Here is a 71,926-nt window from a genome sequence, read left to right as displayed (position 1 = left end):
ATTGTCTGGGCCCTGCTGAGTATGGTATCCCTGTGATTCCCAGCTATTACACACTAGTCTGGTGGTTAAAACACTTCACCAGGATATACAATAATTCTGGTCCTAAACTACCCACCCAGGTGTGGAACAGCCAGGTTCTACGAGTACATCAGCCTGAGGTCTCCCCCAGAGAAGATCCTCCCCTGGGTAGGTGTATATTCAGGGTGTGTGTTCACACCTTTCCTCCTGAAGTTGGTCCAAAGGGCACAATCAGGACATGCATATCTATATAAATATAAATTCTCACCCTCAGACTAAGAAGGCTGTGGATTGCTTGCTTTCTTTCTTCATCAAGAGCTTAAAACACCCAGTTTTGTTGCTGATTGAAGATCTGTTATGTAAGTACTAAAAGAAAGCAATCAGATACATAATTGCCCCTTGTTGCCCCTTTCCTACTGAGTGCCATTGACATCACAGAAATCAGCATAAAGTCTCTCATGAGTCCCTTAAGAAGTCTCTAATTATTTTTCTTTGGCCACTCTGCATGCCAGAGAAGGACACCCTACCCAGCCTGCTGACACTCAAGCTCCTTTTTTTGACAGACAGACTTTATTGACTGTCTGTCCTAGTGACAACTGCAGACGATCAGTAGCATTTCTTTTGATGCTAGACTGAGTGCCAGAAACTGAAACAGAAATGAAGAAACAGAATTGGTATCTCTGGCACTTTAAAGTTCCTGATGGATTTTTCTTCCATACACTTGTAGTGGCTGCACACATACAGGAACAGTCTGACATTAATAAATTAATTTAGAGTGACTCCTTTAAAATGACCATCAGCATGTCATGCAGTGGGGACCAGGCTTTGCTTTGCTTTGCAAGGTGAAAGACTTGTCTCTGATTCCTTTGTTAGAAGTGGGAGGTTTGGTGAAGAGGAATGGGGACAGTAGGAAAACAGTTACAAGCAAAATTATTTTATGATTTCTTCCCAATGTGTTCCAAGAATCTTCTGAATTTTAATTAAAATGTGACCTAGCATCATCCCCAAGTATTTCCCAGTTTAAGGGCTAATTGGAACATGAATCTTAGATGCCAGGGCAGGAGTGGAACACCAGCCAACATAGTGCTGGCTGTCCCCCCAGGGTGAGCCACCTGCTCCAGCACTTCTGAGCCACACCAAGGAACTCACTCGCTTGCTGGCATCTCATTTCTTCACTTCTTCTTTTTTCTAAATATGACTAAATTTGGAATTATTTAAAATGTCTTCTATCCTTTTATTTTTCAGAAAGGCAGGTAGTTCAGAGAGCTGCCGGCATGATGAAGCTGAAAAAGGTTATTAACAGCAGACAAGTACAGAGCCTTTAGGGAGAATTTCCATATCTCTTGCCTCATCCTATCCACGTCTCATCCTTAATCTTGCTCTCTTTCAGTCTGGAAGAGCATACACCAGCTTAGTGTAACCTAATAGTTTTCCTTTCTAGTCCCCTCTTTCTCCTTTGTGCTTTCAATAGATTCAAGGATCAAGGCCCAGATATTTCTTTCAGCTTGTTGAACTTTAGCGAATAAGAACAAAAATGAACAAAGCCAACAGTTTTTCATAAGTGATAGCCAACAGAAAACTTCCTCTGGCTGAAAAGTTCAAAGACTCTATTTTCAGAGACAGAGGATCCTAGCTTTCCTATCATGCCTTTCTGGATAAATATTTTGTTCTACTGGGACAGAAAGAAGTAGCTATGAATGAGTTTGCAGCTAAATCCTCCATTTAAGGATGATTTTGAGGATTATTCTTTGTAAGTGAGTCTGGAATGCCCAAGGTTGGATAGAGGGATAAGAGTGCAGGAAGGAAGCAAAAATAACAGAAGTGAAAGAGGAAAAAATCAAAGAAAAAGGGAACTAGTAACAGATTAAAGGTAGGCAGAAAGGGGAGAGAGAGAGAGAGAGAGAGAGAGAGAGAGAGAAAGGAGAAAATACAAAATATGAGAAGGGGTTATTTAAGGTCTACTCTGATTTATCTTTATCCAAAAATCAATCTAGCCCCCTTTTTTTCCTGAATCACTTATTCCATCTTCTTTCTGAGGCGAGGAAAACCAGTTGTTTATCTATCCAGGTGAAAATTTACCTCTCCTTCATAAGTGACATGGCAAAGATTTGTCTCATTAGTTTTTTTTTTTTTCAATGTGTTCTACAAACAAGTCGATATTTATTTCTTTTCTTTCTCTCACTGCCTAATGCCAGAAGTTTTCAACATCCAATAGGTGTTTTCTTGGCCTGATATTTGTAATTCAGGTCCTGAATTAGCAAGTTCATAGACATTACTTAATGTTCAGATTCACCCCATGCAGCATAACCCTAAAAACTTCCTAGGTCATGTGTTGATAAATGAGAGCCACATCTCCATCAGGCATATTAGAAGTTCAAATTATTCACATCAATGTACATAACTTTATATTTGTCAGCATAGAAAGACACATGTTAAAAAAAAAATCAAAGCAAGAAATCCATCATCTTTGTATCAAGAATTAAATTATTGTGGAAACATGTGTTTAACAGGATATATACTCTCTTTTGAAATTGCATGGGGGAAATGAGGCATAAAAGATATCTCTGCTGGTACAGGTCTGCCCCTTCTTAAGTCTGTGGTAAAATCTACACTGACTTCAAGAGGAGCTATGAAAGCAATGCAAAGTGTCTTTGAGAATTTTACCTTAAAGGATAGATCTGCAAGGGATTTTAGTTAAATATCATAGCACCTATCCAACAGATGAAATTTTACAGCAAAATCTGTAGTCCTAAATTAGATGTCTGTTTTCTAACAGATTGTACTAAAAACATGGAATTCACAAAGACATGCTAGTCAAGGAAGCACTTCAGGAAATGTCAATATTACACATATGCCTTAAACCTTCTCCCTGTGCTGCAACTTACTTTTGAATTAGGGGAGATGCAGATGCTGCCTTTCACTTGGAATTCCGTGTTTCTAAAGCCCTGAATTACAGCATTTACTCCCTAAGGAAAGGGTGTTCTGTTCCTCTTCTAGCTTTTGGATAATAAAAGGGCCTAAAAAATGCACACTTAGTTTTCTTTGCCACATGGAACTACAATCTCCCACCTCCTAGAGAAGTGCTTGTTCTCCCCAGCCACAGCTTTCCTGGATAATTAAGTAATCACTGGAATAGACAGAAAGTGTGAAGTACTTGATAGTCAACCCCCCTCCCCACGAGAAAAAAGAAGCTGGGTTCCAGTTCGTGAACCAGTGTATGTATTTAATACTAAGTAATCATTACAGCAGTGACTGGAATCCAGATCTCCCTTTTTCCCAGGTGACTGCCTTAAGTACCAGACTCTTTCTGTCTTCTGAGAAGCTTGTTCTTTCACTAGCTTAATGAATATTTAATCACTCTCTGTGAAGTGGAACATCACATCTTGCAAGGAGAGGCTGTGAGCAGCCAACCCCAGAAAATCTACTAGCCTGATGCTTAGAACATTTGGGTGAGAGATGCCGCTTCAAATCCCTAACAAAACAGAATGGATCAGAATTTTCTACCTTTAAATGAAAACAAGTTCACACTAAACTTAAGGTATACACTCTATTCTACTTTTATGCAGCAAATCCTGAATGGATTGGCATCCCCCGTTCATTTATAGGGCCACAGAACTTGGCAAGGTTCAGGAGTTTAAACTATTCTTACAGTGTTACGTATACAATAAATGTGTGGGATAAAGTAACAAAATCCAAAGATTGTATAGGCATGTGTTACATATCTGGAGGATCAGGATTTAGGCAGTTAACAGATTGTCCAGAAGCAGGTTTTTGACTCTTGGAAAATTTCAATAATGAAGTGCTGGCTGCTTGGGCACAGTCTCAAAGAGTTATATCATCTCCTAATTCCCTTTTTGGAGTTAGTAAAATTAAGAACATTAATTAGACAGTCACAGGCTGCCCAAATTGGGTTCTTCGGCTTCCTAATTGATTGGTAGAGTGAACCAGGCATCAAAGAGCAGGCCAGAAAGTTTGCCTACCAGGAGCAGGCTCACATAAAGATAGCAGCTATGAAACATCAGCCACAGCTTTTGGCTATACCATTGCCTCCCTCTGAAGATTGTACACTGATGTTCAGAGATTCCTCCTGTTGCCTATACAAAGGCATCTGGAGTCATAAATGTGTGCAGGGTAGACCTCCAGCTGCTCTTTAGCTGACACCCCAGGTCTACTTAGTTCCTGTGTTATGCCCACCAGCTCTGCAGACAGATAAACCTGGGATATTTGAAATAACTCTAGGGCCTTATTCATGGATAACTAAATTCAACCTTGAGTCATCTCAAGCTGAAACAAGTCCTGAACACAATTCTTAAACAAGTATCCTAATGATAAGACTTTCTTAGAGAAAACAGGATCAATTCCAGATGTGTTTTAACAGCCATACTTAAAAGCTGTAAGGCATTAGGGCTCCTTGAGTCCATGGTATGACATCAATACACTTTGGAGATGGAGATCTAACAATTTATGGTCCTAAATGCTAACTTTGTTACTCAGCTTTTCTATGAAATTCAGAGGAAGAATAGAAATTAGAAACTTAAATATTTTATGGGCCTCCCAGGATGAACTGGCAGCTGAACAGAAGATTAGAGCAGTAGGTTTTGGACTTGGGTCTCAAAAGTAGAATTCAGCTCACCTAACTTTACTCTTACAGCTTAAATGCCCATGACTGGACAAGTCAGTCTAGATTCCCTTTATCATTGACAAAGGCAACTTCAAGGGTGCAAATCATGTCTCCATAAAATCAATGTCTCTTTAGATCAGTGAGGGACTCCTTTTCCTAAATATAGCATCTAATGCCATTCCAGACAGCATAAGACATCCCTCCTGGCCTCTATAAGTCAAGTTTATAGGTCCTGCTTTGTACCTGTAAGCCCAAAACACAATATAGCTATCCTGGTTACCCTATCACCTCTCCAGTGATGCTTGGCACCTCAGCAAGAAACATAACCAAGATCTTTGAGTCTCCTGATCCAATGAACAGAATCGCATCTCACTTGTCTGTCTGAAACATCCATATCATCACTTATGAAAGGCATTTGAAGGTCTGGAATAGAAAAAAATCAGTAGTACCACTTCATGTGACTAAGGACCATTCTTCTAAAAAACGAAGCCATCTGTACTTCATCCCAAACCATTTTACAGTCAAACACCTAAAAACTAAAAACTCTTTAGTAATTTTAAAATGTAGCTTTCCTAGAAAGCTCCTTTAAAGGGGAAACAAAATCATCTGTGTACTCAATTATTAATACTGAAATGTAAACCATAAAAACACATTGTTTTGTCTTAAGCCAACAGTGTTGTACTTTTTTCATCTTTGTGTTAAATATACAACATTATTATGGATAAACAACTACTATAAATATTCTATCACAAAACAGTTATAAAACAATACTTTTTTAGAAATATTATTTGTTCATACTTTTAAAAATAGGCAGAAATAAAAATTTATATTATACTTTAAAGTTATATATAAAGGAACCTCAGGAATAACTAGCTCAAAATTAAGGTTTATATGCTGTATCTTTCTTGTTTAATATGAATGTTCATTGTACAGGGGAAAAAAAAATAAAAGATACTCTTTATAGTTCTTTTCCTTGTTTTTATGAGCATGGTGTTTATGTATGATGGGTAGGAACATGTTTTTAAAGTGTTTATTTCTTTTAAATACTTTTTAAAGTGCTTATTTCTGAAGATATTTTTGCTGTTTTCATTGTCTAAACTCATTCTATCCATACTTACTAAGTATTTTTTACAAACTGTATGGTTCAACCAATAGTCACTATAACAACAGCTGCCTGTCAAGGGTTAATAAAGGCTTACCCTATAACTACTGCCCTCTTCAATCTGTCTGTTTCTCAAAAGTCTGAAAAAGTAGTCTTCCCAGCTTCCAATAGCGTTAATAAACTGGAAATCTCCAACAGAAGAAGCAGGTTTTGTCTTTGAATTTCCTTCACAGGAATTGTTCCATAGTGTTGCTTCCCTAAAAGAATGAATACCCTGTACTACTTGTGGTTCCTGGAGCCACATGAATGCACATGTGTGCACATTGGTGTGGGCATACAACACGCCTGTGCTGTACAATGTGCTCCTCCTGCCTGCCTTTTTTATGGTCAGATGACCATTGAAATCCCATAAATATTTTACAGGAGAAAAAGGATTGATTCTCCCTAGCTGTAACCCTTTAAAAATGAAGAGAAATAGGTTCCTCCAAGGAGTGATTCATCTATCCTGCATGAGATACTTGTTCAGAGGTAGACTGAATTCCCATGAGGTGTTATAGCTTTACATTGAGTCCAAAGAGACCTTGAATAAACAGTTCAGGTTCAATGCCTATTTTTTGAACGTCTAAAGCCAGCTGAAGGAATCTCACCCTAATTAATTGTTCTGTCCCAAAGGAAGAAATCAGTATTACTGTACCTACACAAAAGGAATTGATGATATCCATGTAGCTACCATGGTATAACAGAAGATTAATACAGCTCTTACAACCACTCTCTGCTGTTGCTTCCTTGCCACCTCTTTGTGGGAGCTGCTTATCACAGCTAACTATCTCAGCTACTTTTCCTTTCCTGTCTGTACCTTTGCCAGATAATCACCTCAAACTCTCAGGCCCAGCAGTGCAGCACCATCCTCACCAGGACCTGTGCCCTCATGTTGGCAGCACATGCACTGCATTGCACTCAGCCACTGATCTTACCTGGGCCTTCTGCTGGGATTGCGCAGCCCCAGGTCAAGCTCAGGGATGAGAAGAGGGAGAGGAGAAAAAGGCAGACTGTATTTAAAATATCTGAGATGCCATGAGGGATGCCCACTGCATTAATTTTTAAGAGAAGAAGCAGGTAACAGAAATTAAAGACCAGCTCAATAAACAGTCATACAAAATACATTTCACTATTGACCCTGGGAGTGGAGGACACTTCCTCTTTTTATATTCTTCTCCTCTCCTCCATCGCACTTAAGGCAAAGAAACTGAGTTAGATCTTTGAGAAGGTGAGGGAAGTTTCTAGCCCAGCCAACCAATCTGCTCCTTCCACATGAATGACTTTGGAGTCATTCTCATGTTCACACATCTGCAGCCAAAACAAAATCCTGAATGAACAGACTCCCTATTTTCCCACACTCTTTTTCAGACCCACCTGAATTTCATGCAGACCTGGGCCACAAAGACTGAGGTGAGGAGCTACAGCTCTCCAAGGCTGATTAATTAGCTGAGGCTTTACATCTGTGCCAGTGCCATGAAAAGGATAAGAACCTCCAGAGAGCTATTCAGCTCAGCTATCACAGCTAGTTGTCCTCAGGTGAAATAAATCTCCATCCAGAAATGCCTACCTCTCTATTCATGAACAATAGCAGAAACCTAACTGTTAGCCTAGACTAGGCAATTTGTCTCTTTTATGGTGAAAAGTAGGTGAGATGAACACACAGCTCACTGACCATTTTCTTTGGTCACTAGATTCATTCTGTGATGACTGATAAATACAGAGATGCCACCCAGCATGACAGATGTGAGTATGAAATCAGCCAACACATGAATTTCATCAGATTCTCTTTCAGACCATTAATTACAGCAGGTGCCTTGTACTGGTGGTAATCACATTTACTCTGAGAGTAAGGAACACCTACTAAGCCATTCACAAAGCACAGTGCCAAGTAGTGCCAAACCTAAGGGGCACACCACAGAATAAAGAAGAAAGGGAAAAGATATAGAAAAATTATGTATAGGGAGATAGAAAATATAATGTTCCTTGTTCAAAGAAGAGAGAGGTGGGATGGGAAAAATGAGCACAAGTAAATGGAGTATGCTATGCAGAAAAACAGGGCTGGGTGAAGGGTCTGAAGGTCAGATGGGGAGAGGGAGCATTATCCTTATATCATATCTCAACAGTAAAAAAGAAATCTCAACAGTAAGAAAGAAATCTCAACAGTAAAAAATAAATCAATGGGCATTCCATGTCCATGTAAAGCTTTTTAAATGAATATGGAAGAAAACTACTGCTTGGTGGTTGTGATGAAAATTGCCCATTAGAGATTGTGTGCAGATCATCAAGTTCATTCCACTTCAGATTTTGGAATGAACTAAAATTGATGTTCTCAAGGTGAAAAGCTAGGTTTTTATCCACTATACTAAAGCAGTTTGGGGATTTTTTTATATATACTAAGCAACTGTGAAAGGAAAGATTGTGCAACAACTAGAAATACACTGTAAATATCAAGGTTACCAAAAGTCACAGAGCAACCTTTCCAATAATCTGAAGTGGTGATAGGAGGAGTAACACAGTGAATTTGTATTGATGCAGAAATCATTAACCCTACATCCTCACTTGGATTTGCATTAAAGAAGCAGCTGGCTGTATTTTCATGCTCATTGCTTCTACCAGCACTGTTTAGCAGGTCAGCAAGTTTACTGTTTCTGAGTATATATGTGCATGTGTGTCCACCTATGTGTCTGTGAACATTTGTTGGGAAACAATATACCCTGAGCTCCTTATGTTACAAAACAGTGTGCATATATTATTCAAATATTTTAAACATGCACTCTTAAAGACCACTTAAGGTGACTCAATTATGTGAGCCCAGATTCTGCCAATTTAGCAGCTGTTAAGGAATATTACTTTGGGCAGTCCTACTGAAATATGTAAGATTCTTAGGAAATGGGTTAGTCAGGCAGAATCTAACCCAAACTGCTATTTCCACAGATCATTGTAAACAACCATTTGTGTTCTTAGTCTCATGCAGTCTGTGGTCACTCCTGTATGCTTTGGATTATCCTATCCTTTACAGATGAGCCCTTGTAAAGCTAGAGATCATTGGAATGCCTGAGTCCCTTATCCATGTGAACCAGCTACTATTCACATTATTTTTCAGTGCCAATGGTTTGAAACCCCAGATTGGGCAGGCAATTTTAACTGGAAAACTGGGAAAGGCTATTTAATAGTAAAATAAGTAATCAGGAAGCAAGTAACAGTGAATCATTCAGATGGTTAAGAAAAAATAAACAGAAAAAGGTAACTGAAAAAGCCAAGATAAAATTAAACAGTAATGATGATTTATAGTAAGATACTCTGAGACATGACAGAAGTCTCAGTACACCAAAAGGAAAATCTTGTTTGCTCAAATTATTTGTTTCTTCTGTCTAATGAATGTAATTCTAATATACAAGTGATAACACTGGCATTTCTTTGAAATGTTGATTCAGTTTAATTATGAAAATCACCAAGGTATTTTCTGGCTGCTGCATCACTCCCTGTACTAAGATTAATCACATCAACATCATTCATTTAATCTTCAAAGAGTAAGCAGTTGTCCACAAAAGCCTTCAAATAGCTTCATTAGTGCAATTTTTCAGACTCTAACACTTATCTGGCAGCATATGATTGAGAGTAAGGAAGGTCATTATATTCATCTGTTTCCTAATCCAGTTTATTTTTTAATCTTTCTACTTTTTTTTTCTTTTTTGGGGATAACTTTAAACTCCACTTTCTTCTCCTTTATTATGGACAACCAAACAATGTGCAGTTTAAATACAGATAAAATTGTTGATGACTATCATGATTTACTCAGATTGCAGCAGATGAATTTGAGCCAGAATGTGCTCCTTTCCCAAGCCCAGCACTGATTTAGCATACATATTGTTTTTGTCACTAATCACAAAAAAAAACCTTAAAATATGTTTACTTAAAACATGCAAACAAGGTTAAGAAGGTGAGACACACACAGTAATGTGCCTAATGTTTTCAGTGCCAGACTGAGACGTATTAACAATGTTTTAGAGAATAAAAATAAGTCCAACCTCTCCCTATTATTAATATTTAATTACATGCTAAGAGCCTCATCCTCTTCAGTCTCCCATGGATGCTAAAAAGACCTTCCTTTTTTTCATATTACTTAGAAACTTCTCAGGCACAACCCTGGGTATTTTCAAAATATCATGGTACCCAGTGTCCAATTAGCTGATACTGTGATACAGTCTTTGAACCATTAATTTTTTTTTAAATATAGCATTGCAACCCAACACATTAACACCAAGTGTGACAGCTCACTAGCACAATCACAATGACAACCTGGTAAGACACAATTATCATACCTGCATTGCACTAAAACAGCCACTGATCAAAATGTACTTAGTGCTACTGTTGAAAACTAAAGCCTCCAGGTTTCGTTTTGAAGCTTTAAAAAACAAAGACTTTATTAAAGTTTCTGCAAACATTTGCCTGCAGCTGTCAGTGAATTTTGTGAAAAAATCCATCAATCAGAAAATGGGAAGCCTTGAAATGCCAGGCAGCAAATGTATTTTTTAAAAATATAGACTATTTAAATACCTATAAACTATGAAAATAGCTATTAAATGAATTTAAATTTTCCTTTTATTTAATTTTAGATTACAAAAATATCAATTTTGCATTTAACAAAAAAACTTGAGTAAAAATTTACAGAAATTAATCTTAAGGTTCTGGTGAATTGCCACCATTGCAAATATGCCAATCATTCAGAAGGTCTCCAAAAGCATGAAAACATGTTTGAACCACTAAGATGATTGAACCACTAAGGTATTTGTTTTATTAACAACTGGATTTAGTTTAGAGAGGGAAGCACAGGATTGTTCTGTAGCTACAAAGCAATATATTTGTTTCAGTTGTCACTATATCTCACAGAGTTATTTTCATTCCTTTCCCTGGCATACAAACAGCACTCATGCTCCCTCCTTGGTTTGCAGTGCAATCTAAAATCAATTGCTATATGAAAAAACCAGCATAAACAGACTCCACGTAGTTCTCAACCTAGCCACTCAACAACGTAGAGGTGAAGCTTTTCTAACCAAGGGTCCCCTGAAAAAGCAAAGATTTTCTTTATGCTTCTACTTAAAAAAAAAAAAAGGAGAAAAATCAATATTTTTAGAAGCAGATGTATAAGCTGATACCTCACTTGCACCTTTTGGTAGATAAGACTTCCCCAGCCTTGGTGCAGAAAGGAAAAACATAGGCTGGTGCAATATTTATTGAAGGCAGAGAAGATTAAGGCATATCTCAACATGAGTTTACATACAAGCTTTAGTCCTTGGACTATTTATGAAATCCAGACTATTTTCTCCTTGTGAGCTCTTTGGCTACCAAAGACTCAATGCTTGGGGACTCCTCACTAGTGACAGATTAAGTCATGGAAATATTTAGAGCAAGGGTCAGGATGTAAGAAAGTCACAACAGCTGGAATAGCTACTGCAGCTGAAGGGACACAGAAGCCACAATAATGTGCCTCCACTGGTATTTATCAGGCTTTTTTCAGCTGGATATTTTAAGCCATGTTGATGTCCCACCCTTCGTTTGAGGTGTAAGATGCCATATGTTTTTATTTCTACTTCCATATAGAAGAGCTTTCCTTTCAAGAACCAAGGGCCTCTGCAAAGGATTTGTTGCTGTTGTTGTTGTTGTTGTTGTTGTTGTTGTTGTTGTTGTTGTTGTTATGAAAAATAGCAAGTTTGAGATTGGAGAACTGTGCTTTTTAAAACCTTTCCATAAATTGCTCTCAGATCTTGTCCCTGGATCTTGGCAGTATGAGGCCACGTCATTTCAAACTGTGAACAACAGAGGGAATGACCAGATTCATCCTGCAGTTCGTCCCATTTCACTGAAATACTTAGAAATTCTTATGCAAAGTAAGCTTATTTCTGCCTCTACCTTCCCTCTGCAGGACATGGTGGAGTGGGGGGACAGCTATTCTGCTATGCACTTTTAGACAGGAATCTTTGTGGAAAAGAACAGCTGTATATCCTTGGAATCCTTCCATCCACAGAGCTGTCTGCAGTCATGGTTCAGTACTAAAATCAGTATGTTCCTAATAACTTAGCCTTGAAGGGCTATACTCCTTGGGTAACATTTATGCTCTCTTTTTCACTTCTTCTTTTTATTCAGATGCTTTATTCAGTGTTATCCTCAGGAATCCCAAAGCTTCTAGGTCTCAATCAGGACTTGAAAAGAAGGGAAATGCTTCAAACAGGTCTTGCTGTGACAAATGTGAGTATTATGTGCTACTGTTCTTTACTGTTCTCCTCAAATCTCAGTTTCCCTAATTACACATTACTTCTCAGAAAACTATGAATTATATAATGAGTCTAACCAAGGCATATGCTGCATTACTGCTTCAGTTATCAAGCAAAGATAAGAAAATAAAGCTAATCATAGGAAAGGCATTTTCAATTAATCTGACACGCTGTGTCCATGTACAAGTCATTAATTTACATTGGTTGCTTTTAATTTTAGCAATGAATGAACTTTTATTGTTAAGGTAGGAGAAGATCCCTGAGTAAGTGACAGTATCCCTGACAAATAATCAATTAAGGATGTATTTATATAAAAAGTAGGAGCAAAATAACCTGTAACCCCTCAAGACAACCACGAATACAAATTTATTTAGATCATCCCCTAAAAGAGAATTCACCTCTCCAACAGTCATGATCTGCCTTTTTTTTTATTAACAATACACGAGTTTTCAATCAAAATTGGTACCAAGTGAAAAACCTTCTTCATAGAGCATGAAGAAGTAGAGATTCACCTTTCTGACAACCTTCTTTCCTGTCTTCTATATATCCTCATAAAATATTTACTCTGCTTCTGAATGACCACTCTGATTATCCTTAGACTCCTTTTCAGATTCCCTGATGATGTCATGGAAATGTTAAACCCATTATGCTAAGCTAGGACCTCCATCTACTGTGACCTCTTGGCACTAGCTTCTGAGGACAGCATGACACTTTTACATAAAAGTTAGTCCTCCTTTGGGTCATCAATAGGTGGACTCGTAATACATCAGCACTTCAATCAACACCAGGAAAATTTAACCAAGGCCATGTAAAAAGCCCAAACCCATTCTGTGCTTATAATAAAATGATTAAATTGTCCATTAAAAGGTACAATTATTTTCCATTGGAAAACAAGCATTTATATTATTTCACGGGTCCACCCCACAGGTAATACATGGCATTCCTTTTCATTAAGCTATTAGGGAAGTGATTAGTGACTAGCACCCTGCTCTAATTATCTTTAATGTAGTGTTTCAAATTGATCATGCATAATGCAATTAGAAATCATAATTAAGTTAATTTATATTGATTTAAGCCTTTATAAGTTGTTAATAACCATGGCCCATTACATTAATTCCTACAAGCCAACATTAATATTTCCAATATGCTGGAATATTTCCCTTTTCCCCCTTCCTTGCATCGGCCGCTCCTGCAGGAGCTCGCAGGCGGCGACTGTCGGGGGATGCTCCCGGGATGCGGCCGGCGGCTCCAGCCTGGCCCTCAGCGGTCCAGCGCGAGTGGGTGCTGGGGAGCGAATCGATCGCTGGCTCTAATGCGGGAATAATGACCGCTGCCCGGGCTGACAGCCGCCCCTTCGATTTCCATGGAGACGGACAGACCCCGGCAGCCGCCCAAGGGGGGAACTCGAGGGGTGGGAGCCAGAGCGGCGAGTGGGCGTGCGGGCAGCGCTGGGGGCTCCCGGGGCATGTGGCCGTGGCTGCAGCCGGCCCCCGCCCGGCGGAAGGCTCCCAAACCTGCCCTCTCCGGACACTGATCTTGTACCGCCCCATCCTTCCATCCCCATCTCCCCCGCTCCGCCACACAAAAGCTCTGGAGAAAGTTATTTCCCCCCAGTAGCAATTAAACCCGTGCAGCGAGGCCCCCTTTTCGGAAGAAATATGCATCTAAACAGGCAGCAAATCGTCCAGCGCGGGATGGCAGGGGCCAGGCAGGACCCTCGAACGGGAGTTCTACCACCTCACCCCGTCTGACACCTTTCCACCCATACGAACGCTCCAGGGTCAAAATAGTTTTCCAGTGAGAAAGATGCCCGGCTATAATAAAATCTTACCGCGGGGGGTGTCACAAATCATTTAAGAAACCATCTTTGCTTAAATAATATTTCCTTTAAAATAAATTCGGGATTCGCAAATCACGATTTGGTTTGAAGAGGCATGAATTCTATTATATGTACAATTTAATCACGGGGTATTTAAAATAGACATTTCCATCTAAAATCCAATCAGAAATCAACACAGTACCTCGAGGCATTAAGATGATCATCTCCACTTTGCATTTGTAAACTGGTAGAAATAAATGTGGCTTGTGGATACCAAGAGGTCAAGTACGGCTGCTCAAATATTTTTCTTACAAAATGACGGATTTATTAGACAAATAAGTGGCCCGGCTGATGCAAAACCCCCAGTGATTGAATTTTGACGTTGAGTCAACAACAACTCGAACTACATCAGTGCTCCAAGATTTAGTTATGATGGTAGAGATTACTGAACAAATAGGAGGCAGAAATGAATACAGATTTCCTAGGATCTGCCCCTGGCACCCTCTTCTTGACATTCCCCTCCATATGCTATCCCTATTCACAGTGTATTCTAATTAAAGGACTGGGCTATGTCTTCTAATTTTACAAGAACTTTTAAATAATTAGTCTGGTGTGTGTTAAAAGGGACAGCTTCAGACGTAAGGGGATTTCAGTCCCTTTAGGATCTCTCCTCGGCTTTGCAGTTATCATAGTCCCCTCCATGAAGAAGGGAGGAAAACGCCTCTGATTTGATTGCAGAAAGATGTGAACCCTGATCAAACTGCCGTATGCAAACACAGGCGTCCGCGGTTCATTTCCAGCCCATTCAAAGAGAATGCCTGGGGAGGGGAGTGGGGGGGAAGGGTTGTGTCTGGGATTTTGGTGTGAGACTGGGGTTTTTTTTTTTCCCTTCCCAGTGGAAAATATGTTGAGGGTTCAGCATTCCTGTGAAAATCTGTCCACGGATCCCAGTCGCCTCTGAAACCAGGTTGGGCAGTAGCCTGCACTGCCTTGATATAGGAATTTTTACCACGCTGAATCTGCCCTGTCTCCTTCCTCCCTCTTTTTCCCCTCCCTCTCTCCTTCCCCCGCTCCCACCCTACAGGTGTGTGCATCCAAAGAGAGTTCCCGGGGCTGGGCGCTGTCAGCCGGCAGGGAGCGAGCCGTGTGCTGGAGAGCCTGCGTGAGCCGGGCGAAAGCCGTGTTATTCTTGCTTCATTTCTTCAGCGCTCTGGAGCGTTACTTTTACTTGCTAATCACGAAGGGGCGCTTAAATAATTGAGAGTACGTTTAAGCATAAAGCAGTCAGTTTCTAATCTTTTCAGGGGAAAAGGGACTAATCTGCACCTGCTGTGAGAGCCCTTTTTTTATTTATTCTGTATATTACTTCCACTTCAAGCTGGACCTGATGGCTCCAATTACAGTTGAGCCTTGCAGAATCCATACCCTCCCTTCCACAGCCCTTTTCTCTTCTCTCCTCCGCAGCAATAAACTTTTCCTTGGCAGAGAAAAGGGAGTGGGGTGATCTTAACAGACACCATTTAGCCGAGATTATAATTTATTTATTTTTTAAGAGAAGCTCTTCAGAATTCCCAAGGTCTCCAAATCTTCCTTCTTTCTATTGCCTCTACTGTTTCATATGCATATTTGTAGAAAAGAGAAGCACATGCAGGCTGTCACGGTGGTCTGGATTGGTTTTGGTTTTTTGCGTTTGTTTTTGTTTTTGTTTTTTATCAGGGGATGGTTTGCGAGGAGTGTTTTAAAGTAGATTTTCTCCTATTAAGCGTTTGGGAAGAAATTGTTTAATAAGCCTTTCCTGTACTACCTATTTTCCCTGCCGTGTTTTTACTTTGGGTAGAGGCATCTCAGAGTATTGCCAAAGTTAATTCCAGATTTTTATCTCTCTAACCTACTTAGGATGCAAAAAGGAAAAAAAAAAATCCCGTCAAATTAAAGTGAGTCCTCCTGTCTTGCCTTCTCCCAGCAAATAACTTGCAGCACCTAATAAATCTAGATGGAGTTCCTCATATAGCCCGGTGCAGAAATAATTATTGTCCTGGCTTGTTTCATGTCAGAGGCCTCTTTGGCTCATCTGTCATGAAACCAATTTCACTTTATTTACATCCATTTGCTAGTTTAATTACTGTGCTGATGAATAGCCTGAAGGAATTAAGTTACGAGTCTTTGGAAACCTAAAACGACAGATATATGGGTTACCTTTTAAATAGAGGAAGAAAATGATGGGTGGTGTGTGCACCAAAATTTAAAGGTAATAAGAGACTCTTTGCTAGGTGGAAATGCAGAATCAACTGACGCTCAGCCCATGCATTTCCCTCTGTCTTTATGTAAAGTACTGCTTTGAGAGGCACTCATATTTTTGCAGGTTTAATGCAATATGTACTAAAGCAAAGGTTCTGCAAGATAGGTGCCAGCTTTAGATCTAAGCATTGATGCACTCATTATTTTTCCAGCCACAGAAAGAGGAAAAATGTTAGAAAATAAGTCGAAAGTAAGACTTAAAGACTGACTTCAACATAACCTATGCACTGTACCTTACAATACATATCAATAGGGTTACTATCCTCTGTCTGCAATTGCACAAATAGTCTCAAGTGCCTCTTCCCTCTTACTTGCCTCTCTGTGATGCTCTGTACTAACAGAGGGAATTTCAACCAGCTAGGGGATCTTGTGCTTTTTATATAAACCTGCAAAACAACAAAGCTTATCCTTGTGTTAGCTGTAGCCTGCATCCTTTCCTCTTCTTCGGGTGTTTTTGCCATCATTTGCATCACACACATGCGTGTCACTTGACCTGGAGATCAGGAGTAGGGAACGTGCCCCATCCACCCGCAGGGTCCCTGCTGCAGGATCCTGGCACACTGAAATGATCCTGCCCTCCCCTCCTCCACCACTCAGTAACTTTCCTGAGCCGTTTTCCTGAGCTGCTGCTTTTATAATAATCTAGAAATTCAAAACTTTATGCAGCAGGTATCTGAATGAAAGGTCAGTCTCTTTCATGCTCTCTCTCGGTCACCGTGAAAGGGGAAAAAAAAATAACCCGGTGGCCTCGGAATTAGGTGGGAAGTGTCAATTGCAGGGGCTGTGCCCAAACGCGTCACCTACGGACTGGCAAACGAGGTCCAGGAGGAGCCCGTGCGAGCATGTTCATTCCAACCCTGAAGACAAAATCCCCCCAAAACCCTGTCCTCCAAACAAAAGTAGAAACCAGACCTGAGAGCTCGTGCATCTTCTCAGGCGCTGAGCCTGAAAGGCAGAATTTTATGTGGGGGCTTTGAGGGCTGCATGAAAAATTCACATACACAAGAGCTTTTACAGCACTCTCCTATACAGACTGATTCTTCTCCTTCTCCCGGTAATTTTGTGGATCCAACCCTTTCGTGGATCTCACGTGGGACAAACCTTCCTTGAAGAAATGATGTGAGGCAATAGGCAATAGGGCAGATATAAAAGCGGTGAGGATGGCCAGAGCTCTGGCTGCCTGCGGGGGAGACGATGCTTGATTCGCTAGAAAAAGCCTTCTCCTCAGACACACCCTCCGCAAGGAGATGGCTGAAGGGGTGGACAGAGACCCCCTTTGTCACAGAAGTTGAGCAGCACTTTAAAACCAAATCCTTTGCCGGGGGAAATGCGACGCATTCCCCCTTCCTCCCTCAAATATCGCTATCCACTAACCCGAGCTGGTTACACCGAGGCTATGAAAGAGCAGATCAAAAGAGAATTACAGCTGCCTATTCGAGGTACTCCGGGTCTTTATATCTGGGAGAAATGAAAGGAGAAAGTGTACAGCAACACAGGGTGGGGTATGAAAAGCTCCCTTCCCCCCTTCCCTGCCTCTCCCCTCTCCTCTCTCCCCCTTTGATTAATAGATCCATGTGGCTAACGGCCTGACATATGGTGTGCGAAGCAGCTTGAGATGGCACCTCGGGCATACCCTACGGCTATTAACATATTACAGGCTTCTGTGCAGCCGCAGACGGACAGGGGGAGAGTCAGGCAGACAGACAGACAGACAGACAGACAGACAGCCTCCCCTCGCCCCGCGCCGCCCGCCGCGGCCCTCAGGAGCTCTCCGTGGTGCTGAAGCTGCGCTCCGCCCGCCGCTCCGCCTGCGCGCTGCCCCCGCTCCGCCTGCGCGCTGCCCGCCCGCGGCGTCTCCGCCGTGCTGGAGTTCAAAAAGCAGGCGTGCACGCCCAGGCGGATTTGAAAGTCCTGAGCCGCTTTCAAACGAAGAGCAGGAAAGCAACATCGGCATTACTCCTTGTACATAATCTAAGGATTCCTCTCCCTCTCTCTTTTCTTTTCTTTTCTTTTCTTTTCTTTTCTTTTCTTTATTCTAGATAAAAAAAGGGTGTTTCTATGTATATAAGTCCTCTACCACAGAGTACACAAAAATTGCCTTCTGTGGAATCCGGTCGCATATACAATGCAGTGCCATCTCGCAGTGCAGAAAAGACTTTCCTGCCGGTGATCCAAAAGTTAGGGAACTCGCACCTAATGCACCTGGCGGTGTGGGAGACAGGTTGTTCCCAGCCGTGGTGTTTGGAAGGAGGAATTATATTAGACAAAAAGTGGCTTAGAATGCAGCAAAACCTGAGGTTTATTTGATACATTTCAAGGGTTCTGACAGAAACATACGTCACCCCCTGCACTTTGCCTTGTAGATAGCTGCCCCGACTCTTTTTAACTTTGTTCTGGCTGTTTAGTTGGGAAATAAATGCTAATACCAGATTAAACGTTTCAGGTGGCTTCATCTTCTGATTTCAGTAAAATAGTGTTAATAAGGAGCTTTGATGTTGTTTTACTTTCAGACTGTATGCCTTAAGGCAGAAAAGCGCATAAAGGTACCTGGGAAAGTAAATTGCCAGAAGCAAAGAGCACCCCCCCTTTCAAAATCCTGTAAGTACTCCTCTCTCTTACATCAAACCGACCCTATGCAGAGCAGTGCTAGCTGTTCTGAGATTTCCTGGCTTTCACCAATATCTCTTCTTTCAATGCACACACGGCGACGTGTGCCTGTGTTTATGTGTGTGCACATTTCAGTGTTAGCAGCTGCTAATGAAACTGAAGGTTATGGGGGAAAATGCAAAAGGGTCATTGCCGTAGCTGCTTTTATATTGTGATTATTTTCTTTTTCCCTAATAAGAATACAAAATCCCGTGGGGCAAATCCTCCTCGAGATTTTCGGTGAGGAGTAAAGCCGATGCAACGTGAGTAGAGAACTGTAGATCTCCACCACGCTGAAGCAGCCCGGAATAAAAGTTTTGTATCCTGTATGTACATTTGGGGCTTTCTTAGCTCTTTCGCCAGTAGCCCCCTCTATTCTTTCGGGAGCCCAGCACATCAACATCCCAGATTCCTCACACACAATCAATACATTTTGCATAACACGAGTCTCCCTCGAACGCTCTCCTCTTCTCCTGCTCCCTCTCTATTCTGCTTTGCCTCTCGTCGGTGGCCGGGGTTTCTACACGGGGCTTTTTTTAAAAGAAATTAGCCCCGGCGATAGAGAGTCTCAAAAGCAAAACCTGCTTGCTCGCGTCAGAAATTTCTCTGGAGCCCACCACAGCAACCTTTCAAGCACGCGGTTCGGTTTCAGACAGACACAGCTTGTCTCCCTCCCGTATCTCCTCTCCCCCCACTCCCCTCCTATTCCTCTTACAGCAGTGCTTTAATAAAGTCACATAAGTGATTGAAATTAACATAAATCATTATTAGTTATTAGGATTTGCTCTAAATTACTCTGTGAATATAACACCAAACCCCATCTGCCACTCCTGCTCTAGCAGCAATAGATTGCAGATAAAATAAATGTCCTTACCCCATTAGAATGTTCCTGTCTCTGTAGCCAAAAGCCAAACAAAAGCAATAAATACAGAGCTTTTTTCTCTCCACTATTCAGCTGTGACTGTTTTCATCAGCTCTTCCTCTAGAAAAGCTCAATAGCTGCCTGAAAATATTGCATTTTATATCACCAAAGGGCGATTAATATTGCATTAACTGTATTTAACATTTTTTAAGCGCGAGTAATCTGAAATGAGTAAGTTTCTGTTACTAAATACAGGGGATGTCAGAGCTGGTGAAAACAGCTTAAAATATCTGTATAAACAGATTATTTGTTTCATACTTTGTATTTTTATAATGTTATGGTATAGTGTGCTCTGTTTGAAGTAGAAGAAGCCATGCTAATGGTCTGTTTAAAGTATTCTGACACTGTCTGGAGACATCCAAGTCTCTGCCTTCATTAAATGTTTATTGTCAACACTTCAGTGAAAAAAAAGTCTTGTGTAAGTGAATTTCCACTGCTGGATGCTGTCAACACTTTGTTTTATTCTGATCCGCGTGTACAAAAGTTTGTATACATTATGCTGAAGTGAAGAGAGGCAGAGATTTAGTGAGCTATAATTAGTTACCAAACAAACTTTTGTTAGTAATTCGGTTTATATAATGACCATAATCAAGGGCTAAGTTATGTATATTGGCGCCTCGTCTCCTTTCCGCGCAGCCCCTAAAAAGATGTGTTCATGTTGATACCCTATCTTCTTGTCAAGGAACATCCTTTTTAAAATAAAGTAAAAAAAGCAACAACAACAACAAAAACAAAAAAAAAAAAAAAAAGAAAATCAAACTAAAAGCATACACACAGATCTTACATCTTTTAGCTCTGCCTCACAATTTTAAATTTCTTTCCTCCACGCGGGCAGGGGATGAAAAGCCCTCTCCTTACGGCGGTGTTTGCAGCATGAGCCGTCTGTCTGCTGCCGCTGCTGGACCCGGGCTCGGGGCGATTTGTGCCCGCACCGGGACCCGCCCCGCACTGCAGCCGTGCGAGCGGCAGGATCGCTCGGCATTCTCACCCAGCGAGGCACTTCGGAGGCTTTTATGGCTCGCTTGTGGAAATCAGTGAGAAGTTACAATTTATCTTCAACGTACCAGGGCCGAGTGTCTTTTAAAAAATTATTAATTTTTATATAAAACCTTTTAAATACTTTAAGTACAGCGTTTAGAGTGATTAACGTCTTAAGACATCATTTTTTAAAAGTAATTTTCCCTACCCCCCGACTGCCTGATAAATTTTAATATTATATTAAAACAAAAAGTGTTTAACCACTTTTCCCCCAGAGTTAGAGATGCTTTGGTACACTTAGGTAAGCAGTCTGAAGGAGTTAAAAAGCAGTTCAAAGGAGGACGTCTGCTTTCCCAGAGGGGCTGTGACTCCAATTTGGGAAGCAGATTTTTCATGTGCAGCTGTCCCTGGACGGCCAGCCACGGCGAGCTCCGGAGCAGGGTTCGGCTGGTGACACGGCCATAAACCCGCACCCGCGCAGGGACCGGGCTCCCGGGCCCCTCTGCCCGCGGGAACGCCGCGCTCGGTCCGCCTCAAAGTTGCATCTCAAACCAGCCGGCGGAAAGGCTCTCGGCGGGGGAGGGCGAGCATCCCGCGGCGCCTCCGCCCCCGCGGAGCAGCAGGCGCGGTGGGGGCCCCGCACCGCCCGCCGCTGCCCTCGCTGGTGCGGAAGAGAAGGCGGAAAGTGCGCGCCTGTGCCCGCGGGCGCTGCTCGCCCTGCCGGCGCTGCTGCCCCCAGCGCTGCCCGTCCGCCCGCCGGCGGGGCTGGGCCCTCCGGTGCGGGCGCTCCTTCTGCCACGACTGCTTCTTCAAAGATTTATATGTGACATCTTATTTTAAATTAACTTTTGAGCCCTGGGTTTCATTCATCCATCCAGGCACCCACCCACCCGCCGCCTGCCTATCTATCTTGCTACGATGCGAAGAGACTTGCTTGCAGTTTTACCACCTCGGTCTCATCTCTGGGACCTATATATTCAGCTGACCTATATATTCATCCACTGCTTTTCTCCCAAACCGAGCCTCCTTCAGGTGCGAAGGGGTCGCAAAGGAGGAAAAAGAAAAAGCTTCCCAAAAGCGGAACGGAGAAGGAAGGGAAGGGGAGGACGGGGCGGGGGGAAGCGTCGTGCAGCACGCCTCCCATCAAGCTGTCTTGACAACAATTACTAAAGTTTTTAATTAGCCTCTTGTTATAATTCATTTTATTAATTTTCTAAATCTCAGCCCATGAATTATTAACGGCGGCCCCGTAATTGTGTTTGCAGCGGCGCACGTGATGGCGGCGGCCCCGCCGCGCCCGCTCTCCCCGCGCGGGTCCCCTCCGCGCCCCGGCTGCGGAAGGAAGGGGCCCGGGCAGCGCCGGGCCCCGCTATTTTATCAACTCTTAAATAACATAATTACCCATAATCAGACCCTCGTCTGGCAGGTGGAAACAGGTTCCCAAGCGGATTAGAATTCTGCTGCTGATCTTTTAAAAATCAATTAGGCTTGCCTCCGCTTTGGAATCAGCAGGTAAATATAATAAAGCTTAAAAAAAAAAAAATAGCGCCGGCTGAAAAGCGAGATATAAATAACTGGAGGGATTTAAAATCGTTTGGGAAATGCCAGAATAACACAGGGCACCACCGGCGCTATCAAGCTTTATGCGCTCGAGTCCGTCAGAGTTAAAATAATTATCTTTCGACAAATCTATTTCTCTTCGGAGGAAAGGGGTAACACGGGGAGGCGGGGAGGGAGGCACATAAACCATAAAGTCAGTGCTGTAGGACACTTCATTCTCCTTCTGGGAAGCCTTTTTACTTGTTGAACCAGGACCGAATTAGTCTTAATATCACAGGAGAGTAAAAATCAATACGACCGTGGCAGTGGGTGTCTGTTACTCACTTATGATGGCCTAATCTAAGTTGAAAGCAAGCGGAGAGCAAGTGTTAGGCAGAAATTCCGGGAGCCAAACCGCGTCTAGCAGACTTAGGACGGGAAAATCACACTAGGAAACACTAGGAGAGCGGCGAGATACCTCGGCTGTGGAGGAAAAGGCCGTTCAAGGGATGGCAGCAGCGAAACGCTCATCGGCAAGGGGCGCAGGCTGGAGAGCTGGAGCCGTCAGAGCCGCCGCCCGGCAGCGGCCTCGGCCCCTGGCACTGGGGCCGTGGGGGGGATTTCTACATCTTTTTGGCCAAAAATGGCTCTTCTCTATGCGAGAAGCTGCGCACTGTTGGGGAATAAATGCGAACACATGCTCTGCCTCTTCGTCTTTTATCTTACTTTTTTCCTCGGACGCAAAAGTTTTATTAGTCCTTAGGTTAAACCTTCTAAACTAACTTTCTTTCTTTCTTTCTTTCTTTCTTTCTTTCTTTCTTTCTTTCTTTCTGTCTTTCTGTCTTTCTGTCTTTCTGTCTTTCTTTCTCGGCATTTATTAAAAAAACCTCACGAGAATTTTGTGGCTTTATGAACTATTCAGATTCATCCAACAGAAAGCGGGACGTTTTTGGTTTTGCACAGTTTCCTACCATGAAAAATAGGAAACTCTGCAAAGCTTTTTTTTTTTCACCATCTGTTTTATTAACATACTTTTTTTTCTTTGTACTCGATAAGGATTGTACTTATTACAAAACAAACTCCTCAACTTTTCAATACATACATCGGTCATTACTGAATGATACAAATGTGGTATCACTTTCAACATTTCAATCATTTGGGGCAGATGAAAAAGAAAACCCAGCATTTGTAATTATTTTTATTTGTTCATTCCTGACTCTCCAAAAAATGAAATCCGGTAATACTTTTCTATAAAATAATATTTTTACAAATGCATTTATTAAAAATTCTGATGACATTTCAAGTTAATAACAACAGAAACAAGTAAATTTCCGGTGGACGAGATCTATGGGTTTTTTTAAAAATACCTTTAGTGCTTTTTTTTAAACATCAACAGTTGTTTAAAATCACAGCTTTTTTAAACGTATTATTCTTTTCTGAACATCACGTGTCTTGGTTCACAGATTTACCGGCAAAATTAAAAAGATTTGGCTAAAATATATCTACAGAAGAAATAATCCCAGCTATTAAGTAACTTTTTACATTTGGCATCTGATCTAGTCACAGGTCATCAGAAAATAGAAAGAGGTTCTTTGATCACTTGAAGCAGTAGGTGGCATCCTATACGTTCCTAATGAACAATTGCATTCACAACATAAGGAGAGATCAGTTTAGGATTTTCATATTTATTAACCCAAAATAAAAATAAAGTATCTTGATACATAATTAAGTGCAATTAGGCCAGTCAGAACAACATATAAACCTGAAACCACCCAAGCTTTTCTTCTTTATACATATTTTGTAGGTGCATAATCCTTTCCAGCACACTGAAAAGAAATACTTCAGAAGTCCTTCTTAAAATTTTACTTTGATTTATATTCTGCAGTTATAGAATAAACTTCAAGAAACACACGCAGCTAATATATAGTTAATTTTATTCAGAGCACCGATTTTCACATAAGAGCTATCTCAAAGTAATGATTTCTGGATTTAGCAGAAAAATACATCTCTCATTATTTTCTTTTTGGTAGAATTAGTCTTATCGCCTAACGGCCATACCTTGAATTTACCAGCCGTGGAAATATTTTTCTTTTTTTTTTAAATGCACCCAATAATGATAATAATAACTATTCTGTTTTAACGTTTGTTTTATTTGTAAGTATGCTGGGACACATCTCCCTGTTGTATTTTGGCGTACAGAAATATTTCTGATAGAAATTAAATAGAGTAAAGACACAACCAAGGAGAAAGCTCAGCAAACATACATGGACAGGTAGATTATTCAGTGAGACATTTCAGGATCCACACGTGGTTGCAGTTTGAAACCTTTTGTTGTTGTTGTTGTTGTTGTTGTTGTTTTGTGCATTAAAGAAAATATTTACAATCGTCTTTCTTATCTTTTTTTTTCTTTTTTTTTCCCCTCTTTTAAATCTAAATACAAGAACGTGACAAGAACGTTTGTGTTTTCGGTGAAAACAGGCAGTTAAACTGTGAAATTACACCATCCACAAAAGATTCTACCAGAAGCTAGTCTATTTAGTGCTCAGTTTCAAAATGCATAGAATGTTTGCGCTGCAAACAATGATACACAAAATAATAATAATATTAATAAAATAAATAGATAAATAAATAGATAAATAAATAGATAAATAATATCGAGACTTTATCACGGATCTTTCTATGCCTTTCCCCCCCTCTTTTCTTTTCCTTTTCTTTTTTTCTTTTTTTTTTCTTTTAAAATTTTTTTTCAGGTCATGTCATGCATAATTTCAGTCTATTGATTGTTTTGATTTAAACGGAATGGTATTTCTTTCCAGAAATTCTTTTTTTATTCGAAAGCCTCAGCAGTCTCTCGGCAAGAGACAGAGTCAGAGATGGCTTCTGCACGTCACCCTCTTTTTTACCTAACAAGCCCTGATGATTTTGTTTGTTTTCAATCCGTGAGGCATGTAACGCACCTTGACGATTATTAGCAATACCAGCATGGTTATTAGAGAATAACATCATCGCTTCCAATCCAGGAGACTGTGATAGTGCAAATTGAACCCCACACACCCCTTCCAAAAGCCTTCCTCCACGTAACGTTTATGGTATACAATAAACGACTTTTAAGCCCAAGTGGTTTTTTTGTCGTGTGTTTGTTCCCAGCATGCACATCCCTCAGAAACAAATGTCATCCCAAACCCATCACCGGTGATTTCTTTTGCCTACCGGGTGCAATAACCTCCAGCCCTCGGAGGAAACCAAGGGGGGACCTTAACCAAAATCCAGCAGATTTGGTGGGGATGCCGGGGGGCATGCGGTTGGGAGCAGCGGGGAGGGAGGGAGTGAGGAGAAAGAACATAGTTAACCATGAGCCTTAATGAGTCTGAACATAATTTTTTGGAGAGCATGCCCGCTCTGGCAGGTTTGGCATCTGCCTCCAGATGCATCTCTGCAGAGAGAGGGACCTGTCTTTGGACACAGCTGGAAACGCAAACCACGCAGGCGAGGGAGGAGAGACAAAGGGGTTGTGGAGTAACTTTTTTTTCCCCTTGTATTCCTTGAGCTAGCTAGGATTATTGAGGCAACAACGGAGAGGAAAGGGACTGCTCCCTAGCCTCGGGGGTCCGCTCCCCCGCTCCTGGCCCTTGCCCTGCTCTCACCGTTCCCCCGGCACAGACAAGACCCATCGCCAAAGCCTCGCTCAAAACCGCGTTCGAAGGAAAATAAAAAACAACAGGAAAAAAACAAAAACCAAAACAACAAAAAAAAATAAAGATCAATACAAACAAACAAAAAAACCCAAACCCAAGCCAACTAAAGAAAAAGTTCCCCCGCACCAAACCACCTCTGTCCTCATTCATTACTAAGCCAGGGAAAAGAAGAAAAAAAAAGCAGAAAGTAATGAAAAGAGACCCAAACCAAACGTAGCATCATCATCACCAACAGTTTCGCCTTCCGGGTTTGTTGGTCGGTTTTGTTTTCCTTCGGAAAGTTGTGACTTAGGTTTCTCGGTTTGTGGCTGTTGCTGTCACGGTATTTATTGGTGTGTGTCTGTGTGTGTTTACGCTTTAAGTTGCTCTTTCTCCCGCTTTCTGACGGGGGGCTGGGGGGCAGAGAGGGGAGAGGGCCGCAGAAGTGACCCCCCTGGGCTTCTAGAGCGTTTTTACCTCCTCTCTCCTCCTTCTTCTCGTTGGTGTCCCGGTGTCTTTTTTGTTTTAATAATTGATAGCGCACCCCCCCACACGCTCGCCCCCCCCTCTCCCCGAGTAGTTCGCGTTTAATTTCTACATCGTCCCTTGGTCCCCAGGAGCCTCCCACGGCGTCTCAGGCGACGGTGGCGGTGCGTGGGCGTCCCCCGCGGCCCCGGCCCGGCCCCCCCGGTGCCCCCGATGCCGGGGCCGCCCCTCCCGCCCGCCCCTAGTAGGTGGCGGAAAATTTCATCCGTTTCTGCTTCTGTCTCTGGTTGCAAAACCAAACCCGCACCACGTTCTTTTTGAGGTCCAATTTCTCGGCGATGGCGGCGATCTTCTCGGAGGAGGGCCGGGGCTGGACGGCGAAGTACGCCTCCAGCGAGCGCTTCTCCGGGGCGGCGATGGAAGTCCGCTTGCGCTTCTTCTCGCCCCCATTGAAGAGCTCGGGCTTGTTCATTTTTTCCCGCTGGGCGCCCTCGGCCTCCTCCAGCCAGGCCTGCAGGATGGGCTTGAGGGCGATCATGTTGTTGTGGGACAGGGTGAGGGACTCGAAGCGGCAGATGGTGCTCTGGCTGAGGGAGCCCACGCCCGGGATCTTCAGGTTGGCCAGCGCCGAGCCCACGTCGGCCTGGGTCACCCCCAGCTTGATGCGGCGCTGCTTGAAGCGCTCGGCGAAGGCCTCCAGCTCCCGCGGGTCCGTGTCCGAGTCGCAGATGGAGGCCAGGCCGGCCGCCCCCACCACGGCCGCCGCCGAGGCCACCTGCCCCGCGGCGCCGTGGTGCGCGGCCACCAGCCCCGGGTGCGGCAGCCCCGACGGCATGTTCATGGCGGCCGGGTGCGAGAGGTGGCCCAGGCCGTGCATGTGCGAGTGCGGGTGGGCCGACGTGGAGATGAGGCCGCCGCCGCCCCCGCCGCTGCCGCCGCCGCCCCCGCCGCCGCCGGCCCCGCCGCCGCCGCCGCCCGCCCCGTCGTGGCCGCCGCCGCCGCCGCCTCCGCCGCCGCCTCCGCCGGGCATGAGCGCAAGGGAGGGGGAGGTGATGTGGTCCAGGAGGTCGCCGGGCTCCAGCGCCTGGTGGTGGTGGTGGTGGTGGTGGTGGTGGTGCGCCAGGGGCACGGTGGAGGTGGAGGTGCAGGGCACGCTGTTCATGGTGTGGTACGTGGCGTCGGGCTTGAACGGGTGGCTCTTGCCCTGCGAGACGGCGATGTCGACGGCGGCCAGAGCCTCGGCCCGCGCCAGCAGGGTCTCATCGAGGCTGGCGAAGATATTGCTCTGCAGCTGCAGGAGACACAAAACAGAGCGGGGTGCGGGGAGAGGAGGGCAAGGGGGCAGAGAGGGGGCAAAGTGCGGAGGGGGAAGGGGACGGGCGGGGGACAGCGTGGGGTTGCGGGAGCGGTGTGGAAAAGGAGGGGGGAAGTCGAGGGAGGGGAGAGAGAGGTGGGCAAAGTTAGGGCGACGGCCGGGAAGGCGGCAGGAGGATCAGCGTGTAAGGGAAGCACGGGATCGAGCCAAGAGATTGGGGAAAGCGTGGTACAGCAGGCGACAGCCCGGTGAAGTGAGGGGAAACAGGGGGATGGGTCAGAATAATGGGGGGATGGGAGGGGAAGGAAGCGAGAAGAGGGAGAAAAACGGGAAAAGAAGCAAAGAGTAGAAAGGTAAGGAAGCAAGGGGGAATCGGAAAAGGAGAGAAGAAAGGAATGAAAGGAACAAATAAATTAAAAAATTAAAAGGTAGGGGGAAATGGAACGAAAGGAGAAGAGAAAGGAAGAGAAGAAATGGATCTGTAACTCTCAGCTGGGGAATTGTGTCAAACACAAGAGCACATAAAACGCATTCCTTTTCAGAGGCCGAGTCATAAAAATTAATACAGAAAGTGGATGAAGTCGGAGACTCGTGTGAACACCGCTTTCAAAAAAGATCACAGGCGCTCAGATGATTGCAGAGGAAGACATGAAAAAAACATTAAGCGCCGCTTGTCAAAATGTGCCTCGCAGCGGTTTTTTTATTAATGCACATACACATACATGCAGTATACAGAAAGAGAGAGAGAGAAAGAAAGAAAGAAAAGTGTATGCTTGTAAGGGAGAGAAAGAAAGAAGAGAGCTGCAGCTGTCTGTCCCTTACCGGTGGAGTTGGTAGACATGCTCTTCTTATTGCTTCCGAGCTGGAGTGTAGAGAGGGGTATTTGTGCTCAGGTAGGGTGGGATGCATGGCAAAATGAGGCTGTTTGCTGTTCATGGACATCATCTTGAAGGCTTGGCATGTAAATCCACAAACACTCCTAAAGTCGGGGGAAAAGTGCTCTCCGGGCTCTCTCCTGCCGCCGGGGGAAGCCGCTGACAGCGGCGGGTGGCGGTGGCGGAGCCGGTGGTGGCGGCGGTGCCGCAGCGGACCCTGCCCCCGCCGCCGCCGCTGCTGCCGCGGTGGCCGAGGCTGGGCTGGGTAGGCGAGCGGGCGGCAAGGCTCCCTCCGGCCCCCGCCGTCTCCCTCGCTCCCTCCCTCCCTCCCTGGCTCAGTTCTCTGCCTGCCGCTGCCCGGCGCCGGGCGCGCTGCGCTGCGCTCTGCCCGCACCTGAGCCCCGCATCCCGTGGCTACCGCCGGGCGGGCTCTCGCGAGAGCGCGGCGGCTCCGGCTTTGACAGACATCAGCTGTCTCCCCCCCTTCCTCCTCCTCCTCCTCCTCCTCCTCCTCCTCCTCTTTTTCCTCCTCCTTCTTTTCCTCCTCCTCCTCCTTTTCCTCTCGCCGCCCCCGGTCCTTGCCTCCCCGCGCCTTGTTGCATCTCCCGCAGCCCTCGCCCGTCTCGCCGGGGCGGCGGCGGCGGGGCCACTCTTATAGCGAGCGGCACCGAGCACCGGGCGGCTGCGGCACCTGTGGCTGCCACACGTGCGCGCTGCGCGGCCGCCAGCGCGGCCTGGGGCGCCCCGATGGGGCGGGGATGGGCGGGATGCGGGGCTGGGCGCCACTTCCCTGCCCTGCCGTCGGAGCGGCGCAGGGAGCCGGCCCGGCCGTCGGCACTGGAGCACAAAGGTGCGCTGCCCCTCCGCGCAGCGGAGTCCTGCCAGAGAGAGGGGCGTCTTCCGGCCGCTGCCGGCCCCTGCCGAGAATTGTACACCGGCTCCTGGAGAAGACGGGCTGCGGCAGACATTTGTTTGAAACACTCAGAAGCTACTGTTTTCCCTATAATTTAATTTCCCCCCACGCCGTGTAGTTTTATTGCACCTATTGCTGTGCCTGGCGCCGCGGGTTACAGCCGCTGCGCCCACGCGGGGCGTGCGTGTGCGTGAGACTGCATCTCCTCCTGCATCTCCTCCTGCATCTCCTCCTGCATCTCCTCCTGCTGCCCAGCCCCAACTCCTGCTCCGTGGGAAAACCCAAGTTGCGCTGGCGTGGCCTGAAGCAGAAAACAATCACCAACTCTTTATCTATCTTTCTTTCTTTCTTTCTTTCTTTCTTTCTTTCTTTCTTTCTTTCTTCCTTCCTTCCTTCCTTCCTTCCTTCCTTCCTTCCTTCCTTCCTTCCTTCCTTCCTTCCTTCCTTCCTTCCTTCCTTCCTTCCTTCCTTCCTTCCTTCCTTCCTTCCTTTTCTGTGGTTTATCCTTAGAATTCTCTTGCCTTTGAATCAAACAGCTGAGGAGTGACACTGTTGGTATTATGAGTGATTTGGGATTTCTGTCCCGTTTTAGAGTAGATTCTATTTTTTCTTGTAGTTGCTTATGAAGACGGAGGCAAAACTACGGAAGGAGCCAATCTGCTACAGCGCCTGTGAGATTAGTTCGAATCCTTAGCGAGCGGCCCAAGGTGAATCCTGTCTGTCCCTTGGGGCACTCTGGAGCCATCCCTCGGTGACCGATCAGATGCTGCCTTGCTTGTTTCAGCAGGGCTGCAGGCAAGCAGGCAGCGGGGAGAGGCAGCGGGGTGTTTGGATCAGGGATGTGACAGCCAGGGAGTGCATCGGAATTGTTCCGTTTCTCCTGAGCTCCTCTTATTTATGCGCATAAACACAGCCGAAAGGTCACGCAGGAAAACACACAGGCGCACACAACAGCACACACCACAACCCCAAGTGAAGACACATTTGTCTTCATAAGCCTTTCCCAAGCTCCCCAGCCAGTCCAGGAGGAAGGAGGGAACGTCTGCCAATTACTTGTGCGAGAGGGAGCCAGGTCTCCATCCATTACTGTGTCCCCTGGGGTAACGAAATGCAACTTCATCTCTGAAGGGGGTGAACTCGAAACTGGGATTGGGCTCTCCTTATTTATCGAAATCATTGTATCAGAATCCACAAACCATACTTTATGTGTATTTATTGACTTTTTTTTAAAGCCATGAGTTATTCTAGCCACTTCTCAGCTGCCATCCATTGTAAAGGAAAACGCTCCTGGGAAAGGGATGGGGAGTAAGCAAGTGGGAGACATCAGGGGTTTTCGCCAAAGCTGCTGAAAAGCGCCCAGCTCCAGGAGCAAGGCCCGAGCCGAGCAGGCTGCCGTTCCCGACTATGGCGAGATCCAGCCCAGAGCCGTGGTGCTCCTGGGCTGAGCTCGGCGGGGCAGGGAGGTGGATTACCGGGATCACGTCTCGTCCCGTGGGGGAACGCGAGGGATGCTGTTCCGTTTGGGATGCATGGGTGCTTATCAGTGTGCCTCTGGCAAACCCCACTCTCCAGGATGCTGTCAGACCAAGTTCATCAGGTTTCCCGAAGGAAAACGCTGAAAGAAGGGAAAACTGTGCGAGAAGGGAAAATGGTGTGAGCGGTGGCACAGGCGGCCAGGGGAGGGTTTCCAGGCTAAGCGGTGACCTGCCTTCCTGCCCACGTACCACCGGGCACTTGCTTTGCCTCTGCGCCCGGGTCTTGAACTTCTGGGCTGGCAGGGGCTGCTCGGGGCAGCGAGGGCAGGCAGGGAGTGCAGACAGCCAGGGTAGGAACGGGTTCAGCTCCGAGCCAGAGGAATGGGAACATACTATGACTATGGCAGGTGCTGCTGGGCGAGACCTTCTCCTTGGCTGGAGGACATCAACCCCCACCAGTACTTTTAAAACGACCCCTTCTGTTCACTGGCTTATTTTTTGGGGCCAGAAAGGCAGAGAATTCAGCCTTTCTCCCACCTCCACCCCCAGCGCTAGCCGGAGGCTGAGGAGGTGAGGACCTTTAGGAGTTCTAAGGGTCCCACCTCCGAGGTGTCTTCTGAACCCTGGGATGGGGGTGGGCACGCCGTCTCTGCAGCTGGCGATATGCATCCTACTGGATTCTCCTGGGGGGAAGCAGTCCCGCCCGGCTGGAGACACACCCCCTGTCCGGGACTCCTCGCTCCATCACTGCAGCCGCTCGAGTGGCGGCCGCCCGAGGGACGGGGGTGGCGGCGTGCGGGGGAACGAAGCCTCCCGACCCCGGGGAGGAGGCGGGCGGCGGCCGCTGCTGCTGCTGCCGGCTCCTGGGACGGCTGCTGCTGCTGCCCCCGCCCGCTCCTCGCTGCGTCCCCGGGGGCAGATGCCTCCTTAGGGAGTTGCAGCCAAGTCTGATCTTTCAGGAGTGGGGAGAAGAAGGACAAGAGGAGTTTTCGTGGAGCACCGTTTGGTCTGTCACTTATCAAGTCCCGAAGGAAAAACTTTTCTTCTCAGGACTTTTTTTTTTTTTTTTTTTTTTTTTCCTCAAGAGCTAACTTTAGGCTGACTTTTAAAGCATCGCTAAAAATTGCCACCTGACCGTGACTCCCGCGACTGAGGGGCTGCAGCAGCCGGTCCCGGCGCTGCCCTGCTGCTTGCTTGGCCGCACCGAGCGCAGGGGCTGCTGCCCGAGGGGGTTCCCCGGGGCCCGCCGGGAGCCTGCACCCCTTGTCACCAACCCCCGGTGGCCTCCCTGTCCCCGCCACACATCGCCAGCTCCCCGGGCAGACGGCTTGAGCCAGGCTCGGAATCGCGCCGGCCTGGTAATAGATTTTATTTTAATGTTAGCTGTTGTTTCTATTCCTCGTGGGTACGCCCAGCCTCATGAATACTGATGGCAATAAACTCGCAGGCTTTGAGGAGCGAGTTCATTGGCGACACGACCATGCTGTAGCCCCACGTTTATGGCCCGAGATGCTCAATAAAGCAAGGGAGGCACATATATATACACATTTACTTGTCTCCCGTAGTTTTCTCCGGCTTCAAATGCAAGAAATAGGCAGAATTCCTTAATTGACTGAACTGCCTATCTCGAGAAAGCAATAAAGTAACCCCTTATTCCCACAGTGAAACGATTTATAAATTAATTACTGTAACCCATTGTATTTGATTTCTCTTTTTAGGATTCCCCAAAGATGAATATACTAAAGCTTATGATATTAACTATTAACGTCTGATCATAGTTTGCTATATGTTCCGACTTAAAAAAAAATGCTAATGTGGATCTCACCGCTCACTCTAAACCCTCTGGATATTTTCATTTCAGCAAATGTTAGCTTTACACTTTGCAGTCGCGGTATTTGTCCTACCCTGAGTGTCACTGGGAGCACTGAGACAAAACCTACAGTACATGTGTTATTTGGTGAAGTTCACAGAAAGTCAATATCCCATTTAAAGTAAAAGCTATTTTCCCTTTAAATGATCAAAATTAACCTTCAGAAGAAAAAAAAAACAAAACGCACAACAAAACACAACCAACCCTTGGGTGAATGCACAAAAAGTATTTCCTTGTCCTAATGACGACTTTCCTTACATCAGCAAAGACCTGCTAATTACTGATGTACAAGCCGCAATAATTGCTTTTGCAGCCAAAGTGTAGAATGTTGTCATATTAAAAATTGAAACGCTTGATGATGATTTAAGTCCCAAGGTAGTTCACAACGTCCCCTTTCGGGAAAGGAAGGAGCCCGGAGCAGCTAGGGAGAGGTCCGGTGGAAAACACTACAGGTCCTGTTGGTAGTATAAAGTTTCTCGCTCTCTATTTCAAGTGATGCGGAGGATTTAAAAAGCGCACCGAGAAGCCCTTTCAGCAAAACTTCCCAGAAACATCCCCGCTCCCTTGCAGCCCCGCTCCGTGGGCAAACCGGCTGCTGGCTTTCACCCGTGTCCACGGTCCCTCGCACTGCACGGACGCCACGTTTCGGTGGGATAGCAGGAAAACGCAGCTTCCCGCCCCCCGAGAGGCACGAAGGGCGCTCCGAGGGGACAGGGCTCCGTCCCAGCCGCGTCTCAGCGCGCCCCGGGCTCCGCTCGGCTGCCCAAACGGGGAGCGGAGCGCTCGGCTCCCCCCGCGCGAATCAAAGCACCTTCCGAGGGGCTGGGAAGTAGTTGCCTTGTCATGTAACACATTGCCCTGATTTATTATAAAATTTTAACGAAATCATGCATATTTTAACAGCCTTTAATCACTGCATGAAAATTTAATTCATGAACTGTAGCGCGTTTAAATAAATGAAGTGTTAATTCATTAGGATTAATTAATTTGTTAAAGGATTGTGTGCAAGGTTAAGGTGGAAGAAAAACTCTTTGTTGGTTTCAAGTCTTAATCACTGCGTTTTGTTAACAGTGAAGGTGGGAAAAAAACCCGCAATGAGGGTTTGTGTGGGGTGGGGGAGCCCGGGGAGGACAGCGCCGGGGAGGAGCGAGCCCGCGCTCCACGGACACGGGACACCTCGGCCTCCCCGGCCTTTTTTCCGAGCTGGAATCCTGGCTGAGCAGGTGGAGTCCTGGTGGGAAGGGATGGGGCAGGAGCATCTCCACGACCCCCTCTGGGCAGGGCACAGGGGCTCCGTATGGCAGCCGCTGGCAGCCAGCGCCAACACTCCTCTCCCCAAAATTTGGGGACAGCTCTAAGGCGGCCAGGATAAAAAGCACCCCCGACACCGTTTTCTGTGAGAGCCGGATGGCCTCGGAGCCGCCCAGCCCTGTGGCTAGTCCGTACTGCTTTCCCAGGCATGCTGCCAAGGGGAGAGTGACTCGGGAAAGGGACAGGGACTCCTCTCATCCCGTCCCTGGGTTCCCCCGGCACTTTCTGCTGGCTTGGAACGGGCACCCGATGGCCCCATGAGCAGCTTGGCTACTTGTCTTCTCAGCTTCCCTGAAAACCAGCACCCACACAGTCTGTAAGAGCTTTAGGGAGGAGATAATGCTTTCTTACTGAGAAAAGCTGAAAAAAACAGGAATACTCAGCTTCATTTGTTCCGCATCCCAGTTTCACTCTCCTGCTCTCTCTCACCACATTCACAGCTGTCATAGCACACACAAGCTTTCCAGCTGTGCTTTTCCCTTCACCCTCCAGCTAATGAAGATGGCTTTTCTTGTTAGGGCTGAGGGACACTGAGGCAGTACCTCAATGCTGGGCCACAAAGGCAGGACAGCCGGGCCACCCCTTTAGGCCAGGCCTGACAAGCAGGTGGCTCGTCACAGCAGCAGAGGACTGCTGCAAGGAATCAAGGTGCAGGAAGGGCAGAACTTGGATTAGTAGCCAGAGGGGCAATCCTTGGAATAACCACCAACCTCCATATTGAGTTACCTCAGAGCTGCTTTTCCCTGGTTCAAACTTGGGAAGGAAAAAGTGTAGAAGCGTTAGTCCATTTACATGGGGATGCTCTTATGCCAAAAAGTAGCAAGGAAGGAGTGTCCACAGTTTGCAAAACTTTAACCATAACCACAGCACAAAAGAGGTGTGTAAGGGCTGTATTTCAAGCCTACAGTTGCTGGGAGTCAGAGGCATGACTTGGATGCTGGGCAAGAAATAGGATCAGACTCAGTTTAAACTGCCTTGAAAGGGCATTATTGGGTGAGGGAAAAAGGTGAGAAATGAAGGTTGAAGGATGAGTGACCAAGTCAGCACAGCTTGTACTGCATATAGAAACTGTGCATTGTGCCCCTTGTCCCCTTTTTAAAGGTTCTTCATGAAGAGACAATAGTGCACATTTAAAACCCAACACAGCCCAAGTCTGTGTCTGGTGCTCGTAGGCAGAGCTATTCTGGTTGCCCCTTGCCTGAGGAAGCAATACCAAGCAGAAATAAGGCCTATAGGGAATGGTGGATAAGCAGGTCACTTGGCAGACTTTGTGGAGGTAAAACTGAGGATAACTAAGTAAAAACTTGACCTTAGCACTCCTACTGTTACAAATAACCCAAAAGATTTCACTAACAACAACCTCAGACTGGTAGCAAACTCACTTCTCTGAGCTAAAGTCCTGGAGAGCATTCTCATGTGTTAAAATATGCAAATTGTCTTGTATTTAGTACAGTAGGTATTACTAGATAAAGTGAAAATTTTATGAGTTATTAAATATCATTAGACATAATAAATCCCATCTGGACATCCCTGGGAAATGTCTATTGTCTCAATAAATATTTTAATACTAAACCAGTAGATCTTGTGTACTCCAGTTCTACATTATCACATAACTAGGTAACTACCATGAAAAATTAGCAGCAATGAGCTCTACTTTAGGCCACTTTGTCAAGTGCAGGAGATTAGGCAAGGAAGGCATTGACTGAACACAGCCTGGAGAACTGAAACCCCATGTACAGCTGAGAAATTTGTATCTGAAGAAACCCCAGTCATTACATTTAGTTGAAATTTTGGAGTTGATATTGCACTGATCACATTACCAAATTTTAAGACAAGAGGAATGCAACCTTTTTAACCTTAGGCTTGGCTCTTCTATCTATTCAAGCTGCAAGACACGTGTGGTCAAAACATCTGTATTGAAAAGCAAGCCTGTATGTGGTGTTCCTGCTCAAAGGATGAGTAACATGAAAAAAATCTCCTTTATTCTAGTTTGACTTCAGGCATGACACCAGTTGTATTCATGCCTCTGTAGCTGGAAGTGAAACATGAAAAATGAGAGTGTAAAATTAAGCCCATAAATTCACAAAATGAAACAAACCCACAACACACAGCACTTAGTGTGTGTTTGTGATTGCTCTGTAACACAAGGATGTTTTAATAAAGTCTTTGTCTCTTCTCCCAAAGAGTTGAAGTAAGGCAGCATTTTTCTGACTCTTAGTAAAACTTGTCAAATCAAGTAATAGATAACTTAAGAGTCAGTTTTGAGACCTCCCTAATTTCTGAAATATATATTAAAATTGAACAACTGGATTTTTCTGTGAAGATTAAAAATTCAGGTGGTATACTGAAAGCAGTATATGCAAGCACAATGCCATGCTGCCTGTCACCACAAAACACTGGACTGTTTGCAGTCTGAGTTTTCATGACTGCATGTATGGCTTGAATGATGATTTTTTGGTAAAGCTCAAAAAAGAAAAGTCCCAGTTCAGAATGAACGCATCAATTGCACAAATGCATGCTCACATTACAATGGGAGGCATAGTTCTTGTTCAAACAGCTTACAGAACCTAACTCTACAAGATGAGCCAGTCCATTGAAATTTTCCAAGTGGCTATCACTCTTTTCAAAGGGACAAAAGGCAGCATATGGATTTTTCATATCATAGGTATTGATGGAGCGAGGACGTCTGTTTCTAAGAAATGCCATCAGAGTCCTATATAGGAAAAAAAACCCCTCTGCATCTTGTAATTAAATATGGCCTTAAAAAGAACTTAAAACACAATAATGCAAAGAAACCAATTTTGCTCTGCTGCTTAATTAGGTCTCCTGCCTGTAGCAGGCCATCACATTATGTTGACCTATGCAATACTTTCTGGAAGAGTCACCTCCAGAGAGGCTGAAAGCCATTTCCATCAACCGCATCGATGCTGACACTGGAACGGTACTATGTCTAACAAGGAGGAGGAAGGGAGATCTTTAAATTTTTTTTTTTTGTGAATAAGCTCAGGTTTATGCTTTACAAAACTTAGATATGTATATTCCAAATTAGGGAAAAAGTTCCCCCCCTTTTTTTTTTTGCTAATTCAATATTTGAGGCAACATGAAGGATTACAGTGCTTATAACATGTTTTATTCAATTCACATAGAAAAGCATGCAGTATTAATGTAAAATGGTACAGTATTAATGTAAGATGTTCAGTGCACATTAGGTAAACAAATCATTAGCATACAAACCCATTTTTATGGTCTATACAGGCATACTAAGCACATTTAGAATAACAATGATTTTTGGGTACTAAATTAAAAATTGTGCTTAACTTCAAAAAGAGACAAGCCATAATTACAGTGTTAAAAGTGATGTTTTCTAACTGAAGTGCTGTGACCCTGAAAAGAAAGGGGCTGCTACCTTACACCCACTTAAAACAGTACAGTACAGTGCTATGAAATAGTCTAAGCAGAAACATTTCCTCTGGGAGGCAGGTTTTATGGCAAAACTGGCATTAATTTATAGCAATTTCATGAATCCATAGGATATATGGCCAGTAGCTGCCTTACATGCACAAAATGTAATCTTTAGGAATGGGAAATGTAACCTTTAAAACTAATTCTTGCATAAATGACTAATTTGACAAGACCACTTAGAACTGTCAAGGAGCCATTAGCTGTGCTCACAATTGGAAGAGCATGTAATCTGATAACTTAAAGAGCATCAAAAACTCCCAAGCCCCCAGGTAAATAAAATGCCCAGTCAAAAGAATCTGGAATGGTTCTTCCTTGGGAAAGAGCTTGCAATGGGCAGGCGAATGTTCAGTTTTCACATAGTCGAAAGCAACACGATCAGAACTACATCGAAGTCATTAAAAATTAAGTTCACCTGTAAATATTAATCATTTGCAGGTTTACAACTTTGAGTCACGTTTGATTTCCTAAGCAGAATCAGTTTTTGGTGGTTTTTGATGGACTAGCACTGGAAAGGCTGTTTTGAATTTTCCTCTTGGTTGACTGACTGACATTTTTATTTTTCCTTTCAGCTGTAAAGGAAGACACCCAAGGAGGATTAATCTGACTTTGAAGATCAGATGACATCTTTAAAAAACTTGAACCAAACTTCTGTTCCTCAAATAACCTTTGTGAGTTACTGAACAGTACATTTGGGGAAAAGTCCCTTTGAAATAAAGAGTTTGGAGGTTTGGCATCAGTAGCCACTACATTTTGGCCTGTAAACAGTGGAAAGTGATCATTCATATCTACATCAGACGGGGAGAGGTTAGAAAACATAGCAGGTTTCCAACCCGTTCTGTCAGCTACCAGATCGCTTGTCTCTGGACACTTCATACTCTGCTCCTCATTCATCTCTTCCAGATTCTTTTCTGTTCCATTCAGAAGTTTAGCGCATTCTGTTGACTTTGAAGAACCATCAATATCAGAGGACTTGAAATTATAGCAAGGACTCTTGCTGTTGTCTGATTCAGACATCATTGAGTCCAACTCAGAAATTTTATCGAGGTAGGCAGCATCCATAGAGGCCTCGCTGGAGGTTCTTGTGCGGTTCATTTCGGAAGAGCAGAGAGTATGCAACCTCTTAGGTAAGCAAGAACTTGTTTTATCACTGGACTTTGCTGCTGTCTCATCTGACTGACCAGCTACAGAATTTTGCTCTGATCCATCAAAATCTAAGTTCTCAGCAAAATTTGTTGGGCAGGTGCCCCAAACCCCTGATTTTCCTGCAGTAAAACAGTTCAGCTTCTTTTCACTATTACAGCTGCTTGTGCTGTGCTCGGAAGAATCTTTGCTGCAATCATCTGAAGTGTCATGAAACCCTTCAAATTTCAGTTTTCTCAGGAATGTTGATGGTTTTCTTGCATTTTCTTTTCCATCAGGAGTGTTCAATTGAAGGCGACTGAGAGACAGAAAAGGAGTGCATGGTGGTGGAAGATCATAAAGTTCTTCATCTTTGTATGGGGTGCATTCCTCAATTTTATTCCACTGGTCTTCTAAGCAGGCATCCATATTTGTACTATTTTCATCCAGGAGAACTCTGTGACATCCTGGAAATAGTTCTTTCTTTGGGGCACACTGGGTATTTGAACTGTTCAAGCCATCTTGACTAGAAGAGCCTAAACAAGTTCCACCACTTGTCAGCTGCTCAAGACTGTCAGGACTCTGACTGGTATTCAAAGCCTTTTTCTCCTCAGCTTGGGTTTTCAAACATGTTGTATCTTCACTGCTCTCACCTCCTTCAGCATCTGTGGAAAGCACTCTCTCACTAACAGCACTCACTGTCTGGCTTCCTTTGCTTGCCTTTTTCAGCTGTAAAAGCTGACACTCTATTTCTTCTATGTATTTATCACTTCTTTCCAGTGCCTTTTTCAGACGGTTCATTTCACGTTCACTTTGTTCCACTTTGGAATGAAGTGCAGCTACTGTAAACCTACCAAACCTGCAATAAAAAAGAAAGAAAATATTAAGCTGGAAAAAGACACTTTCGTGAAGGTTTACAAGCTCATTTCAAGACAGAACAAAGCTATTAAACACTCTGTTAATTTGAAAACAAAAGAACTTCTCTCTGCTAGTTATGAAAAAAAAACCCCTGAAATCATCACAAATAACATACAGGTGGAGGTGATACATGAAAAGACAAAATTAAAGTATTAGTGGTAGCAAGGCAATAACAAGCAGATTACCCTTCCAGGGGCTGGTTCTATCAATTCAACTCAAATATGCATGAAGAATTATCCCCTAAAACAATGGCAAAGATTTATGATAACATTTGAACAGTGGTCCACATCTTGAAATATTTACATTCAATCATTTTCCTACAGTACAGCAGTGTTTTACAATACATTTCTTTCACAATGTCACCTTGTCAAAAACAAAATGCTGATATGAAATGCTGAAATTGCATTAGTCCTTTGAGGTGGTTTAAATACTTACATAGACAATTTCAATTATGTTCCCGTTAGATATACAGCTTTTCCTCACCCATCCTGTGGATGGCATATCCACTTACTTTGAATTACTTGCTTTTCTGAGCTTTACAACCAGAACAATCTGATTTCTGTCTTAACTCCAATACAAAAATCTGCTGCTTGTGGTTTGTGAAAGTTGTCTGCTCATGGGGTTTCCAGCTTGAGCACATTTTCAACTGCCAAGATACAGACTTGCCTTCTGCTCATCCTCCACCAGCTTTCAAGACTGACCTTCCCCAGAGGGCAGGTGAAAGTTTCAGCTATATGCCCTGACTAATTCTAACCTGTCACTGACAGGTGAGCACCAGGGAATTCCCTGCTGCATCCAAGGCTTTCAATTTACAGAAAGAAAAAACAATTAAAGTTCTGATATTATTAGAAAGGAGGGAAGGACCTGCAGCCACCCTGCAACTCTGACAAATAAGGTTTTATTCATATCACAAAGAAAGGATAATTCTCTATGTGGGCCTACACTGAATTTCCATTTTCCATCTTGCAGCTCCGTGTTACAGCACAGGCTTCTATTTACTCTTTCAGCTTAAACATTGCCTGAAATTTCTGTGTTTTTGTTTGTCTGCCTGTCTCTCCCTCAGAGTCACACTAAATTTCCATTCCATTTTCCCCATTCCATTAGCTCACCTCTTCAAAAAACACTCCCACTGCAACCCTTGGATCAGTGAAATCTGAAGGTGGGTATCTGTGGCCTCCAACTATGCTGGCAAAACAGCCATGGATACATGCATGCATTTCCAGCAAACCACATTCTGCTTCTTCAAGTTGTGAGCTCGAAGCAGCAGGAAGCTGCTGTATGCTGACAACTGCAATACAATTAACTGGACAGCTGGGGAAAGCAATAAGGGCTATCATAAGCCCCAAAAAATTGGGCAGGAGTGACCAGATCTACTGATATATTTCACTGTTTAACTGCTTCTGCATATTTAAAGAACTCTGAAGACTTTGGTGTAGATGGTTCAGTGATGGATAAGATTTACAGAACATCTAAGTCACTTCTGTCACAGCTAGCAGACCACTTTTTAAATTAGATCAGCCTAAAGCTTCACACAGTTTTGGTGTGTACCATTCACTTCCTTGTAGACAAGAAATGGCAATGTAGAAATTTTATATTTAGTAAGATTTCTTTTTTCCTCAAAAGAAGCTAGTTGGACTGAAACTTGATGGAGGCAAGGACCCCTTCACCTCCACAGGATCTCTACCCAGTTATCTTCCATGTTCATAAAAAAAAGAAGACAGATAATTTTTCATTTGCTTGCCCTCTGGAAAACAAGTTTTCCCAACTGCTTATAGCAGTTGGTCCATTTCTAGCTGCACACAAGAGGGAAATAGGAAAAAAGGCACAGAAGATTTTCTCTCTCCCCTATGAAAAGAAGAATCACAGCTCAAGAATGTTTCCATTATATTTTCAGGGGAAGGGGGTTACATGAAACGACCATCCTTATATACAACACATTTGGGTTTATTTTCTCCTCCAGTTAAAGGAACACAGATTTTAGTTTGATAAGGACAGAGTCACTGTGGCACAGCAGGGCCCAAGCAAGAGCTTTCCCACTTCCTAAGGTGATCCAGAGGTATTTATTTTGCCTTTCTCTAACAGATTTATTCACACAGTGTTACAGGAGCAAACCCTACATTCCCTAATAAAAGAAAGATGACACAAAAATACAATTTAGCTGAATAGCCAAGTGACAGAGAGGGAAAAATGCTTTTGTAAAACGAGGAAGATTTTCTGGAGTCTCCTCTAACAGACATGCTGACATAAAAATGAAAACATGTTTACATTTATATGCATACCTGGTAATTCCTTTTTAATGGAAGAATGGTGTAATATGTTTATTTAATGCAAATAGCATTAGTGACAGCCTGAGATTTGCTTATGAGGAAGCACTGTATTCTCAAGTGTAACTTTTATAACAAGTGTCCTCAGGTTAAAAAAATACAGTATGTTGTTCAAAGGCAAATAGCATCACTAATATGTTAATTGTTGCAGAGGGATGTGCTTGGGAATTTTGGTTTTGAGAAATGTAATTTATGACAAGCTGCCTACAAAGTTACTTTTGCAGTTAGGCATTAGAACAGTACTTGCTTTCTGCTCCTGCTTAAAGACTTCTATACATTTATTTCCTAAATTTTCAAGGACATAGATTTTTAAGACAGCCAATTACTCCAGATATAGGTACTTAAGTGACTGATCTAGCAAGCCAGAAGAGAGTTTGAAAACATTCATATTTTGGTTAAAGAAACCAGAACCCTCCCAATCTCCCCAAACCAAACCACTTGTAAGAGATTTTTTCTTCTTTTTTTCCCTTCAGATGTACAGTGAGCCTTGCTATAGCCAAAAAATTATGGTCTTATGACAATAGTAACAGAATGCAGTACAGTTACATGAAAATAAATTTAAAATTCACCTGACAATCCAGATAAATTATAATTCCTGAAGTCTTTGAATTACTTCACACTTGGTAACAAGGTGATGAATTCTTTGGTAGAAGTTAAGGTATTTAGTATACATGTGGTAAAGAGCACACATATACCAAAAGGAAAGCCATATTCTCATACATGGAATGACTTTTGAGTGTTAGGGTCTTGTTCTTTAGTTGTATCACTGAAACAATGACTTTGGATCTCACTGCATTTCAAGTACATCCTTCGTATAGAAAACTGCAAGCCCAGAAAAACAAAACCATCACTCATAAAGTGAACAGGAACACATTTCAAGTGGGATTTGGATCCTTAACACAGACACCTAACAATATTTTACATCACCTAAAGTCTTCTACATGACTGCTGGCTCCCACATATCACTCTGGAAGGGTGAATCTACAGACCCTGTATCACAGCTACCAGCCCCAGGAACGGTAGTGTACATGTTATAGTGTCTGAAGTGACACTGGATGTCTAGATGAACATTTCAAGCTCATATTTCAGGACCTTTCTTCGGTCAGAGTCCCTTTCTTGTCCAGCATGATTCTAACCTGACACCAATCAGAAAGCTGCAGTCATCCCTCACCTATAGTGAGCAAGAATAACCAACATTGCTGGAGTCACCCTCCTTTGCATTATTCCATAACTGCTCCCTCAGTTATGTTTGAGTACTCCTATCCTGGTTTTATCTGGGATACAGTTACTTTTCTCCACAGTAGCTACTATGGGACTATGTTTTGCATATGTGATGGAAACAATGCTGGTAACACAGGGACTGTTTTAGTTACTCCTGTGCCATTCTCACAAAAGTGCAGTTGTAAGAACAACTTCTTACAGTTTCTGTGCAGTTCTTACAAGGCATATTCTGCCTCTTAACCCACCAGTGAGAAGGCTGGGGGTGCGCAAGAAGCTGGGGAGGGACACAGCTGGGGCAGCTGATCCCAACACACCAAAGGGATATTTCAGACCATTAACTCATTACACTCAGAGGAAAAAGCTGGGAAACAAAGAAGTAAAGGTGGGATATTCTGAGTGACAGTGTTTGTTTCCTGAAGTCACTGTTAGGCACAGACAGAGACCTGCTTTCCTGGAGACATTTGAACACCTGTCTGTCTGTGGGAAGTGGTGAATGAATCCCTTGGTTTGCTTTGCTTGGACACAGCTTTTCTTTCCCTACTGAACTGTCTTTACCTCAATCCATGTGTTTTTTCACTTTTACTTCTCCACTTCTCTACCCCAAAAGGGGAAGGAGTGAAAGGCTGTGTGGGGCTTAAGTTGCTGCCTGGGGTTAAACCACAACAACTTCTGAAGAAGTCCATTTAGAAACTGTTGGTGAGGTTGAACAACAAATTTTTCAGTTTTTTCTTCCTTCTCTTCTTACCTATCAGTTCTGCAAATTCAGCTTTAAGGTTTTATTTTACACATCAGTGACCACTGACTGCAGCACGTCTGTCTGGTTGAGCCTGTGAGTCAGTTTAAAACCACACAACCCCAAACAAACTTTTCTCTTTCTGGATAGCAAGCAGCTGCAATGGACAGTTTTCTTGTATAACCACTTCCCAAAGACTGGGGCTGCAAGGGTGCTATGGAATTTGACTCCCCAGTTCTAATCACCTGATGGCCCAGGCTGGGAACCACCCTGCAGTTCAGGATGCATCCTCCAAAGGAAACAAAAGGTGAAAAGTGGAAAATGACAAGGTACGCTCCGGGCTTATTAGTGTCTAAGATTAGGGCAATGCCAGAGTGTACAACCAAACCCGTCCCCATCATTTAGATACACATTTTCCATTGGGTTCTGCAGTTAGATGGAAAGAAAGGGAGGAAATTCAAGAACACACCAGCTGAAAGAACCACTACTTACTACAATTCTTTGGTGGTATCATGTACCAGTTGTACCAGTTCTGCAATTCCCCTCTATATCACCTATGAAAGGTGATCTGCAGAAACATCTTGGCAACATCCCAGGTTTCATACAACTATCTTAAAAGTGTGTCATATTTGCATGGACATCAGAACTAAAAAAAGCATTACTGCCAGATGCGGGCCTATTCCTAGCAAGCAAAAAAACCCCAAAACCCACAAAAAGTCAAGACATACTGTCCACTGGGAACAGACAAGTCAGGTTCATTCTTTGAAGTGAGCTTCCCCTTTCATGAAGGGAATTGGCTGAATTTAGACAAATATCCAAAGCCTCTCCAAGCATTTTAACATCTATCAGTGAATCATTGATTTTCCATGTAAGAAAGGCAGATTATCACCAGGTCAGCAAACAGCAAAAGCTAGAAAGAATTATTTCAGAACTACTAAAAAAACCCCAATCCTCCTGGAAACCTCACAAAACCAGAATGGGATCTGAATGTCCTTACCCATCTGCCTAAGGTTTAGATCTTCATGCCTGAAGTGGGCTCTTTCTTAGGATTTAATGCTATGATTCAAGAACTCAGAGCTCATTTGAAGGCTATTTATATGCTACTTTCCTCTACTTTACTTTTAAGGCCACACTGCAGCTAGTGTTCAAAAATGGTCACTCCTCTGGACCAGCAAACTTACAGAGGCGAGACCATAGCCCAGTTTTCTATCAGGGAAGACAGCAAATGTTCTTACCCTGTGGATATGGGTTTTTAGAAGCCTATTTATAGGTCTGGTGAAGTAGAGATTGAATTTTTTAGTCTGGTATGTGCAGAAATATTTGAGTTAGGTACAAATTTAATATTGTAAAGAATGATGAAGAAAATCAACAGGTCAACAGGTTGAGATACCAGTGTACCTGAAGTCACAAATCTAGACAAGATAAACAGTAAAACTGAAGAACTGCTCCTCCCTCCTTAAATGACAACAATAAAACAACTTGCAAAACCAGAGAAAAAAGATAATGCAACAATTTTATGCATGTTAGAGATAGTTTTGCAGACTGGGATTTTAACTGGCAGAAGGAATTAAATATTTAGGGAAAAGACTCCTAGGAAGCCTAGAAGTCTGGTTCAAAACGATTTGAATCTAACCATTCATAAAATACACTATACCCTGGAGTAGATGGACTTGCTAGTTATTTTCCTTCAGGTAAAAAGCAAACATCCCTTTGCCAAAAACGCTTTTAGATCCACTGTGCCCTGCCAACAGACCTAACAGTTTTCTATTCCAAGTAGAGCTGGAAGTAATAGGGCTTTATTATCCTGCAAAACTTAAGTTTCAGAAGTTTTTTTGTTCTGTATCCTGAAAGTGGAAGTCGCTGAAAATTTATCAGGAGAAAAGGTAAAGAAAGAACAAACAACAACCACAAATCAGCCTGATTTGCCTGAGAAATGGAGCACTAATGCAGGTCTTTGGCAAGAATCAGAGCTAGAAACTTACCCTCATTTGCCTTTCAGACCTGTGTCCCAACTATATGATGGTATGGTATTCTGGTGAAGGTCTAGTCTCAAAAATGTTTTCAGGAAAAAAATAAAAAGCTAATCAATAAATCAACATCATCAGTTTAAAAAATGTATAAAAATTCCTGACATGGCTGAAATATCGATTATATTGACATACATGACATTTTTCAGCAGGTTTTAATGGATAAGAACAAAGAAAAAAAGAATCCAAGTCTATGATAAAAGGAAAGTTTTTTATTGACCACTGAAGGAGACTAATTATACTTTTCCCTGTGATGTAAGAGGAAGAGTCTGTGTTACAAAGGGATCATTCACCTGCCATTAGTGTTCCCTCTTCTGTAAAGAAAAGTCCACTAAAACAATTTATGTTGAGCTATTTAGCTCCAATGTCATCATGCACAAAATGAACTACAGTTGGGATACACAGGGACTGAATACTGACAAAACCTTTACAAAATATTTTGATAACAGTTTTATTTAGTTACTTTAGTTATTTGTTTAAACATGAATCTGTACCTGAGAATCTGAAGCTAAGGACTATATGAAAAATGAAACAACAGTGGTGACACTAAATTACAAAAATCCAATTCAGTAGCTATTTTAAATTACATTAGAGACCTACTCAGACACTTTCACAAAAATTACATTCTGAAAACTTCTGAATAAAGCACACAGGAACAACTATACTTGCAAATCCATGTACTTGCACAGAAGTTTAATTCTAGTGAAATTGTTGGGCTCTGATACCTATGCTTTCAATTCTGATTTTATAGGCATGTTAAAAACCCTATCTATTCCAAGCCCTGTTCAAACTGTTAAGCCTAGCTGAAAGACCCTTTAAATATTATCAAAGTTTGCCATCAGAGCTGAAGGAATATTTAGAAAATGTCTTGATGTTAGGTCTGATCTGGATATTGACCAGACTAATGACCAAAAGGATGAAAGTTAACTTAAAAATTATGCTAACAACATTAAGATAGGAAAGATTTCTCACCATCTGAAGGATGTATCTGGGATTTGAAAGAATAGAGTTTGATATGCATCAAAACATCAACCTAAAGAAAGCCAATAAATGGGTTAATTCCCATTTTGAAAGGGGACACTAAAAGCACAAATGCAAAATGAGTAAGAAAGGTAACTTTTTAAATAGCAATTTGGCAGAACTGGTACTGGCCATTGTGCTAGAAGTGTCATGTAAAAGGAAACAACAAAAAAAGGTATTGCAAGATACTGATATGCTTTAGAGGACAGAAGACAGTTTTTCTGCTCTCGTTAGTGCTACCAAGACTTCTTGTAGTCTTGTACCAGTTCTAAGCATTATGACTTCAGAAAGGCATAAACACTGGAGGTTCTTGAGTGCAGAGCAAAACCAAATAAACACAAGTTTACTTTTTCTCTCAAGTCAAAAGTATCTAGAAGACCTGGACAAATTCAATCTTTAAGATGTGATGAGGAATAAATGGGTATAGGCTGGATGAATCAAAATTGCTAAATTTATTGTGCTGAAGGGTTGTTTTCAGGACAAGTTTTTCCTTGCATGTACTTAAATTCTTGTAGCACACACTGGGCTCAAAGAAAAGACAAGACTCAATACAGCAGAATCAGGTACAAAAATACAAACTCCAGAAGTGTTTGAACTGTTCCTAGCCCAGTTTAAGCCTGATTCAATTAATGCCCTAAATCCCATGCACAGCTCTAGAGTTATCACAGGCCAAAGAAAATTCCCAATAGGCAGGCAGGATGTGACATTTGTTCAGGAGACTAAAAAATAATTATAAAAAAAATAATAGCAGAGACACGGACAGGCCAATCTAGTGGGTATCTGGATTGCAAGACAGACCCTGACATTGTCCAATTTGTAATCACATCTGACTATATCTGGGCTTCTAAAGCAGAAAAGTGACAGCATTGTTTTAGGCAACCACGGTAAAGCATGCACAAGCTATAAGAAAGGGAAATTGTTTCCACTGGGGAGTTCACCTGATATCAGAAAAGTAAAAATCAATTTAGATTATGTGGTGTCTTCTAGATTTTCTTTTCTAGGATTTATTTAGTTATATCTATTTACTTTTTAAGTTTGCCATCCTTGCCAACTCACTCTTGAGTCTTATGGGAAAAGATACACCATGCCATAAAAGCCATTGCCATGGCCTTAAACAGGGCTCTATCTTATTAGGGGTCATCAGGGCATAATGTACTTTCATGTACATTCATGTATCCACAGCACAAGGATCATGCATCTTCTTTCCTGTTGCCTCTAATAACAAGCAGTGTGGCAAGTAAGCTCTTTTACAAGGATGAATTTCCTCTTCCAGCAGGCATGTTGCCAGAACTAGAACAAAATCCGGAGAACTTTCTTTTCACATTACTAGGTGCCTCCCAATCCCCTTCCTCAAAAGCTCTGTATAAACCTTTGGCCAATATAGCTACTAGCTTTTTAATATCTAAACAAATGAGAGAATAAAGGTAGAAAACCAATGAAAGAAAGGAAAAGAACTTCAAAAATATCAATATATTGCTTCATAAAGTTCTCCCAAGAAGAGGCACCTTAGAACACAGCTCTAATGAGTATGGTGCAGTTTTTGCTTTTTGAGGGTATTGTTGTTGGTGTTATAACTGTTTAAAACAGACTATTAAACATAAATGTCAGTTCTGAGAATGTTCTCATGCTCCAGAAGCTCAATTCTGCATATGTTGCCCAGACACAAATCCAGTGTTTCAATACAAATCCAGTACTTCAATCCTGGCCACGTAACAAAGGAACAGCATTTGTAGTCAAGTCATATTCCTTCACTGTGGACTTGCTGTGATTCTCTAAGTTGCATTTCTCACCCACTTGCTGCTATTTTGTAAGTTTCATTTTTCACCTAAGTCCATGAGGATAAAAATTCCAAAGTATACCTGAAGACGCATATGCAACACCATGTACACCACCACAATTTTAGGTTAAACAGGCCTACAACAGTTAAACAGTCTATAAATAAAAGATAGTAGCTTTTAAAATATTCACATACTTTTGGGGTGATCTACTATCAACTTCAGCTTTTAGTCGCAAATTCTCTCTTAAAAGGCTATTATTTTCCACGCTCAGTTTCTTATTTGCCTAAGGAAAAGAAAAGGAAAAAAATAAGTATACAGTGAAACAGAAATGACTTCTAATATTTATAGGACAAGCTGTTTCTCCTTTTTAAAGAGACAGAACTAGAAATGTGCAGGCAGGAAACAGCCTTCAGACAGGGACACCACTTAAAAATCACCATGGGAAATGGTTTGCAAAACTGAATAGCGAACAGACATTTTTTATTTATATTCCCAAAATACATTGCAAGTGTCCTATCTAGGGAAATAAACACAGCTATGTTAGTTAGCACAGAAAGTCATTAAGGAGATGTCCTAATGGCAATTCCATGTTTTTTTTTCCACATGACTAAATACGTTAAGTACATTAACATTACAATGTGCAGGTATCAGCAAAACTATGTTGAACAGCTTCCTCCATTCCAAATTAGAGCAAGATTACTTTGTGGGTTTTTGGCTTGTTTTTAAAGCATAGTTATCCTGTGGATACAAATCCATTATGACAAGCTATTTGCAGTCTTTCTTCACTTTCTTCCAAGACATTCTGATTAAGATTCCTGATTCACAACCATTCTTACTCCTTGAATTGAGGTCAATTCCTTCTTCTCAGCTCAGCTCACCCTTGTTAACAATACACTTCATATAGAGAGTTTTCCTGCCACCATGTTTCAGAACAACGAATGCCACTATCCCAACACGCAGAATACACTCTTTGCACCTCCTAGAGTCTGCTCCATCTCCCTATGCTAAAAACAGCACCACCAGTCCAGGACTTGTAATTCATAGCCTCAATTAGATAACGCTTCCACTGCATAATAAAAGTATGATCTAGAGCTAGATCTGAAGAAAGAGCTATGCAGTTGGACTCAGAGTAAAATGTACTTATTCAGAAGCATCAAGCAGTGAAAGAAGAGAGGCAGAGAACTTTAAATGCTCATACAAATATCCCTAGCAACCTTTCCAGGTGAGGGGGAGGAGAAATGGAGCAGAAAAATATAAACAAACACCTCCTATCCCCAACATAACAATATTCCTAAGTACAGAAAGAATAGCTAGAGACTTATGGCAAAGAAGGGAAGGGTGAGCCCAGGGATGAGTGTCAACTAATTGATATTTAAAAATAAAAGCACAAAAAAGCTATCCTGAAAGCAATGAATGAGAATTCAGGAGCGCTTAGTTCCAAAGCATCATCAAACCATTTAACAACATGGCCAAGCCCTTTCTGTCTTTCCAAAAACACAGTTCCCCCAGCTACATAATAAAGTAAAAAACTTCATTACTTGTGTAGCACTGATAGGCAAGGCATCCATGTGGCACATGGAAAGGTGGGACTGAACCCCTCTGGTGTCCTTCTTCTAGTGCTCTACCCTCCAAGTCAGTAATCTGCAAGGGACCCCCACTTATAGCACAATGTCTACATTAATGAGTTAATGTAACTGCATTTTTAATGAGTGTACTTAGCCTAGGCTTTCTCCCATGGAGTTTGTTTCACCACTCCCATAGCTTTTATGACTCCACTCAAAGTAATAATGGGCATTATTTGGGCATTCCTATATTTGTCTGCTCTAGAACATTAAATGATAAAGGTGGTTGCTATTTCCTGATTCGGTCTAGATTTGAAAAAGAAAGTGGTGGCAACCACATTTACTGAGGGATATTGTCTAACTGGGAAGTGCTGACTGGTTGAAACTCCTGGGTCAGGTACTTTCAGGGAGAAGGTTTCTGGTTCCAGACAGTGTGGGCATGGGAAAGATGTCTTGTTCAGAATAGGGATGGGCAGTGCACGCTGACAAGTGAGACAAGGTCTGCCAGAGCCAACTGACTTTAGGTACTTATGGAATTGAGCAGCTGTTGGACAGGGAACAGATGGGAAAAAAGTGTTGGACTCAATGATCTTAAAGGTCTTTTCCAACCTAAATGATTCTATGACAACAGTTTTAAGAATTCTTCCCTAAAACCTATCTAAGCCTCTATTTTTTTCTAACTCTTCACCAAATTCAGAGATTTCATACACTTAAATCTCTTCTCTTGCTAAGGCTAAAGTTACACTGAAAAAATATCCAAGCAAACCCCTTCTTCAGTTCCTGTTACAGTGCTCTTTTTACTTACCTAGGGAAAAAAGTTAAAAACTTAGTCATCCCAAAAGAAAAAGAGAAAAAAGAAAGAGGCAGTACAATTTAACTTGATGAAAAGAAACCTAACAAAAATATAGGCAGACAAGAACTTCTTGCTGTGAATCCTATTTTGCCATCTACAAGTGAATCTGAAGCTCCTGGGGTCCTGGAAGTGTCACATTAACAAAATAACAGAATAGCACAATGAGTGCCTCCAAGTCTATAGCACAGAAAAAGTGTGAACACTATTAATGCTAAAACTTTTTTAAAAAGTCCTAAACGCACCACACTTCACTTTTGCAGGAAGTAACCCAGTATTGTTAATAGAAGAAATCAAGGCAGCATTTTGAATAAATACAAGTCCAGTTTTTTCTACCTTGATTTCAAATTAATCTGAAATTTCACTCTTCTTCAATGTTTAAGGTGATCTTACTTGTGCCTGCAGCTATTTATTTAGAGGTTTTTTTGACATGCCTATCTCCTTCATCCTTGCTTCTGCAGTATCAGATTTACTTCTGTATTACATCAAGATGTATAAAAAGTCTGCAGGTTTCCAGTAAAGGATATTCTGGTCATAAAATGCTGAAGCTTGTCTATTTTCAGTCAAAGGGTCAAGTTACTCTGCCTCAGCAAATTGCACCAAAAATATCGGCTAGCAGGGAGGGCAATAGTGCAAAATCTGCCTTAGCCAACTGTACTGTGTTTGCCCACTGAATGTTGCAAAATAGATATATTATATAGATTATTGCAAGCCTGAAAAATCTGGTCATCAATACTGTCGACAAGTGCTACTATAATCCAATTACCCAGTCATAGAGTGACAGAGGAGTTGAATAAGAGTCACATACAGGACTCACTGGAACAAGCAATAACATCTGACACTTGCAAGGGCTATATGGAAATACTATGATACGCCAACAGTCACTGGAATTCAATTTTTTTCCTCCTTCTTCTAGATCTATGAAGTACCTGAAGGTCACAGTACCTCTTACTCCCATTTAACTAACACAAAACAGTTACACTACAAAATAGCTGAAGAAATGTGTTTGTTACATTTATTACCTCCCTTAGCTTGTCCACATTATCCATCAGTTTTTCGCACATATCATTGGCAGTTTTCAGCTTTTTGCTCCATTCCTCTGGGGCTTCTGGGCCACTGGTACTTGCTTCATTTGCTGACTGGCTAGTTTCCTCATTTTGGCAAGATAAAGCTGATGCTGCAGGATCCAGAAGAGATTTCAGCTGTATCTGTAAACTGAGGTTTTTACCTCTCAGATCTTCTACTTCTTTTTGCAGGGATTCTATTTCATCCTAAAGTTGTCATAAATTCAGAGGAATTAAAATAATTTGTGAGATTAATTAAATAATACTGGCAAGTTCCCATAGCACTTTAGAAACACGGGTTTTGGCAAGCCCAGATGCATGCCTTCACTTACACATATATCTAAGTACGCTCATGTACTGTGCTTTAGGCAGGATTTTAATCAACCTGCACACTCAAGCATACTGAAGGTTTTAGTGCAGGGAATCCCTTGACTACATAAAGGACCCTGAACAAACTGTCGAGCAGACCAAAAGCTTCAAAGCATTCAGCAACATGAATCTATTATTAGGGCACTCTGTGGGAGGATTTCCTGTATCAAGAGTGCTCTTAAGGTTGTCCTCTGCTGACTCATTTGCTGTTATTTAAGAGTGTTTCTCTCCTATTATTCTGAAACGTCACATGTTGGGATGCTGAAAGTCTCCAAATCCAAAACAGGCAGAACATTGCCTGGAAAAGGCCACTCGAGCTACACCAAAGCAGCAACATCTTAGGGAAGACTCTCAAAATGCAAAGAACAAAGCTCCTAGCTGTATTAGTCTGAAGCCACAGGGAACCAAAAACCTTCCAAAGCCTCTTGTTAAAGGGATAAAAGAAATAATTTATCCTGAAAACATGTCTTCTACACTGTTTACCAATTCAAGTGTATGAGTTGCTCATGGTAACACTACTTAAGGAGGCCATATACAGCATTTACATAAATCCAAGGCATATTTTCACAAATAATCATGCCTGCCCCTGTCCCCAGCATGAAAACAATCATTTTAAAATAAGCAGGTTTTTTAGAAGAAATTAATGTTATCCTAGCTGTATGAATTTTGAGTTGATTCAACAGAAAGGCAGGAAGCATCTTTTCCTTACTCCTCTCAGAGAGACTAAAAGAACCTGACCTATGGGCAAGCTTGTCATAAAAGACAGCTCTTACTTCCCCAGTGGTAAGGATATAGAGAGAGTCCATTTCCTTTCCCTCATTCTCCTCTCTAGGTTTCCTTCAAAAATATGTGATGTCTTCACACTGCTGCTACTGAGGAAACAACAGCTGAGAAAAAAAAAACTAAGCACATTCCCTGTTAACAGCTTTCCATCTTCTTCCCAAGAGAGTATTTTTCCAGCAGGAGATTGGAGCATTCAGCTCTACTTTCAAGCATTTACTCACTTTCAGAAAACAATAAACCAATAATGCTAAAAATTAACCTATGCCAGAAGGTTACAGTGAGCTGTATTCTTTAAGACAGAATTTAGTCTCTCTGAGCAACAGAGAATTATTTCAGAAAATGTCTGTGTTGGTATTGAAGACAAACCAAAAAGTTCCCTACACCTAATATGCATAAAGAAAATGCTGCCATACCACCTGGGGGTCAAATTCCCACAAAACGAAAGAATTGGCTGTACTTGGCTACCTGTTGTCTAGAAAGACTATTACCATGGCTTCAGTGGGAACACTTCCAGCACCAGCAAATGCTCTCTTGTAACCTTAGTCAAAAGGTGGCATTTTAATGCAACTGAGTTTCATGTAGATACAGTATACACCTTTACTCAAATTAGAAACAGCAGGACTCAAAGCAAAAGGACCATTTGTATGTTGTAGTTTAAGAGCTGCAGTTCATCTGGAAAGTAACGACACTCCCCCTTGTCCTTACCTCATATTCTTTGTGGAGCAATTCAAGTCTTGTTTTACGTAGGTGTTTTCTGACTGTTGGACTAAATATAGTATCACTTTCACTTGTTCCTCCTAAAGCAACAATAGGATGAAAGAAGAACTGATACTGTTTCCTTTTCAGTCAATTCAATACTAGTAATCCACCTTATACAACTTTTCATATTATCAACAACAAATGAAGCTAAATTGGACCAACTGGCTACCATGGAAGATTTAAAGTCCTTTCACCTTCAAAACAGGTTCAACTTGAGTACCTACTAGTAATGTTTAGAAGTCAAAATCTTGATTAACAACAGGAAGAAAATTTTACATTCTTTAACTATTTTTTTCCTTAACAGAATCCTATGTTATTTAAGACCATACTAATAAAACAGAGCTGAAGGAAAGGGGCAGGGTATCAAACATACATTTAATTAGTACAAGTTACTGTACTAAGTAAGTTTTTAAAGTGAGATTATTCAGATAAATTTTTCTCTTAGAATGAAATAGCAGGGCTGATATTTTATGTCAAATAAAGACTGCAGTATTTCCTAGCTCTGGCAAAGTTAAGAGCCTCATGCTGTTATTGTAGCTTCGTCTTATTTCTATGCTAAGGGTAATTTTCTTAAAAAAAGAAAAGGAGGAAGTGATGAACAAAACAAAACAAATAAATAAGTAAAAAAACCTGCATACTCATTCAAGATTCTGGATTGAAGTACACTACTTCTGAGATAATTGCTGGTCTCTTAGGTGAACAGGTTGCAATGTATAGGTAAGAATGCATTTTTAATGCATTTTTTCAGTTAAAGGCACCATCCAACCAAGATTTAAAAACAATTAGAGCCATTGGGTACTTATTGTGTTTGGATAATCTAGCCATTAATATACATAACGTGTTTGGAACTTTCCAGCAACATCCCTAATAGCTACAAGGCTAAAGATTCAGTTAATTCTTCCTTAGATGTTGGTAAAAAACACACAGAAGAAAAGGTATCTAGGCATTTCTGGACTCAAAGAAATCTCCTCCAGCATTAAATACCAGAAAGTTATTTCAAAGCCTAAACTTGTCCTTACCTATAATCTCCTTGCAGGGATTTTCAGGTGTGATGGGAATCCTGCAAGCTGGGCACTGATTATTGTTCTTCAGCCACACTTCAATACAAATGGAACAGAAAACATGGTTGTTCACACAGATAACTGGATGACGGACCTTTTAGCATAAAAGAGGAAATAAAAAGAAAAAAAAAAAACAAACAGACTCTATGAATATCTTAAAACTCCTTCGAGTAACAAAATACAAAAATACACAACCCCATCTCTCAGTGCAAGTCTGGCCTTGCAGGAAAGTGACACTTGTTTAGCAAAGCGAGCTAGGAGCAATCTCCTGACTCACAACACCAGATTTCCCTTATTAAAGGCACCAAAGCTATAACAATTTCTGCAGAACTAAGGTCCTTGTTTGCAAGAGCTTGTTAATAACCAGAGGGGCAGCAGCACCTTTTCTTTACCCCACAACCTCCATGAACCACAGCAAGCCACTCCAGGGAAATGCATTCTCCATCCAAGGCAGAACACAATCAAAGTAGGTGCCTTTTCAAAAACGAGGCACAGAGGGATCTCTACTGGCACCATCCAACACTTTGCTGTGGAAGAGGTATCATTGGAACATAAAGTGTTACAGATTAACTTTAGCCTGCGGATAATCAGCTTCATGCAAAGCAGCTTTTAAAAGGATCAGGGCCAAAACCACAGAGCTGAAATGTGAACCAGCAATCACTAATTCAAGTCTCCTGCTAGATATGCATTGCTACTAAATAAGTCATTAGCCAAGAATGGGGCAGCTAACTGAAGGATTAAATATTCCAATCAGACACAGATTCTTTCAAGCTTGCCCTCCCCTTCCAAAACATCAGGGTAAACAAACTTTTAGAAAATATTAATGACAATGCACTATTCTCTCTTGTCATTTAACTATAAACCCTGTTTGAAAGTAAATGTGCATAGAGGGACCAAATATGACAAAGAAGAAAAAGACTTAATGCCTTACTGCAGTTGGCTACAGCTTACTGTAACACACACTCTCGAATCTCTTACTTGTTAACATTAGCATTTGTGTTAGGGGTCTTAAATAACTGTTTTTCCTTCACTCCTGTCTTTTTCCAAGAAACTTATTCTTAGACACAGAAGTGTCAGAAAATACACTGTTGTAAATTCTACTGTACTGCACTTAAAACCCAAGTTCAAGAGAATCTTCATCTTTAAATGAAGTTCCTCATGATTTTCAAGATATTCCTCTTTCATTCTGTTAGTAAAGTAGTCAAACTAAAAAGGAAAAATGAAATGTTGGCAGAGAGAAGCAAGCACCTGGAAAGGACAGTCAGTAACCACTTGGGCCAGAAGACCAGACGTGTCCTGTAGCAACTGTACCCATATGATCCGCATTGCACGAGCTAAACCCCAACTGTTTAACCACTGAAATATTCATGGATATTCATTAAGGCCCAGATCTGTTACCTTCTTCTCCAATTCACTCTCTATGCCTCTGTCACCTTACAGGATTCACAGTATTTTTAACACCTCCAATATGACAATCCTGAGAGTCAAAGGAAGTTATCTATACATAAACAAAAACTCAAGTTACTAAAAGTATGAACAAAGAGAGATTGAACTGTCACCTCTAATTAAGAAGACTTTTTTTATGATTATTGCAAGCATTAGCACACCAATGCTTTGGAAACATTTAAATTTCCATTATTTCTAATTTAAAAAATCCTGTTACTTATTGCTTTCTTTTATAAGAAAAAGAGCCTTCGCACCTGCAGCTAGCAGGGAAAAAAAGACTTTTTCTCTAGCCATACTTCTTTCTTACTCTGAAGCAGCCTAAGAATAGTTATATAGATGGTGATGAAAAGATACAGAGCAGAATAACATAAAATAATCCAAACAGGAAAAGACATTTCATGAGTGCAGGTTTTCCCCCCAGGGAGCAAGAGACCCTCAGTTACCCCAAACCTGACACAAAAGCACACTTCTTGCACATGAATGATTACTCCATATCTCTAGCAAAATAGTAAGTCACATTTATTACTCTCCGGGGTACAGTGCTTCTGATTTACACACCTTTACAAGTTTCATTTCAGGGCTGGGGTTTTACACTTTTGTTGGCTCAGGATCCACACAAAGCAAGGCACACCAGAAGAGCAAAAGCCACTATAGAAATGTCACACCATGGCTGGTGGTGCCACTGCCCTTCCCACTAACTGTGACAAGCCGAGGGGGTGGGGGATCAGGACATACCAATTACTAAAAAAGCATTTTATTTGAATTACAGCACAGTTCCAGTTCATTCATTGACCATAATGTCTAGAAAGACTATAGTTTAATTCAGAAGGCTTGATCAGCTCAGTGATTTTGAGCAATTTCCTAATGTTCCTCTCCAACATAATGCCATTCCTATGCAGATCCACATCCAATCCTGTACTCATCTACTTCACTTTGAAGGCACTTCTGGTCCTTCAGGCAGCACTAATGGAGGAGCAGGCACATGGAAAATCAGACACACATCAGAGAACCAATCCTCAGACATCCTACAGTGTTTCAACCAACACAGAACTGTGTCTCGAGCCCAAACAACCTGTTGACAGCAAAACCATCAAGAGACATCTTCAGACATCCTGGGACAAGTAAAACAGTCTGAAGCAGATGGCTCCTGATCTGCTATCTAATTAAAAAATACAGGTATGTTAGAAGACAGCCCAGAGTGTACCAAAAGAACATTCAGGTAACAAACATGAAATTGATCCAAGCAATTCACTCTTATTTTAGATGGTCATTGCACATCTTGCCAATATTCTTTCTGACATTGCTCACATTAACAAAATGGGTTGATATGTCTCTGCTGCCCAAGATTTCAGCTCCATTAAAAACAATGAGCACCCAACTCATTGAAAGAATTTCTCTGCAATATCTTCTTTTTTATCCTCTTACCATAATACTCAGTGAATAGTTCCTATCTTGCAGTCAGACTTTTGCAAATTTTGCAGGGATAGCAAGAGATACATTCTGAGTTTAGGGTGGGCCTTCCACTTGATTTGAAGTCTATGCTACAAACCACGGAAGTATCAGATTATGTCAACCCTCCATGATACTCCCTGCTTCCCTCAAGAGATAGTAAAAACTGACAAGATTTTTTTCCCTAATTCAAGCTAAACAAATTCCTTCCTCTAACCTTAATCCTAAGAAAATGGGTTTTTCTGGTGAAGTTTTTCAATGAACTTCCGAGCTAGAGACAAAGATGTCTATCAAAAAGAAAGGGCAGTCAGAGCTGTCAGCTTTGCCAAAATTTAATTAGATTTACACGTCTAAAAATGAAAGCATTCAAATATCTTTATTACATGCATCACCAATGGATTCACAACTCATTCATATATGTGAATATATTATCTCAGTGCAAGACAGCAAGGAAGAGGGTGGAAGCCTCTTCCAGTACAAATGCAGGAACATCTAAAAAGGAAGCAAAAGTATGAAATAGTGGCTTGGAATGACACAGTGACTTTAGAGCAAGATATGAATGAATTCCTAACCAAAATGGTAAGTGCTCAGATCAGAAAGTAACTAGGAATGGATTCAAATAGCAAATATCTTTGTCAGTTTAATTTCAGTCTCCTCCTGTCATTCCTTCCACTTTTTGCAGAGTGAAAGGTATCCACGCTGCATTACATACAGAGTACACTTGGGTTCTCCTCCATTTCCATTAGACAGATAAACAGAAAAAGAAAAGTAACAGGACAACAGCCAGAAAGTCTTGCTCAGCTTCCACAAAAAAACCCCAAGAAATGAGTAAACACGGTTTCTAAAAGTAACACACTGTTAGAACTATGAGACAAAAGAAAAGGGAGACGTCTGACTACTTTCACTGCCAGTGCTACACACTTACTTCACACATCAAATGTACTTGCTCTTTTGTTATCACTCCAACAGAGAAGGTCTGGGAGTAAAGGCCAGGTGAGGTAAAAACAAACCAGACGATAAATGCCAGAGAACAAACATAAAAGGCTACGTCTCCCCTTGTAATTATTGTTGAGATTTAAGAAAAGAAAACGAGAAAAAAAAAAAGAGTAGTAAGGAATGCGCAAAGAATTTGAGAAGCAATTAGTGACAGCCATGAAATTAGCTCTGGGGCTTTTAGAGAAGAACAGGCTAGCAAGAGCCCTCTGCTTCCCGAGGGAGAAGAGAAAGGAACTGAGAAAGGGTCAGAGAGAGGAAACGGAAACTTTTTCTCCCGACTGCTGCAGTTTTGCTCAACACTTTTTAAACCTCCTTGCTTACACACCCCCTCTTTGTTTCACTTGTCCTCCGCGACACAGCACCACACTCAAACGCAAGCTCCCCGAGCATTTTATAACAGAGTATCCTACTGGTACCGGGAGAAACCCCCAAACCTCAGCACCAGCACCTGGGGAGCTGCACACCCGCGTACCTGAGCCCCCCCGGCCCATTCAACACCTCCCGGGCCGCTCCCGCCGGGACAACGCGCGCTTCCCAACCTCCCGAGGGTGCCAGCAAGCCTCGGCCACTGCCGGGAACGGCCCGCACACAAATTTCCTTCCCCGCCCGGAGCCTTAAAGGACACAACCCCGGCGAGGGTCAGAGCGTCGAGCCGCGGCGGGGCCCCTGAGCTGCCGCCACCGGCCGGACCACACTGTCCCCCGCACCCACCGCGGGCCCGCGGGGGCCGGGCAGCGGCGGCGTTACCTTGCCCAGGCAGATGTGGCAGGTGATGGGCAGCGTGAGGGACAGCGTGACGCTGGGGCCGTGCTGCGCCATGGCGGGCCCCGAGCGGCGCGGCCCGGCCACAGCAGCACGGAAGTCCCGCGGGCGGGCGGCCCCGGCCCCGCCAGCCCCGCTACGGCAGCCGGCGAGGCCAAGCCGCCGCCCGGCGGAGCGGAGCGCCCTGCGCGCTGGCAGCGCTCCCCTGGAGGGCGGGCGGGAGCCGCGGCCCCTCACGGCTCTGCTCTGGTGCTGCTGCTGCCCCCCGAGGGGCGGCACGGAGTCCGTGGAGGCCTCAGCCTACGCACGGCATTCCTGGGGGGAAGCGCGGCGCCATGAGGAGCGCGGGCACAGTGCCTGTGCAGGAGGAGGCCGACGCGGTAGAAAGGGTGATCGCCTTCCCCCTGGTAAACCTTTGCTGTGCTCAGGTTTCATCATGCTGAATTAAATAAACGGCTGGTCTCTTAATTAATTCTGTTAATTGCCCTGAATCACAGAGTTATAGAATTACAGGATCATGGAATGGCTCGGGATAGAAGGGACCTTAAAGATCGTCTTGCTCCAACCCCGGTGCCATGGGCAGGGACACCTTTCACTAGACCAGGTTGCTCAGAGCTCCATCCAGCCTGGCCTTGAACACTTCCAGGGATGTGGCATCCACAACTCTGGACAGCCTGTTCCAGTGCCTCACCACTCAATCTCTAATATAAACCCACTCTCTTTAAATTTGAATCTGTTCCTCCTTTTCCTGTCACTACATGCCCATGTAAATAGTCTTAGCCCATCTTTCCCGTAAATTCTCTTCAGTTACTGGAAGGTCACTATTAGGTCACCTGAAGCCTTTTCTAGCCTTAACATTCCCAATTCTCTTAGCCTTAGGAGAGGTGCTCCATCCCTCTAACCAACTTGGTGGCCTCCTCTGGTCTCAGTCCCACAAGTCCTTCCTGGGATATGGGAACATGTTCTCATGTTCTAGGGGAAGCTCCCAGGGCATGAGCCCACCTTCCCCATTACCTGTAGTCCATCTGCAGCCTCTCCTGGCATCACTGCTGGGTTCCCACACTGCCCTCCCACTGCACGGGCAGCTTTGCTTCTCGGCCCACCGCATTGCCGGGCAGCTCAGGTGGGATTTGCACAGCCCATGCAGCTCTGGGGGCAACAAGGAAATGAGGACGGGGATAAGCCCTCATGCCCTGCAAGGTGCTGCGTGTGATGATGCCCTGTGGAAGATTCTGATCCATGGAAACCAAGGGGCCAAATCCAAGGATGAAAATTTTGCATCTGCTGCCCAGCTTGTGCTAATGACTCCTCAAATCATGGAGTTTTTGTGTTGCACTTTCTGGGCTGATGGAGAGCAGCTGGGAAGCAATGCTGGCGGTATATGAGGCTCCTAGGAGCCTGCTCACTTGACCTCAGTCCCAGGATTCCTGTAGTTTCTTGTAAATGTGCCACAGCATGCTGAAAATTATAGACCTGAGTGATTTAACATTGCACCACAAGATAAATGCTTATAACACTGAGCAGCTAATTCAAACAAGCATAAAGTTGTGGATGCAATGATGAACAAGGAAAGTATCTTAGACTGACATAGCAGAGTTGCATGGATGCATTTCAATTTGATATAGGTAAGTCACTGCAAATAAAGGGAGGGAACTAATCCACGGTGACATTCCAGCATAGACAAGACCTAGCGGATGTGGTGGTAACGCAATGCTTGGGTAGGAGAGGATTTAAATAAGGTGTGCTTGATAAAAATTGAGTGCTTACAAGTTACAACACTTTCTAGTAAACTTCAGGAAAAATTTCTGTCAAATAAGAAAAGAACCATTTACCAACATAATGCATGTACCATTATTTAGCCCGGAGTGAGTGGACATCCACTTCAAGGAGATTCTTTTAGTCTTGGCACTTACTGACGTGCTGCTCAGAGAAATTTTTTCAAGAGAACTGTAAAATTTTTGAGATTTTTGAGCTTGAAAGAGAACCACTGAAGCCTGAAATTCATTGAGTAAGTTTATTGTGCAGCCAGCAAACTACACAGGAATGCAATGAATCCCTCTTATTTATCTTTCTTACCTTTATTTTTATTTTATTGAAAAAATGTGAGAAGACAATATAGAGAGTAGAAAGGGTAAATGCATGAAAGAGAAATCAAAAGCAAGGAAATATGTCTTACATTTGACATGTGAAACTCTTTTAGATGAATCTGGGATAAAGCAGGAGCCCTTTCAAAGACATGACTTCCACTGCTTCAAAAAAGTGTATGTAACTGGAAAGTGACCTGTTAGAGAACAAGCTCTGTTGGGATGAATACATTTTCTCTCAGCCAAAAATAACTTGTAAAGGAGTTTATTTTTCTGAATAAGCTGCTAAAAGGAACATGTTTTCTCTTAAGAAGGTTAAACGTATTTGTTTAGTGGATTTCTGCTGAAGTTGTATGCATAGTCTGTGAAGAAATACTTAAAAAATTATTTGTGATCCAGTAGCGCCTCAGGTTTTGTTGAAATTTATGGGTTGATGTTACCAACTCTTCAGGGGTATGGAAAATACTTAATTCTGTAGTACTGAAAGTGAGACCTCAGAGAGCAAGGAGAAAGGAGCTGGAGGGGTAACAATCTGCTGCAGCTGAGGGGAGCTGAGAAATACCATGTAAATGCAGGAGGTAACAAATGTTTAACAGGTCCAGGCTATTGAACACCATAGTCCACATAGCATGAAGGATACTTTTGCAAGAGGGCTGGAGCCAGGATGAAACAGATAAAAAAATTCCTGGAATGCCTCGCATGCCTCTGCTGAGGCTCTGAGGCATAAGGATCAAACAGGCACTGCTGGTAAATCTATAGAGAAAAGATGGGTTAAAAGCTGAGACTCTAACCATGAATGATCTCCTAGGATTAGGGCTTCATTTGTGAAACACTTCAGCAACTTCACTACCTGCTCCTGAAATCTCAGAAATCTGAGAGGATTAATAGTGGAAATATGAAAGTAGCATCTGTCACAAAATGTGAAAAGTACTTTGATGAGAGCTTGGAAAAAACCAATACAGGACAAGAAAAACTGATCAGAGTACTAAATTGAGATAATTAAGTCTTTTCTAAAGATTAATAAAATTACCATATTTTTGGCATATAGTACATAAATTCCTTTATTTTGGATCTGTGCATGTTTCCCAGTAGTGTACGGAGACAGGAAGGAGCAGGTGTAGGTATGAAATGTCTGTCTTCTTGGCTGATAAGCCCAGTGACAAATAATGCAGTCACATTGCTTCCAATAATTTGAATATATATATATATATACATTTGGATGTGGGGCTTTATGCCATGAAAACCTAACTTAAAGGTCATTTCTTGTACCAACACAAGTAGATATGACAGTCAAATAGATATCCACCCTCAGTGGCCACTTCTGCAACAGTGAAGTCTGTTCAAGTTGGATTTGAAAAGTTTCTTCTTCAGGAACAAGACTGGATGGATCTTCAGCTTTCATAAAAGGGTTTCCCAGGTGGTTTTGCATGATTTAGGGGAATATAGAGTGAAATTTGCCTCAAACTGAGTAAAGAAGCATTGGATTCTAGGTGCCTAAATCAGACCTGTGGTTATTAAAGGGTGAAAACAGGTTCCCCCAGCTCAGAATTTTACTGTTGAGGAGCCCTGCAGAGTGGTGGCCTCACTGGCTCCTGTTGTGAGACACTATCTTGGGGATTCACCTGCTTCCATTCAGAGACCATTCAGTGGAAATATGTAGCTCTCAGATATCCCTGTCTATGCTGCCTGAGGACTGTAGGCTGCTCTTGCCACCTGCTCTTTGGGAGTTCCCATGTGGCTTTCATTTTAAAATGTAAACAAATTTCTCTCTCTTTAAAAGGGTATTTTGGGGCTTGGCTGTAAAAAAAAATTGGTATTTCCAGAAAGGAAATAAAATGAATGCTAGAGGCCAGAAGATTAATCTCTGGCCATTGGGTAAGAGAACTGGGACAGAGAAAGAGAATAACTTGTTAATTTAATAATATTTGAGATTGACAGTCTTGTGGAAGCTTAGTGCAGTTAGTCTTCTTCACAAGAAATAGTAAAAGATGAGTTTTCATTTTGAGTTTAACCGCTGTAACTTTACCCTCTTAAAGAAGAATATTTCTGCTCTCAGGTTCCAAACCCACAAAGGAATTCAAGAACTAGCTCAAATGTAGATATCTTGCTTCTAGGCATCCGAAGTTCAGTAAGAAAAACCCCATTCTTCATGATCTCTTTTAGATTTTTTTGATCTTGCAGTTCTGATGTTTTCCATTTTTCTTGATGTGTCAGCAAGGAGCCAAACAAGTAAATAGAAAATGCTGGGTTGTACCTGAAGTCGGTGCAGCTTTCATACTCAGGACATTAGGCTGTGCCCCTCTTTCTTTTTGAGGGTCATGCAAGAGACTGATTTCCCTTTAGATCCTTGTTCAGATATTTTATCTAAACAAACTGGATTATACTAGAATGACATCTGAGGGCAGGGAGAAGCTCCACAACTGTTGTGCTGTGTAGGTACTCTTCTACCCTGCACATATAGTTAAGCTTAAGGATGTCTCCATGGACTTTTCACCAGACAGGAGACTGTCTGGATGAAGGCTGGTTGCAATGAGCCACAGATGTACCAGGTGAGGTGCTGACCATCAAGAGATATGGATAAACAGACTTTCTAATCTTATTTGCTTGTTTTACTGGCTAGTACATAGAGAGCCTTTGTGAAATAGGCAATATAACAGCGAAGAGGGGTGAATTTTAGCTATCTTTTATGCATAGAAGGTCTCTTGCTAACCCATCTGCGTAGATTTAACTGACTTAGGAGACTGCTTCTGCAGGGAATATCTTCAAATTTAGGCCATTATTCTACAAGTTTTGGTTGCTACCTTATCTCTGGCATTGCTCCAAGTGTTTGGTGGTTTGATGCAACAGGCCTTGATTTAAATTGTAATTACAAAAGCCTTTCAGAAAATCTTGTGGTGCCTGCTGCCAGCAGAGGATCTGTCCCCTAGGATGTAGTGAAGAATGAAGCAAAACATCAGAAAAGTTTGATAAAGTTACAGAGATTACAGAAATCATGGTCTCCCTTCCCTTCCCTTCCCTTCCCTTCCCTTCCCTTCCCTTCCCTTCCCTTCCCTTCCCTTCCCTTCCCTTCCCTTCCCTTCCCTTCCCTTCCCTTCCCTTCCCTTCCCTTCCCTTCCCTTCTTTTGTTAAGCAAGGGGAGGCTGGAATTAACAGTGTAAAATCTTAATGAGTAGATTGTGCTGAGCAGTGTGGTTCACCTCCATTATTCTCCCAGTCTCAAATGTTTACCAGCCAATCAGAGCATTCCTTAAAACCAGAGATTTATAGTGAAAAGTCAGCCCTAATTGAATTTCTTCATTAAGAACACCATTAAACAGATACAGAACACCTTACACCACCTTGTTTAAATTAGATTCATTTTTCTGATTAATTATTAAAAGGAAAGTTTAAAAAATCATAAAATCTTAAGTGCTATTAAAAATTGATTAGGAATGCATTTTTTCATTGACCCAGTTTGTATTTTTTTAAATTTTTTTTTGTCAAAGCTAATACATTTGAGTAGTTGCCTCAGACAGAAGTTTGTAATCATTTGGTCATCAGTCAATTAATCACAGCTTCATAAATATTGATCTCAGATTACATTTATTCTTCATTCTTGAAAGATAGTTTTTTATTAATTTAGGCTCACTCACATACATTGTGGTTTACACTGAAATTATTTTTAAAAGTTCTATTAAAATTTAATTTGAGCAGCCAGCCAACAGTGCAGCCACTGCACATTGTGCCACCTTTCGGCAGGTTTGTCACCTCCTCCTGGAAGGTTCTGAGTGCCCACGGGTCATCCTGTAGGGCTTGCTGACTGGCATCTGCCACCTCTTCATGTTGAAGCTACATACCACTCATCCCAGGCAGCAGTAATTTGTGACTAAGTGTGGATTTCTCTGAGAGGAGTAAAGAGGGCTCTGATATTTCTCTTGCTGCCCTCAGTGGCCATGTTCTGATTCCTGGTAGTCCATCACAGATGGTGGTGTGTTCGTGGTTGTCATACAGCACTTGGCTGCCCCTTGGCCTCTGCCAGACATCCCACAAGCCATGTGAGGGGTATATTTGTGGGTACATAGGTTGAATGTCCCCAGCCCTGCTGCAGTCCCTGTCATGGAGGTCACACATGACCTTGTGGGTCATTCTAGGATGGTGAGGGTACCTGGGAGTGCTCTTGCGGGGCTTGCTACTGTCTCTTTTCTGCCTAGGAAAAAATCCAAGCATTTGGAGGGAACACAGTCCTCCTCATAGCATGTTCATCACACCTGAAGCAGTACTGAAGCAATACAAGCAATCTTTATTAACATTTCTGGTCCAGTTGCACCTAATAATCTCCATCTTGACAATTAATTATCTTTTCTTGTGTGTGTGTTTGTGGTTATGCCTGATGTTGTAGTTTAAGAAACAGATATATGGACATATCAGGACACATTTGAAGAGTGATCTGAAGCATTCCTCACGCAGGGTGCATCCTTTTCTACCCCCTACTTTGTATTTTACTTTGAATGCTGTACTTCACGCTGAGATTGACAAATTTCTTTGTTGGCTTCTGCAGTACATTTGGTTCTTTGTCCTATGCTCTGGTAGAAAAAGCATGTCAATGTTTCCTAAAATCTCACTTGACTAAGGACTTTAGAGTCATGGGATAATGTAAGGACTATTATCTTTTACAGCTCTGAAAAATTCTATGATTCATCTTTAATGTCTGACATCAAAACTGGTTGCCCGTTGTTGTCACTCCAAAACTCTTATTTATTCTGGCACAGCTCTTCTGAGAGGCTCTGAAATACAGCTTCAAATCATGAGCAGCAGAGTGTCCTGGTGTGCTCTCCAGCATCAGTATGGAGTCATGCAGACCCCTGTTAGCATTCCTTTTTTTGGCTGATGGAGAATGGATCACTTTTGTGGCTATCCATTTATCTAAAGTTGCAGAAAGCTGATGTATTCCCCAATCAAATATACCACTCATTTACCATAAAAAATTAAATCACACTGCAGCAAGTTATCAGACCCCTTCCTTTAAATCTGTCACACACACTGCTTTTCTGCACTTTCAGAAAAGTCAGCCTGTAAGGATCATGTCAGAAACATGTGCAGAGGGCATTCAGATAGCCCATTTATTTTATGAATAGCTGTGAAGATTTAAGATATTTTCATCTCTGAGCTGTTTGCTACTTATCTGTTTGCTGCAAAGTTAGACCATTTTTTACTTTCATTATCCACGGACTATGAACATGCTGGACATAATTTCTTGGTTTTGCATTATGGCAAATCTAGAAGGGCATTGTCTGCTACGGCACAGTCATTTCCAGCAGAGAAGAGCTAGCAAGGGTATGCAACTGGGGACATGTTAAATTGCTTCAGCTGTAACCTTAAAAAATGCTTGTCTGTTCTCTGTATTGTGTGATCAGAAGTGGATTCTGAGGCCAGTTGCAGCTAACATCTTCAAACAGGAGGGTTGCCAAGGAGATCCAGTAAATATGTCACTCTCTGACCAGTTCTTTGCAATAGTGTGATGGCTGGAACCAGGTTATCCAGTTTATCCAGTGGTTTGACAGATGCTACTGTGAATTTCAGCAGTGTTTTATGTTGAGTTTGGTAATCCCAGACAATCTTTCCTGGCAGAAAAGAAGAAAAAGGAAAGCTGCAAAGCAATAGAGAGAGATGATTGTGACAGTGCCCCAACTCTTCCTGGCTTTTTGCTGCAGACACCTGCAAAATGGCCCAATTGGTGTTTTCCCACTGAAGTATTGTGTTACTAATTCACTGCTCAACAACTTCAGCACTTCTGAGAATGGATATGGTAGTTGAATATAAGGTACAAGCTTATGAAAATGCCTTTTTCTAAAAAAATTCAATCTTTCCCTAAACGTGCAGAGTTCCTTTAGTCTAGAATATGCAGAGCTGTGTATTTCAATGAAATTATTTAAACTTCAGAATAATGTAAGAGAAAACCAATGCATTTCCTGTGAGTATATGCAGTAGATACACCTGTCTTTTTCAATTTTCCATTAAGTGGATTGAATTGATTAAATTCAGCTGATATTTGAAAAACCTTTCTTTTAAAAATATAAAAAAATGGAGTTTTACATTTTGTTGATATATATATGGTTACCCTTGGCTCAAAATCAGAGACTTCTGGAGTGAAGTGGCAACCAGGGCATGGTACATGGCTCCTTGCAGGACCAAGTGTCTGCCAGAAAGATGTAAAAGATGCTATAGATCCAAATCAGCCCCAGATCTTTTCTTCCTCAATTACCTCTGAAAACTGTAATGCCAGTTTCTCCATCTCTTCATTGCAAAAATATTTAGCAAAGATGTTAAATATTCAAGAATTTTTTCTTCTTGTCTGTCATTGTAATGTCACCGGATTAAAACAGAAATCTCCCACCCTGTTTTTAGTATTTTATAATAGCTTGTCAGATGTGACTTCAGAGTGCTCCTGGGACACCACAGTTCAGGTAAATGTGGTCTTAGCCTCTGAGGCAAGTTTCACAAAAAAACATGGTCAAGAAATAGGCTGCTGTACAGATCTTAAATTGACAAGAGAAGAAGGGAGGGAAGGATGTAACATATATCCAGGAACTGCTGCAGTTTTATAAGCTTTGTGCTATTGTTTTTCAAATCTGTCTGGGGGGGGGGGGAGTATGTTAGGAAGGAAATGGAGAAACAGAAGAGTAAAGAGAGAAGTGATTGGAATGAACAATGAATAGGAGGAGTGAGGGGCCAATGAGAAAACTGCAGCGATGCTGTGGTGATGTTATCAATATCCATCAATTCTGGCTTGAGTGATGGCTGCAGCTCTTCTTGCCAGCTTTGCTCCTTGCAGCTCATCCCTGCAGCTCCTTCCACCCCTCTGTGCTCATGGGGGTGGAGGAGGTGGTGTCCTGGCAGCTTTGAGAAGGGCTCCCTGGTGTGTGCTCTCTTCAAGGAACTCATGAAGAGCCCTTTGAAGAGGGAGTGCAGTGTGCACAACTTCCATCTTGGCTGTCTGAAAAATGAGTCAGAAATTTTTTTAGATTCTTTTTCACCCAACAAAAAGCAGATCTCACAAACCACATCTGGGAGTCACTGCCAAGAAACAGAGCTTTCTAGGATATGAGACATCATATCTTCAGATAAACATTCTAAATAAATTTGCTGAATTGTATTCTACAAGTGTCTAGTTTTAATCCAGGGCCTATAAAGGGTTGCTGGAGTGAGTTGGCCAGTCATTGTAGATTTCTCTTAGGGCTGACAAGGTGAATCCCACAGTTTGGTATTAGAAAGCTGGGTGAAGAAATGTCTGTTTGAATTCAATTGACAAAAAAAGTGAAGTCTGCCCAGTAACTAAAGATCTTGATTTCAGTGACATTTTTGTAAAGTATCCTAAGTGCAGTGGATTTTAGAGCCAGCTGTTTATTTTCTGGGGGGACACTAAGGCAGACTTGCTTACAATTGTATTTTCCCGAAATGAACCAGTCTTGCTTACTGAAAACTCTCTAAATGAACCATTTTGCCAGATATACTGCACCAATAATTTTCTTTGTGAGTCTTACTTGCTACAAAACATCCTTTGAAAAGGATTGTACTCTGGCAATAAAATCTGCCTTTTGGGACTTTTTTGTATGTTGTTTATTCACCTTTTTTTTTTCATTTTATCAAGTATTTTCTAGTATTCAGAGAAAGATCTTTGGTAACTTTAAAGAGTATAATAAAGTTGATTGAGGAATACATTAATTTATTTTAAATGCTTATAGGAAACCTGGACTGCTATGTCATCTGTGCTGAAATGTATGGCTAATTAATTTGCTAAGTGCAATGAGGAAAAATCAAGGACTATTTATATCTGGCCTTGGTTTTGATTTTCTTATAAATGTTCACTGTAGAAAACCTTGATTTTACAGTGTTCTGAAAAGAAAAAAATCCCAGCATTCACTGGAATTGAAGACTGAAGAGGCAGCCTCCCGTGTCAGTACCTGAAGACCTCTATGTTCAAAGCTGCTACTGACTTCAGTGGGAATTCTGCCTAAGTACAAAGAGAGGTGCAGGAACTAAGAGTAGGAGCAGAGGCAATGTTGCAGTTTCACCTGAAAATTAAGCTTTTAGGGGCTATAAAGTGTTGTAGGTTTATTTTTGTTTGGTTGGTTGTGTGTTTTCATTTTTTTAAATGTAATAACTACAGGCATTTTAGATTTAAATTGTATACCTTTAAGCTGAAAGGAGAACTGCACTTAATAACTGATATGCACTTAATAGCACACCTAAATGTGTTTTAAAATACTTCAATTTACCTATTAAGACCAAATAGACTGTTAATTTGACAGAATATCCATGTTCCCTGAACTTAGGGCTATAAAAATTGTTCATCTGCTCAGTCACAGGCCATTTAATTTTGGATGCATCATTGCCAGTTGGTTACAGTAATTAGCATTCTCTCTATTGTAGCAGCTTCCCTGAAGCTATGCTAAGTAGGGTTACACTTCTGTATGGAAACATAAGCAGCCTTGTGCAAATGAGCCCGGCCACCCATCTTAGAGACAGAAGCCCTAGCTACAGCTTCTTGGCTCAGGGTGCCCTATATGCCCACCTGCAGATCTTATTTACTGGTTATTAATGACATGAAGTGCAGGCAGCTGTGAAAGGCACAGCATGGCAGCTCAAAGCCTCTGCTCCAAACTATTCTCTCAGCCTTGTCATTTCTTTGAGTGACACCTAATTTCCTTTTTTTTTTTTTAATCTTTTCCTTTATACTCTCTTTTAATTAAGTTATAGGGCAGAAATAAATTCTCTGGGTGTAAATTGTATATAAATAAATAAATAAATATATATATATAAACAAACCTGTGAACTGAGGTATGGCATTTGCTAACCTGTGAACTGAAGCATGCCATTTGTTCCTTGCCACTTAAAACATGGGTTCTCAGATAAAAATGTTTTGATAAATCCTCTGTTATTATGAACATATGCTGTGAATATTTTGGTTCAGTATGTTTTTCCATGTCTCCTAATGCCTGAACTAGTGTTTTTATTGTATTTTTAATGGAGACACCAAGTGCCAGCACCAGATTATGAGTAGTGCTGAAATTGTTCATTTGTAAAGACTAGAATAAACAGTACAATTGCTAAACCATAAATAAATTAAAAAGAAGTCAAGATTTTTTGCCAGTTGTTCTGCAGCCTATGCACATTTTCTTGTTCTGTGTGAAATGTCTATGCTTTCATTTGGTTTCCTGGGAAACAAGTGAGGGGTGGTATGCACTGCAAGATGTACTCTAAGAGTAATTCTTCCCATTTAATCCACTCTGATTTTTACTTCTTAATATACTGGAAGGTAACTAATATTTAATACCATGAAATGTATCTGTGCATGTTTAATGATTCAATTAATCAGAGAGAAACCTTCTTTATAATTAAATATGGATAGGCTATAGTCTTTTCTTCTCATTGACTGATGCTTCTGAGAATTAGGGATAAGAATAATTTTATACCATTATTCTGTGTGCCTTTTATTAGAACTCTGAACTGTTTGGGTGTAAAATCAACGATAGAAGTACATTTTTTCAGACTTATGCACTCTGCAGTTTCTGTATTCCATAAAGTCTAACCATATGAATTTAGATACCAATACTATGAAGACTTATACGTGTTTAAGCACAAGAAAAGTTCAACTGACGCTAATGTGATTACTCACATTAAGTTTAAAAACTGTTCTCGAGCCTTTGTAGGACTGTCTCTTTCAATTTCTGAAAGAGGCCTGATGTGAGCTTGGAAAAGGTTGTATATGGTTGCTCTGTAATTCTTGATTTGATGGCGACTTGTGGCCATAGCTCATTTCCTTCTAAGTAGCTATTTTATTAATCTGGTCATGGACCCCTTTTGACTTGAATACTTGAAGAAAGGTTACAAACCACAGTGTAACTTATGCTTCCACACTTCCATACAAAATTCTGTGAATATAGGCTAAAAAAAGCCAACTGTTGTCAATACAGTATGAGATGGAGG

At 42.3% G+C, this 71,926-nt stretch overlaps 2 protein-coding genes across 2 annotated transcripts; both read right to left on the bottom strand.

The window, feature by feature from the left end:
- Window positions 1-26,550: 26,550 nt before the first annotated feature.
- POU4F1 (POU class 4 homeobox 1) lies at window positions 26,551-28,889 on the bottom strand. Its single transcript, XM_071431014.1, has 2 exons — window positions 28,552-28,889; window positions 26,551-27,705 (listed from the first exon to the last, which is right to left on the bottom strand). The coding sequence occupies exons 1-2, from the start codon at window positions 28,672-28,674 to the stop codon at window positions 26,656-26,658; spliced, it is 1,173 nt and encodes a 390-aa protein (XP_071287115.1). The 5' UTR covers window positions 28,675-28,889; the 3' UTR covers window positions 26,551-26,655.
- An 8,392-nt stretch (window positions 28,890-37,281) lies between these two features.
- OBI1 (ORC ubiquitin ligase 1) lies at window positions 37,282-60,226 on the bottom strand. Its single transcript, XM_071431012.1, has 6 exons — window positions 59,862-60,226; window positions 55,182-55,317; window positions 54,109-54,200; window positions 52,210-52,458; window positions 48,970-49,058; window positions 37,282-39,613 (listed from the first exon to the last, which is right to left on the bottom strand). The coding sequence occupies exons 1-6, from the start codon at window positions 59,931-59,933 to the stop codon at window positions 38,110-38,112; spliced, it is 2,142 nt and encodes a 713-aa protein (XP_071287113.1). The 5' UTR covers window positions 59,934-60,226; the 3' UTR covers window positions 37,282-38,109.
- Between the last annotated feature and the right edge of the window lie 11,700 nt (window positions 60,227-71,926).

Source organism: Agelaius tricolor, unplaced genomic scaffold (genome assembly GCF_023055355.1).
Source record: "Agelaius tricolor isolate 1412-34295 unplaced genomic scaffold, bAgeTri1.0.p SCAF_7, whole genome shotgun sequence".
NCBI lineage: Eukaryota > Metazoa > Chordata > Aves > Passeriformes > Icteridae > Agelaius > Agelaius tricolor.
Note: the sequence above shows the minus strand (reverse complement) of the source record. Positions and strands in the feature narration are given on the sequence as shown.

Bases quoted from the DNA above. Each gene is read 5' to 3' on its own strand.
- POU4F1 (XM_071431014.1), bottom strand. From the start codon at position 28,674: ATGATGTCCATGAACAGCAAACAGCCTCATTTTGCCATGCATCCCACC. The intron at 27,706-28,551 runs GTAAGGGACAGA...TGTCTCCTGCAG, and splicing joins CATGTCTACCAACTCCACCG to CTGCAGAGCAATATCTTCGC.
- OBI1 (XM_071431012.1), bottom strand. From the start codon at position 59,933: ATGGCGCAGCACGGCCCCAGCGTCACGCTGTCCCTCACGCTGCCCATC. The intron at 55,318-59,861 runs GTAACGCCGCCG...TTATGCTAAAAG, and splicing joins GCCACATCTGCCTGGGCAAG to GTCCGTCATCCAGTTATCTG. The intron at 54,201-55,181 runs GTAAGGACAAGT...TTGTTGCTTTAG, and splicing joins TCCCTGCAAGGAGATTATAG to GAGGAACAAGTGAAAGTGAT.